The 72,089-nt window shown below is 44.9% G+C and overlaps 1 protein-coding gene across 2 annotated transcripts; it reads right to left on the bottom strand.

Annotated features, from left to right (window-relative positions):
* Positions 1-38,012: 38,012 nt before the first annotated feature.
* Positions 38,013-71,577, bottom strand: ccndbp1 (cyclin D-type binding-protein 1). 2 transcript variants are annotated; one of them, XM_070896055.1, is made up of 11 exons: positions 71,338-71,575; positions 68,928-68,987; positions 64,812-64,891; positions 64,643-64,724; positions 60,554-60,650; positions 59,627-59,700; positions 58,359-58,435; positions 44,955-45,214; positions 43,708-43,768; positions 42,721-42,767; positions 38,013-38,559 (listed from the first exon to the last, which is right to left on the bottom strand). In XM_070896055.1, exons 1-11 carry the CDS (start codon positions 71,441-71,443, stop codon positions 38,451-38,453), a joined length of 1,053 nt encoding a protein of 350 aa, XP_070752156.1. In that variant the 5' UTR covers positions 71,444-71,575; the 3' UTR covers positions 38,013-38,450. The 2 variants fall into 2 exon arrangements, with proteins under 2 accessions (XP_070752156.1, XP_070752157.1); XM_070896056.1 differs by lacking the exons at positions 64,643-64,724; positions 64,812-64,891 and having other exon boundaries at positions 71,338-71,577.
* Between the last annotated feature and the right edge of the window lie 512 nt (positions 71,578-72,089).

The raw sequence follows: 72,089 nt of genomic DNA, 5'->3' as shown, positions 1-72,089 counted from the left end.
TGTGCCGCCTCCTCTGGTGGGTCTGTCCTGCCGGACATAGCCACCAGAGGAGGTGGCACAGTCGCGAAGGAGTGGCCCTGGGTATTCTCAAGTTTGACTCCGGAGCCCACGATGTCTCATGGCATCAGGTCGAGCATGGGCAAAGAAACCTCTTGCTGATTGCCACCTACCGCCTTCTCTCAGCTGATGAATCAGTACTCTTCCATGTTGAACAGAATATACTCTGGGTGGGAGTCTTCAATGTCCACCTAGCATCACTACTGACCGAGCTGGCCAAGTCCTAGTAGCTGCCAGATTGGGCCTGCAGCAGGTGGTGAGAGAATCAAGATGAGGGAAAAAGCCTACTTGACCTCGTCCTCACCAATCTACCTGTCGCAGATGCATCTGTCCATGGCAGTATTGGTAGCTACGACCATTGCACATTCCTTGTGGAAACAAAGTCCAATCTTCACACGAAGGATACCCTCCATCGTGTTGTGTGGCACTACCACCGTTGCAAATGGAATAGATTCAGAACAGATCTAGCAGCTCAAAACTGGGCATCCGTGTGGCGCTGTGGGCCATCAGCAACAGCAGAATTGTATTCCATCACAATCTGTAACCTCATGGCCTGGCATATCCCTCATTCTACCATTACCATCAAGCCAGGGGATCAACCCTGGTTCAATGAAAATTGTAGAAGAGCATGTCAGGAGTAGCATCAGGCATACCTAAAAATGAGGTGCCAACATGGGGATGCTGCAACACAGGACTGTATGCTTGTTAAACAGCAGAAGCAGCATGCTATAGACAGAGCTAAGCGATCCCACAACCAACGGATCAGATCAAAGCTCTGCAGTCCTGCCACATCCAGTTGTGAATGGTGGTGGACAATTAAACAACACTCGGTCAAATGCTGCCTTGATGTCAATGGCAGTCACTCTCACCTCACCTTTGGAATTCAGCTCTTTCGTCCTTGTTTGGACCAAGGTTATAATGAGGTCGGGAGCCGAGTGGTCCTGGTAGATGCAAACTTAACCAGGTGAGCAGGTTATTGATGAATAAGCGCCGCTTGATAGCACTGTCGACAAAACCTTCCATCACTTTGCTTATGATTGAGAGTAGACTGATGGGCGGTAATTGGCCAGATTGGATTTATCCTGCTTTTTGTGGACAGGACATACCTGGGTAGTTTTCCCCATTGTCGGGTAAATGCTGGTTTTATAACTGAACGGGAACAGCTTGACTAGAGGTGTGGCTAGTCCTGGAGCACAATTCTTCAGCACGATAGCCATGATGTTGTCAAGTGATATATCCAGTGTGCTCAGCCGTTTCTTGATATCACGTGGAGTGAATCGAATAGGCTGAAGAGTAGCTTCTGTGATGGTAGGGATGTCAGGAAGAGGCCAGTATGGATCATCCACTCGTCATTTCTGGCTGAAGATGGTTGCAAACGCTTGTCCCTTGACTTTTTCACTTGCATGCTTGATCTGCCATCATTGAAGATGGGGACACTCATGGAGTCTCCTCCTCCCGTCTTTAATCTTCAAATGACTCTGTAGCCTGCGCCTAGGTGTATGAGAAGCACGTTTGCGAGGCAAATAAAGTGTTAACCAGAATCACCTTCTGCTGCAATTTTCTGTATCATTCTGGAGATCAGGCAACCCTGAGCAACAGAAACTAAAGAACGAAAGACTGCCCAGCTTCCACCCTGACTGACCAAGGTCACCCTGTCATTCAAGCACCAATGGGAAGCAATGTGTCATCTTCACAGAGAAATGCAGGAGGGGGTCCCACACTGTTTGTAGGCATACCCAGACTACTATCATATTCTCGGTCTGGAGACACTCTAACTTACCCCGCACCAAGTCCAAGCCTGCTGAAATGTCAATTCAGCTCGCCCATGTCCCCTGGCCCAGAAGCTGATTCATTCTGAATGTGGCACCCCCATCCATATGTCAAAGCATTACATGAAGATCCTGATGGCTATAGCACAAATGCCTGGAGAACACTAAGCCTTCAAGACTTCAAATCCTGCGACAAAGAAGAACCATAGAAAATTACTGGCGGAGAGATAGTCATCCAGAAGGCTGAGTAGGTTGGGCCTATACACATTGGAGTTCAGAAGAATGAGAGGTGATCTTATTGAAACACATAAGATAATGAGGGGGCTCGACAAAGTGGATGCAGAGAGGATATTTCCACTCAAAGTGGAAACTAAAACTAGGGGACATAGTCTTAGAATAAGGGGCCGCCCATTTAAAACTGAGATGAGGAGAAATTTCTTCTCTCAGAAAGTTGTAAATCCATTGAATTCTCTGCCCAAGAGAGCTGTGGAGGTTGGGTCATTGAATATATTTAAGGTGGTGATAGACAGATTTTTGAGTAATAAGGGAGTAAAGTGTTATGGGGAGCGGGCAGGGAAGTGGAGCTGAGTCCGTGATAAGATCAGCCATGATCTTATTGATGGCTCGAGGGGCCAAATGGCCTACTCCTGCTCCTATTTCTTATGTTCTTATGTTTCAACTGCAGAAATATCCTCTAAAGTTGAGCCTTCTGGATGACTATCACTCACTCTCAACGTGGATGGTAGAAGACCATGATGTCACCTGTCAGTTTGCCCACTGGTAGATGGTTCCTCTGATGGTAAAATCAAACCACCCTGTGAAAAACATGGAGGCTCAGGCTGCAAATGCAGAGGAGACTCACTACTTCCCAAGTGTCCAGAGTGATCCACTGCAACAGGGAAGTACTGGAAGTGACCCAACTCTGTGGTGCGCTACCAAGGAATGATCACTACTTGGGGAGGTGGGGCTGGACAGGGTCTCGAAAGTTACTTGCTGCGAGCTCCCTGCATTCCAGGTCCATATCTGGAATGGTGGGCTAGCATATTACAAAGGACATTGCGGTCCATATAAAGCCTTGAAAAGGCTGGAGGAGGTGAATAGATTGGTGGTCATGAATGAATTGGTGGTGTTGAGTGAAAGGGGCCTATAAATGGGGTGGGCTAAGCTACAAAATGAGAAGTGTCTCCCCCACCCCCCCCGCCGCCCTGAGTGCAGATTTGCGAACGCCTGAAGGTTCTTTTTTTTTATTCGTTCTTGAGATGTGGGCGTCGCTGGCAAGGCCAGCATTTATTGTCCATCCCTAATTGCCCTTGAGAAGGTGGCGGTGGGCTGCCTTCTTGAACCGTTGCAGTCCATGTGACGAAGGTACTCCAATAGTGCTTGTAGGAAGGAGTTTCAAGATTTTGACCAGCGACGATATAATTCCAAGTCAGAATGGTGTGTAACTTGACGGGGAACTTGCAGCTGATGGTATACACACTGCAGCCACGATGCGCTGGAGGTGGAGAAAGTGAATGTTTAAGGTGGCGGATGGGGTGCCAAGCAAGTGGGCTCATTTGTCCTGGATGGTGTAGAGTGTCTTGAATGTTGTTGGAACTGCACTCATCCAGGCAAATGGAGAGTATTCCATTACACTCCTCACTTGTGAGCTGCTAGTTCTGCTCTGAATCTATCTCATTTAGCATGGTGGTAGTGCCACACAACCTGCTGGAGGGTATCCTCAGTGTGAAGATGAGACTTCATCGCCACAAGGACTGCTGCAGCGGTCACTGCTACCAAGGACAAATGCACCTGTGACAGGTGGATCGGTGAGGACAAGGTCAAGTAGGGTTTTCCCTCGTGTTAGTTTTCTCACCACCTGCCGCAGGCCCAGTCAGGCAGCTATGTTCTTCAGCACTTGGCCAGCTCGGTCAGTAGTGATGCTTCCGAGCCACTCTTGGTGATGGACGTTGAAGTCCCCCACCCAGAGTATATTCTGTGCCCTTGCCCTTAGTGCTTTTTCCAGATGGTGTTCAACATGGAGGAGTACTGAGTCATCAGCTGAGCGAGGGCAGTAGGTAGTAATCAGCAGGATGTTTCCTTGCCCATGCTTGACCTTGGTCTTCATGGGGGCCACTCCTTCCCGACTGTCTACCACTGTGATGCCACCTCTGGTGAGTCTGTCCTGCTGTTGGGACAGGACATACTCAGGGATGGTGATTGAGGTGTCTGGGACATTGGCTGCCAATGGGAACAATTTCACTCTATCTACTCTGTCAAGACTCCTCATGATTTTGAATGCCTCTATCAAATCTCCTCTCAACTTCCCTGCTCTAAGGAGAACAACCCCGGCTTCTCTTATCTATCCACGCAACTGAAGACCCTCATCCCTGGAACTATTCTTGCAAATGTTTTCTGCACCCTCTCTAAGGCCTTCACATCCTTCCTAAAGTTCGGTACCCAGATTTGGACACAATACTCCAGTTGAGGCTGAACCAGTGTTTTATAAAGATTCATCATAACGTCCTTGCTTTTTTACTCTATGCCTCTATTTATGAAGCCCAGGATAGAGTATGCTTTTTTAACCGCTTTCTCAACCTGCCCTGCCACCTTCAACAATTTGTGCAGCTATAACTCCAGGTGTCTCTGTTCCTGTACCCCCTTTAGAATCGTACCTTTTAGTTTATATTGCCTCTCCTTGTTCTTCCTACCAAAATATATCAATTTGTACTTTTCTGAGTTAAACTTCATCTGCCACATGTCCGCCCATTTCACCAGCCTGTCTATGTCCTCTTGAAGTCTATCCCTATCCTCCTCACTGCTCACTATACTTCCAAGTTTTGTGACATCCGCAAGTTTTGAAATTGTGCCCTGTACACCACATCCAAGTCATTAATATATATCAAGAAAAGCAGTGGCGCGAGTACCGCCCCCTGGGGAACACCATCTCGGATGGTTGTGGGGCTGGAAGAGATTACAGAGATAGGGAGGGGCGAGGCCATAGAGGAATTTGAAAACAAGGATGAGAATTTTTAAATTGAGGTGTCGCTTAACCAGGAGCCAATGTAGGTCAGCGAACACAGGGGTGATGGGTGAATGGGGCTTGGTGCTCATAAAGCTACAGTTATAAAGGCTAACCATTGTGACAAAATAGGGCTATGTCAAAGCATTGAGATTTAGCATTGTTAACTGGTCGGAAAGGTTGCTTGCAAGTATTCAAATAGTGTTGCAGAAAGGGATTGTGGATTTTTCTCTCCTTGCAGGGCCAAATAATGTGGGTTATAGCTCTGTACAATGTAGAATTTTTCATATCATGCCCCCCCATTGTCATGTATTTAACTGTCATTGTAACCCATGTATAAACTGACCTAAGTTGTACACCATGAGAACATTGACCACGAGGTGGTGAACTTGTGGGAGACACTCCTAACCTGGACTTTCAGGTATAAAAGGGGAAGCTCCACCCACCTTCATCACTTCAGTGTTGGCTAATAAAGGTTACTGGTGACAGAGTGACCTCCTCTCAAGTATGAGCCTCGTGTGCATTTATACTGTATAGTAAGGACATATCACCCATGTCATTGTGGACCACTCCCTGATCCGTGACAGGTTGGGTTGCAAAATAAAGCTCCCTAGTTTCCCAATGTTTTGCTTTAAATGAGGCCTCAATTGAGTAGAGTTGGCTTATATTCTGTGGAGTCTAGAAGAATGAGAGAAGATCTCATTCAAAGGTATCAAATTCTTAGAGGGCTTGACAGACTGAGAGGCTTGTTTCCCCTGGCTGGAGAGTCGAAAACTAATGATCATAGTTTCAGGATAGGGGTCAGGGGTTGGGTCTTTGGGTGGCGGAGGGGGGAAGAGGAGGAGGAGCCTCGTACGACAGAGTGCAGGTCGGAGAATTGTGCTGCGGAGGTTAGGGTGACAAAAAATTATGGGAATGTTGCCCTCTGCACCCAATCTGCACTTCCATGTGTGGGGCTCCATGTGCGAGGATCCATGCGTGAGGCTCCATGCGTGGGGCTCCATGTGTGGGGCTCCATGTGCAAGGCTCCATGCGTGAGGCTCCATGTGTGAAGCTCCATGTGTGGGGCTCCATGTGTGAGGCTCCATGTGTGGGGCTCCATGTGCGAGGCTCCATGCGTGAGGCTCCATGCGTGGGGCTCCATGTGCGAGGCGCCATGCGTGAGGCTCCATGTGTGAGGCTCCATGTGTGGGGCTCCATGTGTGGGGCTCCATGTGCAAGGCTCCATGTGTGGGGCTCCATGTGCAAGGCTCCATGCGTGAGGCTCCATGTGTGGGGCTCCATGTGTGAGGCTCCATGTGTGGGGCTCCATGTGTGGGGCTCCATGTGCGAGGCTCCATGTGCAAGGCTCCATGTGTGGGGCTCCATGTGCAAGGCTCCATGCGTGAGGCTCCATGTGTGGGGCTCCATATGTGAGGCTCCATGTGTGGGGCTCCATGTGCGAGGCTCCATGCGTGAGGCTCCATGTGTGAGGCTCCATGTGTGGGGCTCCATGTGTGAGGCTCCATGTGTGGGGCTCCATGTGTGGGGCTCCATGTGCGAGGCTCCATGTGTGGGGCTCCATGTGTGGGGCTCCATGTGTGGGGCTCCATGTGCGGGGCTCCATGTGCGAGGCTCCATGTGTGGGGCTCCATGTGTGGGGCTCCATGTGTGAGGCTCCATGTGTGAGGCTCCATGTGTGGGGCTCCATGTGTGAGGCTCCATGTGTGGGGCTCCATGTGTGGGGCTCCATGTGCGAGGCTCCATGCGTGAGGCTCCATGTGTGGGGCTCTATGTGCAAGGCTCCATGCGTGAGGCTCCATGTGTGGGGCTCCATGTGCGAGGCTCCATGCGTGAGGCTCCATGTGTGGGGCTCCATGTGCGAGGCTCCATGCGTGAGGCTCCATGTGTGGGGCTCCATGTGCGAGGCTCCATGCATGAGGCTCCATGTGTGGGGCTCCATGTGCAAGGCTCCATGCGTGAGGCTCCATGTGTGAGGCTCCATGTGTGGGGCTCCATGTGCGAGGCTCCATGCATGAGGCTCCATGTGTGAGGCTCCATGTGTGAGGCTCCATGCGTGAGGCTCCATGTGTGAGGCTCCATGTGTGGGGCTCCATGTGCGAGGCTCCATGCATGAGGCTCCATGTGTGAGGCTCCATGTGTGAGGCTCCATGCGTGAGGCTCCATGTGCGAGGCTCCATGCATGAGGCTCCATGTGTGAGGCTCCATGTGTGAGGCTCCATGCGTGAGGCTCCATGTGTGAGGCTCCATGCGTGAAGCTCCATGTGCGAGGCTCCATGCGTGAGGCTCCATGTGCGAGGCTCCATGCGTGAGGCTCCATGTGTGAGGCGCCATGTGTAAGGCTCCATGTGTGAGGCTCCATGCGTGAGGCTCCATGTGTGAGGCTCCATGCGTGAAGCTCCATGTGCGAGGCTCCATGCGTGAGGCTCCATGTGTGAGGCTCCATGCGTGAGGCTCCATGTGTGAGGCTCCATGTGTGGGGCTCCATGTGCGAGGCTCCATGCGTGAGGCTCCATGTGTGAGGCTCCATGTGTGAGGCTCCATGTGTGAGGCGCCATGTGTAAGGCTCCATGTGTGAGGCTCCATGTGTGAGGCTCCATGCGTGAGGCTCCATGTGTGAGGCTCCATGTGTGAGGCGCCATGTGTAAGGCTCCATGTGTGAGGCTCCATGCGGGAGGCTCCATGCGTGAGGCTCCATGTGTGGGGCTCCATGCGGGAGGCTCCATGCGTGAGGCTCCATGTGTGAGGCGCCATGCGTAAGGCTCCATGTGTGGGGCTCCATGTGTGGGGCTCCATGTGTGAGGCTCCATGTGTGAGGCTCCATGTGTGGGGCTCCATGTGTGAGGCTCCATGTGTGAGGCTCCATGTGTGAGGCGCCATGTGTGAGGCGCCATGTGTGAGGCGCCATGTGTAAGGCTCCATGTGTGGGGCTCCATGCGTGAGGCTCCAAGTGTGAGGCTCCATGCGTGAGGCTCCAAGTGTGAGGCTCCATACGCAAGAAAGGAAACACAAAATTCTTCAAGGTCAAAAATCTGCTTGGTGAGATAACAGGGATGGGGTGGGGGTGGGGGTGGGGGAGGGGGCGAGTAAGGACAGACTTTCAAAGCAATAATGTCCAGTTGTGTTGCGTTCCCTGGGAACACAAATGCAAGCTTACTGTTGAGTTGCTCGGAGTGACTTTAATTACTTGCAAGTGCAAATCATCAGTTAAAACAAGGTTAGAAGGGGAATTGACTAGCTTGGCACCAATAGAACCGGCATGATGACTCAACCGGGATGAAGTAGCACTTGCCTTCAGAACAGGTGTGTTCCATGTCTATTGTTTTTTTATTTTGGCAACAACATTGGAAAGATCTTCGGAGTGGGGAGGCTGAGAATATAAACTGAGACAAAGTGGATCCGAACAATACGATTGCATGAGGAGAGTGGTAATTCCTGAGTTGATTTTGGTTCAGCAGACAAGTTTTCACAGGTTTATAATAAAGTTGTAGACAAACAACAAAAACAACATGTATGATCAGCTGCCAGCCCCAGGGATAGAGCGGTTTCTGTGGATGCTGGGAAAATAACTCTCCATTCCGCAAAAGCCATTTCTTTCACTAAACACGTTGCCACCTCACGCTGACCTGCCAGTCTCCCAAACTACGGAAGGCCGTGCGGACACAAAGCGGGGCCACCCTATCCTGCCTCGGCACCAGGGTAGGTCCACCTGGCCAGCTTTCAGCGCAATCTGCACCACCCCTTCCACACACTCTTCCAGCGGCTGCTGGCAGCTTCTCTGCCCCCGACCCCGCCATCGTCTTCTTCCCCTCGGCATCTTACAATGGATCCGTGTCTTTGTCTGTAAATCTGGAACTCTTCCCCTCCCCCCCCTCCCCACACCACATCACCACCCACTCCCCAAAAAAGGTGAGGCTAGGTCAAGTGACAATATCAAAACTTGGTTTGATAGCTTGTTGTTAGGCAAGGGAATTAAGCAACAAAAACCAAGGTGGTTAAATGGAGTTAAGATACAGATCAGCCACGATTTAATTGAATGGTGCAACGGGCAAGAGGGGCTGAATGATCTCCTCCTGTTCCTATGTTCCTTTGTAGAGTTTTGGCTTTGGGGGAGTGAGGGTGGATGTGTGCCCCAGGTTTCTGTCTGTCTCTCTGCTGCTTGCTAGTGTGAAGTCCAGCTATCAGTCCATCTTGTTGTGTATTTGCTGCTCAATGCAGTTTCACTCTGACACATAATGTGAACCTGTTGTGTGTCGCCCCCAAATGTTCTCAATCTGCTTTTAGACTTGCCTTTGGAAGCTTCAATATACCAACACAACCTGCCATCACATTGCCCACTTTTTCTCCTGTGGCTGCTCTAATGCTGGTAAGTAGAAATGCAGGTCATGACTGAAGTTATACTCTGCTCAACATGACAGATTTGAAATAAAACAGGAATTTAGACTGCAAAACCGTTAAATGAACAGAGCTGAGAGGTGGTACGTGGGAGGAAGATTTTGTAAACAAAAGGAAGTTGTATTTTGTCACTACAATCTGCATTTATCCCTGTCAATAATTGATTTAGCTTGACAGATCTGAACAGCAGAGTAGAATTCTCAAATGTCAACTTCATTCAGTTGCCAACTCTCAAGGATTTCCCTGCTCGGGCATTGCTGCTACTAACTGAGGAATAAAGTAGAGCTTCGTGCCTGTGGTTTGCTTCTGTGGATTTCTTCGCCTGCTCGTGGATGGCCTCTTCAGGTTCACAGAACCTTTCGCTCGGCAACTGCTAAAGCACTCAACTAAGATCAATGCCACAACATTTGCAAACTGCAGGCAAGTATCATGAGGTTAGATATCTCATGGGATCAAGCATCACATAATCAGACACCACATGATCAAACCTCCAGGAATACTCTCAATGAGAGCTGGCACCCCTAGAGCCAAAGCATTAAAATTATATTGTAATAAACTATTTAATACAACAGTGCTGGAGAAATTAATAGGACTAAAAGCCGACAAATCCCCAGGTCCTGATGTTTTTAAAAGAGGAGGCTACAGAGATAATGGATGCATTGGTTGTGATTTTCCAAGATTGGCTAGATTCTAAAATAGTCTCTGCGGGTTGGAAGGTAGCAAATATAACCCCCTTATTCAAGAAAGGAGGGAGAGAGAAAACAGAAAATTACAGACCAGTTAGCCTGTTATCAGTAGTAGGGAAAATTCTAGAATCTATTATTAGGGATGTTACAACAGGGCACTCAGAAAATTATAATATGATTCGGCAGAGTCATCAAAGATTTATGAAAGAGAAATCGTGTTTGACAAATCTAATAGAAATGCTTGAGGTTATAACTAGCAGAATAGGTAAGGGGGAACCAGAGGATGTAGAGTACTTGCATATTCAAATAATATTCAATAAGGTGCCACACAAGAGTCTATTACAAAAAATTAGGGCTCATGGGATTGAGGGTAATACATTAGAATAGATTGAGGATTGGTTAACGGACAGAAAGTTGAGAGTAGGAATAAACGGGTCATATTCAGGTTGGCAGGCTGTAAGTAGTGGGGTACTGCAAGGATCAGTGCTTGGGCCTCAGATATTTACAATCTATAATCAATGACTTAGATGAGGGGACCGATGTAATGTCTCCAAGTTTGCTGACGATACAAAGCTAGGTGGGAATGTAAGTTGTGAGAAGACTGCAAAGGCATATAGACAGGTTAACTGAATGGGCAAGAACATGGCAGATGAAATATAATAAAGAGAACTATGAAGTTATCCACTTCAGTAGGAAAAATAGAAAAGCAGAATATTTTTTAAATGCTGAGAGATTGGGAAATGTTAGTATTCAAAGGGATCTGGTTGTCCTTGTATACAAATCTCTGAAAGTTAACTTGTGGGTACATCAAGCAACTAGGAAAGCAAATGGTATGCTAGCATTTATTATAAAAGGATTGGAGTACAAGAGTAAGGACACCTTACTGCAATTATACAGGGTCTTGGTGAGACCACACCTGAAATACTGTATGCTGTTTTGGTCTCCATCTAAGGAAGGATATATTTGCCTTAGAGGGAGTGCAACAAAGGTGTACCAGACTGATTCCTGTGACAGGGGGATTGTCCTGTGAGGATACTCTATATATTCCCTAGAATTTAGAAGGGTGAGAGATGATCTCATTGAAATGTATAAAATTCATAAGGGGCTTGACAGGGTAGATGCTGGGAGGTTGTTTCCTCAGGCTGGGGAGTCTAGAACAAGGGTTCACAGTCTCAGAATAAGGAGTCTGCCATTTAGGACTGAGATGAAAAGAAATTTCTGCATTCAAAAGGTTGTGAATCTTTGGAATTCTCCACTCCAGAGGGCTGTGGATGCTCAGTCGTTGAGTATATTCAAGACAGAGATCGATAGATTTTTGGATACTCATCATCATAGGCAGTCCCTCGAACGAGGATGACTTGCTTCCACACCAAAAGGGATGAGTTCACAGGTTTTTCAATGAAGGGTCCGGTATTCCAGTCCTAAACTCCAGTAGTGGAAGATGCCTGTGCGTGGATTTTTTTAACGTGTGGTGGCCGTTGCACATCAGCCACCACATGGGCTTGACAGAGCTAGGCCTTTATCCAGTGGCAAGGGTTAACCAGGACGACTGGAGACCTGCTCTGCTGCATGGACATATCACAGTGTGAGCTGGCCCGTGCTGCCCCTGGGCCCTCGGCTCTTCTGGGCCCCGTACCCTCATTTACCGAGGACCAAAGACAATGGGCTAAATATTTACTATGGGGGGAGGGGGAGTAGAGTTCAGGACGGCAAACACAGAAGAAGGGCAATTAGGGACAGACAATAAATGCTGGGCCTTGCTAGCGACACCCACATCCCAGGAACGGATGAAAAAAGCAAACGGTGATTCAGTGTGCTAGCTCAGGTGGATGAGGAAAATCCAGCAGTCTCCTGGTCAATAATTCCCCTTCCACAACCACCACCAGTAACAGTTTATCTGGCAACTTCATTCAGGTGCGGTTTGTGAGACCTTGCTATGTCTGCCTACATTAAATAAAGTGACTGCACTTTCAAATTAATCTGTTGTAAAATGCATTGGCATGTTCACGAGAGGCACTGTAATAAATGCAAGATCTCTCTTCTTTGAATGTCACTGGCCAAAACAAACAGGGAAATGCACCGATTTTCTTATGAATACCTCAACTACTGATTTCCATTCCTATTCCTCATTTGTTCCTGGATTTAGATTTTTAAACTTCCTGCTCATCAGAAAAGCAGTACCTAATTCTCACATTTGCCAACACTGTAGAAATATACTCATTTTTTCATATCACAATTAAGAACATAAGAAATAGGAGCAGGAGTCGGCCATTCGGCCCCTCAAGCTGATCTTCTACCTCAAATCCATTTTCCCGCCCAATCTCCATAATCCCTTGATTACAGGCGAGGGAGACCATTTGACCCATTTTACGATCCCCTATTGTAGCAAAGAGTTGTTTCATAAATGATCTCAGAATTTTTGTCTTGACTATTAGAAAGTTTATCCCACACTGATCACTTTGTGTGTTCCACTATCAGTTCTAAAATCACCCTTTCCCAGTTTAAGCCATTATTCCCTACTTCAACTCCCAGTTTAATTTGAACTGATATCTTGGGTTAGCAATACTTCATAAAATTCACCTGATAGATTCCACCTTTTGGGCTGGAAAGCTCAAGCTACTTCCATCCTCCCTCATGACGCTAACTCCAGATCATCCTCGCCGCTCTGCACTGCCTCCAGCACTTGAATAAAGCTCATTTCGCGAGGGTCAGCACTGGATGCAGCCACGACCACAGCATTGCGGCCTCCTGACACAAGCGTTGAAGGGAGGGACAGATTGGGGCAGGTGGGGGGATCACACACAGAGACCTGTTTCTCTTTCTCTGCCCCTCCCCCCACACATTCAGAAAAAGTCACTATCTTTAGGGGAATTAAAAATGATTACATTCAGGAGGAGTAAGAGGCAGGGAAATTCACTGCATTCAAAGAATGGCAAGATTTATTGTTTTTTTTTTAAGAAAAGCATTAAGCTTGTCCTGACTCATGGCTTATAAGCAGTCTGATTACAGGGTTTGATAGAGCTGGTATCAAAGTCGTAGCAAAGAAGATATGATCATCAACAACAACAACAGTATTTATATAGTGCCTTTAACGCAGTAAAACGTCCCAAGGTGCTTCACAGGAGCATCATAAAACAAAATTTGAGCCACGTAAGAAGGTATCAGGACAATGACCAAAAGCTTGATCAAAGAGGTAGGCTCCAAGGAGCATCCTAAAGGAGGAGGAGAGAGAGAGATGGCGAGGTTTAGGGAGGGAGTTCCAGAGCTTAGGGCCCAGGCAACCAACGGTTGAGCAAATATAATCAGGGATGCTCAAGAAGGCAGAATTAGAGGAGCGCAGACATCTCAGGGGGTTGTGGGGCTGAAGGAGATTAAGGGAATCAAGGGATATGGATATAGTGCGACACGGTTGAGTTGAGGTAGATGGTCAGCCAGGATCTTATTGAATGGCAGAGCAGGCTCGAAGGGCCAAATGGTGTTCGGAAAGAACAGATTCTTAACAAGCACTGAAAGGGGGAGGGGAAGAAAGAACAAAAGGGAGGTCTGTGATAGGGTAGAAGACAGGAGAGATTAGAGAGACAAAAAGGATGATGGGCCAAATCAAAATGGTAATGCCAGGAGTTAGAAAAACACTAGTCAAGATCGGGTGTGAATGGTGGGATTAGAGACAAGGAGAAAAAAGAAACAGGTTCTGGGAGGAGGGGGAGGTGGGACATTGGGGGAGGGGGGTCATTGGAGGAGGGGGGTCATTGGGGGGAGTGGGAGGTCAGGTAATGGAACAAAACTATGCAAACCCCATCAAGGGAAGATTCTTCAGCGCGATCTGGAGCCAGGGGCAGGGCCACCGCCTGCCACCGACCCCGGCCACCCTGGACCCGCCCCGGTTCGTGAGATCATGGCTATACTCTCTAGAGTTTAGAAGAATGAGAGGTAATCTCATTAAAAAATAGAAGATTTTGAGGGAGATTGACAGTGGACACTGAAAGATTGTTTTCCCTGGCTGGCGAGTCTAGAATTAGAGGGCATAGTGTCAAGATAAGGGATCGGCCTTTTAAGACTGAGCTGTGGAGGAATTTCTTCACTCAGAGGGTTGTGAATCTTTTTACTTCACTACCCAAAGGGCTGTGGATGCTGAGCCACTGAGTAAATTCAAAGCTGAGATAGGTAGATTTTTGGACTATGGGAATCAAGGGATATGGGGATCGGGCAGGAAACTGTTGATGTCGAAGATCACCTATGATCTTATTGAATGGCGGAGCAGGCTTGAAGGGCCAAGTGGCCTATTCCTGGTCCTAATTCTTATGTTCTTATCTTCTAACAGGGGAATGGGACTAATTGGATAGCTCTTTCAAAGAGCCGGCATAGGCACAATGTTCTCCTCCTGTGCTGTATGATTCTAGGATTCTCTGATTCTCTACATGCAGCGTATATGAGAATCTGGGTGTGTTAAGGTAAATACTAGTTAAACACTTTAGCTTTAGACAATCTTTTGTAATATCCATTGGACTTGCTCAACGTGTCTTGGTTTGACTAAAGTCGAAATGGCTAAGTTGATCTTGATATATATATATATATATATAAAGGATAGAAAGGGCCTATTTCCCTTAGCAGAGGGGTCAACAACCAAGGGGCATAAATTTAAAATAATTGGTAGAACATTTAGAGGGGATTTGAGGGGAAATTTCTTCACGCAGAGGATTGTGGGGGTCTGGAACTCACTGCCTAAAAGGGTGGTAGAGGCAGAAACCCTCACCACATTTAAAAAGTACTTGGACGTGCACTTGAAGTGCCCTAACCTGCAGGGTTACGGACCTAGAGCTGGAAAGTGGGATTAGGCTGAATAGCCTCTTGTTGGCCAGCGCGGACACAATAGGCTGAAACTTCTATGATTCTATGATGTTGCAAGCTGTTTATTTTCAAGTTTTGCGAAGCTAATGTACATTTTTCCTTTTCCCATTACCTGTCTTAAAAACAAATAATTCCAAAATTTTTACCAGGTGTAAATGTAACAAGGTTTTAACAGCGCCAAATATTATCCTATTATACCGGAAGCCAATGTAGGTGGGTGAGCACAGGGTTGATGGGTGAGCAGGAATTTGAGCGAGTTAGGACACCGGCAGCCGAGTTTTGGATCACCTCTAGTTTACGTAGGGTAGAATGTGGGAGACCAGCCAGCAGTGCGGTAGAATAGTCAAGTTGAGAGGTAACAAATACAGAATTTGGGGAGAAGGATGCAGTCAGTGGCGAGGGAACGGAGTTTGTGGCAGGGACTCAAAACAATGGCTTCGGTCTTCCCATTATTCAAGTGAAGAAGATTTCTGCTCATTCAGAACTGGATGTCGGACAAGCAGTCTGATAATTTAAGGACCGCAGAGGGGTCGAGAGAAGTGGTAGTGAGGTAGAGCTGGGTGTCATCAGCATACATGTGCAAACTGACAGTGTGTTTTCGGATGATATTGCCAAGGGGCAGCATGTAGATGAGAAATAGGAGGGGGCCAAGGATAGATCCTTGGGGGACACCAGGGGTAACGATGCGTGGGCATGAAGAGAAGCCGTTGCAGGTGATTCTCTGGCAACGATTAGATAGATAAGAACAGAACCAGGTGAGTGCAGTCCCACCCAGCTGGACAACGGTGGAGAGGCATTGGAGAAGGATAGAGTGGCCAACCATGTCAAAGGCTGCAGACATGTCAAGAAGGGCGAGGAGGGATAGTTTGCCTTTGGCACAGTCACAAAGGATGTAATTTGTAACTTTGGTGCGAGTTGTTTCGGTACTTTGGCAGATTAGAGGGATTCAAACATGGAATTGCGGGAAAGATGGGCACGGATTTGGGAGGTGACAACCATATTCAAGGACTTGAGAGGAAAGGGAGGTTGGAGATGGGGTGGTAGTTTGCAAGGAGGGAGGGGTCGAGAATTGGATTTTGAGGAGAGGGGTGATGACGACAGATTTGAGGGAGAGGGGGACAGTACCTGAGGAGGGAGAACTGTTAACAATGTCAGACAAAATGTTACATCTTCCACAAATTCGGATGATTTTATGAGTGGAGAGGATGAGATTATAAAATATGAGACAAAGTGGATCCAAACAATATGATTGCCTGAGGGCAGTGGTAATTACTGAGTTTATCTTGGTTCGCCAGACAAGTTGTCACAGGTTAAAAATAAAGTTGTAGACCAATTCAGAATGTGTCTGTAATGCAATTGCTTTAGTTGAAGCTGAGAAAGTCCTTTTTGGTGTTTGGGTTCTCCTGAACCTTTGGACACAATTTTGGCCATGACTTGCATCAATTTTTTTGGAGTAAGTTGTTTTTTCTGGTGTAAGTTAAAAAATGCCATTTTTCCCCAAAAATTTTCTCTAGAGTAACTCAGGTACGATTTTTTTTGTTCAGTTTTTTTTTCAAAAGGGGGCGTTCCCAGACACTTACGCCAGTTTTGGCCATTTATGCCACTTTGGCCAGCTAACACTTACACCAAATCGACTTAGGTCAGTGTATGTGGCCAGCTCTGAAAAACATTGCGTCAGTTAAGAATTCGGCACAGATTCGTACATTTAAAGCACCAAGACTTAAAAAGCACTAAACAAAGCACAAAAATAAGCATTCAATAACAAATAAAAATAGAAGGAAGCTGAGGACCTGCATCAAGACTTACAAAGCACTAAACAAACCACAAAAAGTAATAAGCAATCAATCAATAACAAATAAAAAATAGAAGTCCTACCTTTATGCCAGAATCAAGTTTTTTTTTAAAGTCCCCCACCATCAAAACACTCTTTCTCCCCCCCCCCGCCCCAAAACTCTCCTTCTCCCCCCACACCCCCCCACCACACCCCCACCCCCTGCCCCAGTCAAAACTCCCAAGCACAACCATCAATAAATAAAAAATAAAACTGAAGTACTACCTCGGCCCGGGAAGTCAGCGGGCCGGCCCGCCGGTGCGGGGGGCTACTCGGCCGGGGATAGGGCGCGGCGAAGATCGGGGCGTCCCTTCGGCCGGGGATAGGGGCTGCGAGCATCGGGTCCTGCTCACAACCCGCAGGACACGCTGGGAGGGCAAGGAGCATGCGCGCAGACTTCACTGCGCATGCACGCAGCTGCCGGCAATGCTTTCTGCACTGGCCTGTTGCTCTGCCTCCCACTTCACTAGCTACGCCACACTAGGACGGCAGAGTGGGCAGGATGGGGCCCCTTTTATTTGCCACTGTTTCCAGCGCGCAAAGTTAGCACATTTAAGGTAAGTGCACTGAAAAAAGGGGTTGGGGAAAATTGGGCCCTTTGCTCCAAATGTTTTAATTTTCTTTTCTGAAGCACTATTATCGCCATCAATGGGAATCCCACTACCCCAATAGCTGGGAAGAAGGTGAGGAACGCTGAAGGATTACCCAGGAGGTCAGCTGTGCCCACCCACTGATGCCTACAAGCTCTATCCGAGCTCTGTATATGGAGGTAACTAGACCTCACTTTGGTAGATGGTTTAGTGCAGGCAGAAGCTCCAACTCTCAATGAGGTTTCAAAGGCTGTTTTATTTTCCAGGTATTCAAGACATTGAAGGCTGACATGTTCATATACATGGAAGGAACTAGGTTGATCATTGATGCTTTTTTTGTCTGTCAGAACATGGCGAGGCCAACATTGCCCAGCAAAGTAAACTGACCTGACCCAGGTGAAAGATTAAAAGAAAATGTGGAGTGGTATATCTATGATTCTGCAGGAGTTGAGTTGCTGATCTGAGCTGAGCTTTGGGACTTTGCTGAAGCAGGGTTGCATTTTAAATAAATAAAAGGCAAGGGGCAACAATGTATTGTCTGGCACACAGACTAATATGATATTTTTGGGGCAGGCTGAATCTGTGAACATTGATCAGCCAACACCCTCCCAGTTTGAAACTGATGTGACCAATAATGTACTGGTGTTACACCCAGTAAGAATGTTGCAGGTCTGGTTTTACAAGCTACGTCAATCATTGTGTGATGAGATGCTTTGTTTATGTTCCAGTGCATTAAAACTCCCGATGGCAAAATAAAAGGGCATTGTGACCGTTGGTGATAAGCTCTGTTTGAAGACTGGCTTGGTTCCTGGAATAATTAGTGCTCAAAACTCCACTTCAGAACAGCCAAACCAAATTTATGGAAAAGATATGCATTGCAGAAGGTGTATCTTAGTAGTTTTACTATGATGTGATTCTCCAGCACATTCAACCACCACACGGGCAGCTCACACTGCGATATGTGGGCGCACTGGGTCTGTGCAGCAGAGCAGGTCTCCAGTCGTCTTGGGTAATCCTTGCCACTGAACCAAGACCTAGCCCTGTCAAGCCCCTGTGGTGGCTGGTGTGCAACCCACCACACGTTAAAAAAATCCCCACACAGGCCTCTTCCATCCTTCAACATGTAGTTCCGGACCTGGAATATTAGGTCCTTCATTGAAACACCTGTGAACTCAGCCCTTTTTGGCTGGAAGCAAGTCATCCTGGATAGGAGGGACCGCCTACGATGATGGAGTTTATCCAGCTCTGATTTTAGCTAAAATGTGTAAAAAACAAATGCAACATTTTTCTTTGCAGCGGACACAATTAGATTAGTGTCACCACAACATCAAATGCAAACGTAACTCTATCTAAATTGCCTTGCTGCTGCTTGGTGACTTCTCGCTTTGTACCGTGACTTCTGGCTCGCTGAGCGAGGAAGCGGTGTGGCGGTGGCAGTGTGCAGACACGGGCAGTGGTAGATGGGGAGCTCAATCGGGGAAGGAAGCAGGAAGTTCTGATCGGGGCGTCTTTGTGTGCTGATTCTAAAAAGCAAACCAGCCACTATCCAAATTCTGAGCGTCCCTGTAAAGCCTTTCTGATTGGCCAATATGTTTAATCCCTCACCAGATCACAGGGGATTCTTCCTCTTCTATAATCATTGGGGGGGAATTTTAACTTCCAAGGGTTTGGGAGCGAGTGGTTTTGTTGAAAGCGGTGAAATGAATAGGCATCGGGAAGCCGGCTCCAACCCGCCGACATCTGCATTTAACTGCAGTGCGTTAGGCTGGGAGAGAAATCCCTTTGGGAGAGGCAGGTTACCAATATAATTATATTAATAGGTGATGAAGAGCTTATTTAACGGGGCTTTTCAACTGTAACTGTGGGTGCACAGGTTTCCCGGGATTCCTGGAAGGTGCCCGTGAAAGCAAGGCGCAAGCACAGCGGCAATTGAGGGGCTGGAGAAATGACCGGCAAAGATTCCGATGAGCATTGAGACCTCACCGCTGCTTCTTACCTAATTGTGGGAAAGGCTTCTGCTCACAGCACTTGTTCTTTGAGAGTTTATTTTCACTATTTGGAGGTGGCTTTCACTGCTTTGAAGGCTTATGCGTCTGAACCCCATCTGTGATCTATCAAATCAGCATGAGAGATTGGGAAATGTTGCTGTTCAAAGGGACCTGGGTGTCCTTGTACACGAGCAACTGAAAGCTAACAAAAGAACATAAGAAATAGGAGCAGGAGTAGGCCATAGGGCCCTTCATGCCTGCTCCGCCATTTGGCAAAAATTTGGCAGATGGAGTATAATGTCAGAAAGTGTGAGGTCATGCACTTTGATTTTTTTCTGCCAAAGAGCAAGTTATTTAAATGGAGAAAGATTGCAAAGTGACGCAATACAGCGGGACCTGGGGGTACATGTAGATGAAACACAAAAGTAGTATGCAGGTACAGCAAGTATATCCTTTCGTAAATATGGAAATCAAAACTGCATGCAGTTTTCCAAGTGTGGCCTCACCAAAACCTTGTATAGTTGTAGCAAGACTTCCTTGCTTTTATACTCCATCCCCTTTGCAATAAAGGCCAAGATACCATTGGCCTTCCTGATCACTTGCTTTACCTGCATACTAACCTTTTGTGTTTCATGCACAAGTACCCCCAGGTCCCGCTGTACTGCAGCACTTTGCAATTTTTCTCCATTAAAATAATAATTTGCTCTTTGATTTTTTTCTGCCAAAGTGCATAACCTCACACTTTCCAACATTATACTCTATCTGCCAATTTTTTTTCCACTCACTTAGCCTGTCTATGTCCTTTTGCAGATTTTATGTGTCCTCCTCACACATTGCTTTTCCTCCCATCTTTGTATCATTAGCAAACGTGGCTACGTTACACTCGGTCCCTTCTTCCAAGTCATTAATATAGATTGTAAATAGTTAGGGTCCCAACACTGATCACTGTGGCACCCCACTAGTTACTGATTGGTTCATTCTCGGGTTGGCTTTTATCCCGACTCTCTGTTTTCTGTTCGTTAGCCAATCCTCTATCCATGCTAATATATTACCCCTAACCACGTGAACTTTTATCTTGTGCAGTAACCTTTTATGTGGCACCTTGTCAAATGCCTTCTGGAAGTCCAAATACACCACATCTACTGGTTTCCCTTTATCCACCTTGTTCATTACATCCTCAAAGAATTCCAGCAAATTTGTCAAACGTCACTTCCCTTTCATAAATCCATGCTGACTCTGCCTGACCGAATGTTGCTTTTGCAAATGTCCTGCTACTGCTTCTTTAATAATGGACTCCAACATTTTCCCAACCACAGATGTTAGGCTCAGTGGTCTATAGTTTCCTGCTTTTTGTCTGCCTCCTTTTTTAAATAGGGGCATTACATTTGCGGTTTTCCAATCTGCTGGGACCTCCCCAGAATCCAGGGAATGTTGGTAAATTACAACCAATGCATCCACTATCCCTGCCGCTACTTCTCTTAAGACCCTAGGATGCAAGCCATCATGTGCAGGGGATTTATTCACCTTTAATCCCATTATCTTACTGAGTACCACCTTCTTGGTGATTGTGATTGTGTTAAGTTGCTACCCCCATCACCCCCCCTCTCCATAAGCCCTTGATTATCCACCATTGGGATATTGTTAGTGTCCCTCACCTTAAAGACTGATACAAAAGTTTTGCTCAGAGTTTCTGCCATCTCCATGTTCCCCGTTATTAATTCCCCAGTCTTGTCCTCTAAGGGACCAACTTTTACTTTAGCCACTCTTTTCCTTTTTATATACATATAGGCATGCAGGTACAACAAGCAATTAAGAAAGCAAATAATATGTTGGCCTTTATTACAAGAGGATTTGAGTATGAGTAAAGGCATTTTATTGCAAGTATATAGGGCCCTGGTGAGACCGCACCTGGAGTATTGTGTACAGTTTTGGTCTCCTTACCTAAGGAAGGATATACTTGCCATAGAGGGAGTGCAACGAAGGTTCACCAGACTGATTCCTGGGATGGGATGATTGTCCTATGAGGAGAGATTGAGTAAACTAGGCATATATTCTCTCGTGGTGATCTCATTGAAACATACAAAATTCTTACAGGGCTTGACAGGGTAGATGCAGGGAGGATGTTTCTTCTGGCTGGGGAGTCCAGAACCAGGGGACACAGTCTCAGAATAAGGGGTCGGCCATTTAGGACTGAGATGAGGAAACATTTCTTCACTCAGGAGGCTGGTGAATCTTTGAAATTCTTTAGCCCAGAGGGATGTGGAGGCTCAGTCTTTGAGTATATTCAAGACGGAGATCGATCGATTGATTTTTGAATATTAAGGGAATCAAGGGATATGGGGACAGTGCAGGAAAGTGGAGTTGAGGTAGAAGATCAGCCATGATCTTATTGAATGGCAGAGCAGGCTCGCGAGTCCAAATGGCCTACTCCTGCTCCTAATTCTTATGCTGTTTTAGCTTGGAGTTCAGCTGAGGACCAAGATGACCAACCGCACCAGCAGCAGCAGGAAGAGCACCAGCGTTCACCTCACAGATCTAACACTTTACAGGAGAGAGCAGAGAGGTGCAACTCAGGAGGTGATATCTGCAACATAGGGTGTACAGGCAGAGGATCAGTTTCCTAGACATGTCTGAACACCAGTGTCTCAGGAGGCTCAAGGTATCATGTCAGGGGGTGGCAGACATTTGCAGCCTGTTGGAAGAAGACCTGCTGCCAAGTGGACCTGGTGGTCATGCATTACCAGTGGCTTTCAAAGTGATCGCCGTTCCCAACTGCTTTGCCTCGGGCTGTTTCCAAGGATCTGCAGGAGACATTTTCAGGATTTCACAGTCGGCCATCCACAAATACATCACGCAGGTAACTGATGCCATATTTGCCAGGACAGGCAATTGTGTACATTTGCTACTGATGATGTATGTCAGAGTGAGTGGGCACTGCCCTTTACCACTCTGGCTGGCTTCCCACAGGTGCAAGGCATCATCGACTGCACACATGTGGCAATCAACGTGGACCCCAGATCACCCAGGATTGCTTGTGAACCGCAAGGGCTTCCAATCCATCATTGTACAGCTGGTGTGCAAGCACAAAAAGATGATTCTGCAGATAGGTACAAGATTCCCAGGGAGATGCCATGATGCATTTGTCCTGCGCCAGTCCACCCTCCCTGAGTTCTTTGCACCTCAAAACAAACTTACCGTCTGACAAGGGCTAACCACTTAATACGTGGCTGATGATACCCCTGAAGAGTCGAAGCAATGAGGCCCAAGAGCGTTACAATCAACGGCCAGCGGGGAGTCAGGAGGCGGAGCGGGACGTTGCTGAGGCCTACAAGAGGCCCAACAGGAGCGTCGGCAGTTCGAGAGGCCAGCGGGCCATCAGGAGGTGGAGCGGGAAGTTGCTGAAGCCTACAAGAGGCCCAACGGGAGCGTCGGCTGTTCGAGAGGCCAGCAGGGAGTCAGGAGGTGAAGCATGATGTTGCTGAGGCCTACAAGAGGCGAGCCGGTGCAGCTGCAGCAGGGAGGCAAAAAAGTAGAAAGAAATCTAAAGGTGATGTCACAGCCAAGGGAGTAAGTAATTGGCTGGTGATTGGTAAGTAGTTTTTCTTTTTCTTTTTTATATCAGTAAGCAACCTTTAGCATTGTTGTTGCCAATTTAAGTTTATCTAAGGGTTAAGTCATGGCAGGACAGCTCGGACACATGTTATGCTCGTCTTGTACTATGTGGAAAGTCAGGGACGCCTCCGGTGTGCGGGAGGTGCATCTGCCTGCAGCTCCTGATGGACCGCATTGTGGCACTGGAGCTGCGGGTGGATGAACTCTGGATCATCCACAATGCTGAGAATGACGTGAATAGCACGTTTAGTGAGTTGGTCTTACCGCAGGTAAAGGGTACACAGCCAGATAGGGAATGTATGACCAACAGGAAGAGCAATGCATGGAAGGTAGTGCAGGGGTCCCCTGCGGTCATCCCCCTCAAAACAGATAAACTGCTTTGAGTACTGTTGAAGGGGATGGCTCATCAGGGGAGGGCAGCAGCAGCCAAGTTTATGCCACCATGGGTGGCTCTGCTGCACAGGAGGCAGGAAAAAGTGTGGGAGTGCTATAGTGATAGGGGATTTAATTGTAAGAGGAATAGATAGACGTTTCTGCGGCCGCAACCGAGACTCCAGGATGGTATGTTGCCTCCCTGGTGCAAGGGTCAAGGACGTTTCAGAGCGGGTGCAGGACATTCTGAAAAGGGAGGGTGAACAGCCAGTTGTCGTGGTGCATATAGGTACCAATGATATACGTAAAAATCTGGATGAGGATCTACGAGACGAATTTAGGGAGCTAGGAGCTAAATTAAAAAGTAGGACCTCAAAAGTAGTAATCTCAGGATTGCTACCAGTGCCACGTGCTAGTCAGAGTAGGAATCGCAGGATAGCTCAGATGAAAACGTGGCTTGAGGAGTAGTGCACAAGGGCGGGATTCAAATTCCTGGGACATTGGAACTGGTTCTGGGGAAGGTGGGACCAGTACAAACCGGACAGTCTGTACCTGGGCAGGACTGGAACCAACGTCCGCAGGGGAGTGTTTGCTAGTGCTGTTGGTGAGGAGTTAAAATAATATGGCAGGGGGATGGGACCCTATGCAGGGAGACAGAGAGAAGCAGAATGGGGTCAAAAGCAAAAGATAGAAAGAAGAAAAGTAAAAGTGGAGGGCAGAGAAACCTAAGGAATAAAGCAAAAAGCGCCACATTACACCAAAATTCTAAAGGGGCAAAGTGTGTTAGAAGGACAAGCCTGAGGTCTCTGTGCCTCAATGCGAGGAGTATTCAGAATAAGGTGGACGAATTAACTGCGCAGATAGCATAGCAGTTAACGGGTATGATTAATTGGCATCACAGAGACAAAGCTCCAGGGTGACCAAGGCTGGGAACTCAACATTTAGGAAGGATAGACAGAAAGGAAAAGGAGGTGGGATGGCATTGCAGGTTAAAGAGGAAATTAATGCAATAGTAAGAAAGGACATTAGCTTGGATGATGTGAAATTGGTATGGGTGGAGCTATGGAATACCAAGGGGCAGAAAATGCTAGTGGGAGTTATGTACAGACCACCAAACAGTAGTAGTAAGGTTGGGGACAGCATCAAACAAGAAATTAGGGAAGCATGCAATAAAGGTACAGCAGTTATCATGGATGACTTTAATCTACATATAAATTGGGCTAACCAAACTGGTAGCAATGCGGTGGAGGAGGATTTCCTGGAGTGTATTAGGGAAGGTTTTCTAGACCAATATGTCGAGGAACCAACTAGGGAGCTGGCCATCCTAGACTGGGTGTTGTGTAATGAGAAAGGACTAATTAGCAATCTTGTTGTGCGAGGCACCTTGGGGAAGAGTGACCATAACATGGTAGAATTCTTTATTAAGATGGAGAGTGACACAGTTAATTCAGAAACTAGGGTCCTGAACTTATGGAAAGGTAACTTCGATGGTTTGAGGCGTGAGTTGGCTAGAATAGACTGGCAAATGATACTTAAAGGGTTGATGGTGGATAGGCAATGGCAAACATTTAAAGATCACATGGGTGAACTTCAGCAATTGTACATCCCTGTCTGGAGTAAAAAGAAAAAGGGGAAGGTGGCTCAACCGTGGCTAACAAGAGAAATTAAGGATAGTGTTAAATCCAAGGAAGAGGCATATTAATTGGCCAGAAAAAGCAACAATCCTGAGGACTGGGAGAAATTTAGAATTCAGCAGAGGAGGACAAGGGTTTAATTAAGAGGGGGAAAATAGAATATGAGAAGAAGCTTGTCGGGAACATAAAAACTGACTGTAAAAGCTTCCATAGATATGTGAAGAGAAAAAGATTAGTGAAGACAAACATAGGTCCCTTGCAGTTGGATTCAGGTGAATTTATAATGGGGAACAAAGAAATGGCAGACCAATTGGTTCTGTCTTCACGAAGGAAGACACAAATAACCTTCCGGAAGTACTAGGGGACCGAGAGTCTAGTGAGAAGGAGGAACTGAAGGATATCCTTATTAGGCAGGAAATTGTGTTCGGGAAATTGATGGGATTGAAGGCCGATAAATTCCTGGGGCCTGATAGTCTGCATCCCAGAGTACTTAAGGAAGTGGCCCTAGAAATAGTGGATGCATTGGTGATCATTTTCCAACAGTCTATCGACCCTGGATCAGTTCCTATGGACTGGAGGGTAGCTAATGTAACACCACTTTTTAAAAAAGGAGCGAGAGAGAAAACGGGTAATTATAGACTGGTTAGCCTGACATCAGTAGTGGGGAAAATGTTGGAATCAATCATTAAGGATGAAATAGCAGCGCATTTGGAAAGCAGTGACAGGATCAGTCAAAGTCAGCATGGATTTATGAAAAGGAAATCATGCTTGACGAATCTTCTGGGAATTTTTTGAGGATGTAACTAGCAGAGTGGACAAGGGAGAACCGGTGGATGTGGTGTATTTGGACTTTCAAAAGGCTTTTGACAAGGTCCCACATAAGAGATTGGTGTGAAGAATCAAAGCGCATGGTATTGGGGGTAATATACTGACGTGGATAGAGAACTGGTTGGCAGACAGGAAGCAGAGAGTCGGGATAAACGGGTCCTTTTCAGAATGGCAGGCAGTGACTAGTGGAGTGCAGCAGGGCTCAGTGGTGGGACCCCAGCTCTTTACAATATATATCAATGATTTGGATTAAGGAATTGAGTGTAATATCTCCGAGTTTGCAGCTGACACTAAACTGGGTGGTGGTGAGAGCTGTGAGGGGGACGCTAGGAGGCTGCAGGGTGACTTGGACAGGTTAGGTGAGTGGGCAAATGCATGGCAGATGCAGTATAATGTGGATAAATGTGAGGTTATCCACTTTGGGGGCAAAAATGCGAAGACAGAATATTATCTGAATAGTGGCAGATTAGGAAAAGGGGAGGTGCAACGAGACCTGGGTGTCATGTTCATCAGTCATTGAAAATTGGCATACAGGTACAGCAGGCCACAGAAGGCAAATGGTATGTTGGCCTTCATAGCTAGGGGATTTGAGTATAGGAGCAGGGAAGTCTTACTGCAGTTGTACAGGGCCTTGGTGAGGCCTCACCTGGAATATTGTGTTCAGTTTTGGACTCCTAATCTGAGGAAGGACATTCTTGCTATTGAGCGAGTGCAGCGATGGTTCACCAGACTGATTCCCGGGATGGCAGGACTGACATATGAGGAGAAACTTGATCAACTGGGCCTTTATACATTGGAGTTTAGAAGGATGAGAGGGGATCTCATAGAAACATATAAGATTCTGACGTGAAGGGACAGGTTAGATGTGGGCAGAATGTTCCCGATGATGGGGAAGTCCAGAACCAGGGGACACAGTCTTAGGATCAGGGGTAGGCCATTTAGGACTGAGATGAGGAGAAACTTCTTCACTCAGAGAGTTGTTAACCTGCGGAATTCCCTGCCGCAGAGAGTTGTTGATGCCAGTTTATTGGATATAGTCAAGAGGGAGTTAGATATGGCCCTTATGGCTAAAAGGATCAAGGGGTATGGAGAGAAAGCAGGAAAGGGGTACTGAGGGAATGATCAGCCATGATCTTATTGAATGGTGGCGCAGGCTCGAAGTACCGAATGGCCTACTCCTGCACCTATTTTCTATGTTTCTACAATGCGATGCGTCATTGAGCAAGAAATCGGCATGTTGAAGATGCGTTTCAGATGCCTCGGTAAATCTGGAGACGCCCTTCAATATGCACCAGATTGGGTCTCCAGAATCAGTGTGCTATGCTGCGCTCTGCACAACATTGCAAAGCCGCAAGGATTGGACCTTGAGGAGGAGTGCAGCACAGAGCACAGTGCCTCTTCAAATGAGGAGGAGGAGGAGGAAGAGGAGGACAAGGAGGACGAATGTGATGGAACATTGCATCAGCAGCGGCACAGATTGCTGGCTAGGATGCCCTCATAATGGTGACGTTCAGTTACGTTGCATCAGTGCACCCAACTGGCAGCCCAGATGCTAAGCCCATGTGCCTCCCTCTCTCCTTCCCCAACACAAAGCAGTCCTGAAATCACCAAACGATCCCTTTGCTCAGCTTTACAATTCATCGCAAGTGAGGCGGCCATTTGCCAGGCTAGGCAGCAGGCAAGAGTTTGCAAAATGAGAGCGGTGCAAACAAATAATATTTATGTGACTCATAGATTAATCTAACATTGTGTGAAACACCCATGTGCAACATCATGCCGATCGTGCTTGAGATAGACTCCTCCAATCTCCTTGCAAACATGCACAGTGACCTCCTCTGAAGAGTTGCCATCGCCCTCCTGGACCAGCTCCTGCGGGACGCTTGATGGACCTGTGGGAGATTAAAGACATAATCATGGTAAGAATGTTTAAGTAAATATTATGCACACAATCATATTTCACTGGCTGTTGATAGCAAGTCAACATGAGTGTTGTATGCCTTGTGGCTGTGTGATATTGAATTCTGTCACCAGGTAGCTGGGAAGCCCCCCACCCCCCTCCCCCTCTGATGACCAGGCACTCCGCGACTAAACTGACAGCCAGCACCTCCTCCCGTGCAGCTGTCAGTATTGAGATTGCTGGTTCTCTGCCTCTCCCTGGAATTTTGCTCTCTTCTCCTGTCAAGAGGGAAATATTCCTGAGTGAAAGCAATGGAATGTGTTGAACGATGGATGGATAGCATTTGTTGAGGGTGACTATGAGGGAGAGGCGTGGCATTGCATTAAAATGAGGGTGAGTGTCAGTGGTGGATGGACCATGTGGATGCGAGGAAGTGCATAGACAGGCAGGATTGGTGCACCTGCAAGGCAAGTTGGTGTGAGCAGTGATGTACAGGAGTAGTCTTGGGAAGACAGAGTGAGGAGGTGGGCATGATATAAACAGCAGGATGTAGTTGAACGTGCCATTGGACTCACCTTTCCTGTTCTGATTAGTTCATTAAACCGCTTCAGGCAGCGTATCCAGGAGTGTGGCACCACACTCCTATTGCTCACCTCCTGAGCAATCTCCAGCCACGCCTTCTTGCTCTCTGCGGCAGACTTCTTCGTCCCATCAGCGGAGAAGATTATCTCCTTATGGGCCCTTACAGAATGCCGCATCATGTCTAGGGAGGCATCTGTGAAGCAAGGCGTAGACATGTTACATTGGGACTCCATAACGACAGCTGCATTCTCTGTTCCCCCACCTCCACAATCCATCAACTGTCATCTTTGCAGTGTACCTTTAAATAGTTCAGTTAAAATCAAGTCTTGCAAGTTGCCACCACGGCCACTCATGCTAATTGGTCGGGAACTTCGGAAGTCAGATGCAAATGCAATGGCTGAATTAAAACACCACTGACAGACGCGCTGCACTTACTTCCAGGTTTGCCGCACACCACCAGACTCCTCCCCCCGCCCGTTCCCCAGCTCCTCGCAAATCGCCACATTAACAGAAACACCCCCATCCATCCCCCATGGAATCATACAACACAGAAGGAGGCTATTCGGCCCAACATGCCTGTGCCAGCTCTTTGAAAGAGCTATGCAGTTAGTCCCACTCTGCTACTCTTTCCCCATAGCTTTGCAATGTTTTGCATTTCAAGTATATCTTTAAACTACATATTTAAGTGTCAGCTGTGGCTCAGTGGGTAGCACTCTCGCCTCTGAGAAGTGTGTGGATTCAAATCCCACTCCAGGGACTTGAGCACATAAATCTAGGCTGACACTCCAGTGCAGTGCTGAGGAAGGGCTACCCTGCCGGAGGTGTCGTCCCTCAGATGAGTCGTTAAACCGAGGCCCTGTCTGCTTTCCTAGGTGGATGTAAAAGATCCCATGGCACCATTTCGAAGAAGTGCAGGGGTGTTATCCCTAGTGTCCTGGCCAATATTTATCCCTCAATGAACATAACAAAAAGATTATCTGGTCATTATCACATTGCTGTTTGTGGGAGCTTGCTGTGTGCAAATTGGCTGCCACATTCCAACAATGACGACACTTCAAAAAGTATTTCATGGCTTTAAAGTGCTTTGAGACGTCGTGAAAGGTGCTTTTCATTCTTATATATTCAATTCCCTTTTGAAAGTTACTATTGAATTTGCTTCCACCACCCTTTCAGGCAGCGCGTTCCAGATCATAACAACTTGCTGCGTAAAAAAACTCATCATCCCACTGGTTCTTTTACCAATTACATTAAATCTGTGTCCTTTGGTTACTGACCCTCCTCCCGAAGTTCAAGAAGCTCTCTTGCTGTCTTCCCCTCTTCCCCAACCACAGAGAAGTATTCTCCTTTGCTGAGGGGGATTTTCACTGCTGGTCCTAGTTCCAGCTCCTGGCCCGTGTTGTTGTCTTACTCCAGGCGCAGGCTCTGTTTCCCAATACTATGGCCAAGAATTCCCGGTTCAGCAAATCCTGATTACACGATTAAGAATTTCTGCCTGCAGCACTGGGTGCAGAGACTATTGCCAGAGCAAAGCCACTGAATCAGGTAGGAGCTGGAAATGGGGTCGACAGTGAGAAAGGCATCAGGAAGTGGAATGGAGCCGGTCTAACTCTGTTCCCACAACCATATCTTTGAAGAGAGAATTTTAAGGTTGCTTCAATTTTTTTTCTTGGGGTCATGCTTGCGGACTGAACAGATACGTTCCACAAAGCGGTCACCCAATTTGCGTTTGGTCTCCCCAATGTGGAGGAGACCGCATCGTTAGCAGTGAATAAAATATAGTAAACTACAAATAAATCGCTGTTTAATCTGGAAGGAGTGTTTTGGGCCATGAATGTTGGGGAGGAGGTAAAAGGGCAGGTGTTGCAGCTCCTCCCCTCAAATGGGAAGGCGCCGTGGGAAGGGGAGGGGGTGTTGAGGGTGTTTGAACAGTGGTCGAGGATGTCACGGAGGGAACGGTCTCGATGTTGGGGAAGTCCAGAAGCAGGGGTCACAGTCTAAGGATAAGGGGTAAGCCATTTAGGACCGAGATGAAGAGAAACTTCTTCACTCAGAATTGCGAACCTGTGGAATTCCCAACCACAGAAAGTAGTTGAGGCCAGTTCATTAGATATCTTCAAAAGGGAGTTAGATATGGTCCTTACGGCTAAAGGGATCAAGCGGTATGGAGAGAAAGCAGGAATGGGTACTAAAGTTGCATGATCAGCCATGATCATATTGAATGGTAGCGCAGGCGCGAAGGGCCGAATGGCCTACTCCTGCACCTATTTTCTATGTTTCTATGTGCTGATCACTCTCTGCGTGAAGAACTTCCTCCTATCAATCTTAAAGTTGTCTTTTACTAGTCTGAACATGTGTCCTCTTGTCTTACATCCACTGTTTAAATCAAAGCAGTATTCTGGATTAACCTTTTCCATGCTATTTATTATCTTATACTCATAAGAACATAAGAAATAAGAACAGGAGTAGAAGCTGATCATGGACGCAGCTTCACTTCCCCGCCCGCTCCCCATAACCCCTTATCGTTTAAGAAACTGTCTATTTCTGTCTTAAATTTATTCAATGTCCCAGCTTCCACAGCTCTCTGAGGCAGCGAATTCTACAGATTTACAACCCTCAGAAAATAAATTTCTCCTCATCTGTTTTAAATGGGCGGCCCCTTATTCTAAGATTATGCCCTCTAGTTCTAGTCTCCCCTATCAGTGGAAACATCCTCTCTGCATCCACTTTGTCAAGTCACCTCATAATCTTATACGTTTCGATTAGATCACCTCTCATTCTTCTGAATTCCAATGAGTACAGGCCCAAACTACTCAACCTTTCCTCATAAGTCAACCCCCTCATCCCTGGAATCAACCTAGTGAACCTTCTCTGAACTGCCTCCAAAGCAAGTATATCCTTTCGGAAATATGGAAACCAAAACTGCACACAGTATTCCAGGTGTGCCCTCACCAATAACTTGTATAGTTGTAACAAGACTTCCCTGCTTTTATACGACATCCCCTTTGCAATAAAGGCCAAGATTGGCCTTCCTGATCACTTGCTGTACCTGCATACTATCCTTTTATGTTTCATGCACAAGTACCCCCAGGTCCCGCTGTACTGCAGCACTTTGCAATCTTTCCCCATTTAAATAATAATTTGCTCTTTGATTTTTTTCTGCCGAAGTGCATGACCTCACACTTTCCAACATTATACTCCATCTGCCAAATTTTTGCCCACTCACTTAGCCTGTCTATGTCCTTTTGCAGATTTTGTGTCTTCCTCACACATTGCTTTTCCTCCCACCTTTGTATCATCAGCAAACTTCGCTACGTTACACCCAGTCCCTTCTTCCAAGTCGTTAATATAGATTGTAAATAGTTGGGGTCCCAGCACTGATCCCTGCGGCACCCTACTAATTACTGGTTGCCAACCTGAGAATGAACCAATTATCCCGACTCTCTGTTCTCTGTTAGTTAGCCAATCCTCTTTTATATCATCTCCAACACTTCTTTTCCAGGCTGAAAATCCCAATTGTCTCCAGCCTTTTCTCATAACTTAGACCCCTGATGGATCAGCCTCATGGTTCTTCTCTGCAATGTCTTCCTTGTTTCTTAGCAACCAGACTGAACATAGTACTCGAGATGTGGTCCAAACAAAGCACTGCAGTTTGACAACAATTTTCTTTGATTTGTGGTTGACTGTTTTGGCTATATAGTTAAATATTCTATTGGAATTGTTGATTACTGCTTTGCATCACTTGGACATGTTGGGGTGGTAATTTGTGCTGACCTAATGGTGCGAGCTGGGTGCAAGAAGGCCCGAGACACAATCAAAATTGGGTCTCAGGCCTCATTTAAATTAGACCAGTGAGCTGCGGACACTTGCTGTGTATCCTCAGGCAGCTCACTGGTGAAGCGATCATCAATTTCAGGCTACTGCAATACTGTCAGCGACCCTCAAGTAGTTCCTTGAGGGCAGGGGGAGGGGGGTTGTGGAGGTGATCAGAAAGGACTCAGGCTATTAGGGCAAGCCCTAAAATAGGCCCAGACTTATTTCTACCCCTGTGTGTTCTACCCTTTAGCCAATCTTTTATCCACAACAACTTTGAGCTTAATTAGTAATGTTTCACATATTTATCAAATGCCTTTTAGAAGTTCTGGGACACAATGTTGTATGGATAGCCGCAGCTGACTTGGGTTATCACTTCGTCAAAGGATTCAGTCATTTCTAATTATCCTGGTGTCAGTGTACTGGTTGATTTCCATTTATTGTCTCTTCGGTGATAACCTTTCTTTATAAAAAAAATATTCATTGTTTCACTGGGTTGATTTAAAAAGGAAAAAAAAGTCAGGGCTAGAAATTCATTAAAGCCCAGGAATGGTCAGTAACTTTAGAAATTTTTGAAAATTAGTACTTTAGACTGCATGCAAAATTCATTCACTGCTGAAAGAAATGATTGGGGTGCAAAATCAAGTCTTAAAAGGCCTAGCTCAGTCGTGTTACACTCAAAGGGTTGACAAATATCAGGTGCAGTCTAATTTCATCTCATCATTGCCACAGGCTTTTCCCCATACTTAAAGGGGAGGTTCATTGATACTGCAGCACCTCATGCTCAGCATTGCTGACTGTACAGCTGCCTCAGCAAGAAGGAGCCAGAGGACTGAAGCAGGTGTGCAGCCCCCATTAATGTTGCCAAGTATAGCAGTTTGAATCTTTGAACATTAAATGTAGCCACTTTGCACTTACCAGACTAATAATAAAAAAAGAACCTTGAAATTACTTATGCAAACTCATCCACTAGCTGAAACTGACAAGAAATAACAGAAACAACCCATACACTATGTGATTAATGCGGATGCCTTTCAAGGACGTCCCTGCAGCCGGCATTCTGCTGCTCTCACTGCCTGGTCGAGGCGCAAAGATAAGTGTCCATAATGAATTTGACAGATCGGGCATCGTGAGCATTCACTGACTTCACGATCTGCCTGGCATTAAAGTGCCCGGCATTACCTTGTACCGGCAGCGCAATGGATATTTTTTTGATATTACATTTTGACGGCATGCAAAGTTGGTCATCATTTTTATGGCACTCAGTTCAAGATTTATCCTCCCCTAATAGCAGATGACCTCAATTTTATTTTTAAGTTATTATACCGTTGACATGGACAACCTGTGGCAGCCTGTGTATAAGATTTCCCTTCTAACAACAAAGGGTGCAGACTTATTGCCTTCCTTCCCCACAGGTAGTGTATGAGTGGCAGAAAGGGCAGAGAAGTTTATCTCCTCTGTCCAACTGAGGACACACGATGGTGCTTTGGTATGGCTAACTGTGGCAATGTGCTGAACACAGTTGTGGCCATTACAAATGATCCCTCAGAACTGGTGGGAAAATTAGCAACTGGGCAGTAATTATAAAAAGATTAAGACAAAATCATTAAGACTAAATGGAGGGAAAATTGGCAAATAGAACTATAGTCCATCAAATGGTATTGATGGGGACAGAGCAGTGCAAATGGAGCCATTTATGGTGTTGGCAAAGCAACATAGTAGAGGTCAGAAGTTGAGTGAGGAGGGAATTGAGGGAGCGGAAGATGGGGGGCTTCATGGAAGAAATGAGCTTAAAAAATACAGTGAAGGGGTATCAAAGAAACGAGTGTGATAATGGATTGAGGACGAGGGGCAGGATAGGACAATGTGGCAGCTGCATGGATGGTCTCAATTAGGAGGTGAACAAGCCTCTCAGCTCCTCACACTTAACATTAGACATAAGGGTGGAGCAGGGAAAGGGGCCAGAGATGGCAATTTGTTATTGAGATAAGCCTGGGGTTGTCTTTACCCGCCAGGATGATTCTAGAATAGTGGTAATCTTTGACTGTGAAGTGGGAGTTGCAGTATTGCTTGATGTGATGAAGCCATATCTGGAAGTGGACTAATCATGTGCCATGTACATTCCAGTCTATCACCCTTCGAGTTTCATTGTCTATGCTTCCAATTTCCACCAATTCCACACCTTCATCTCGGACTCTTCCTTCCTGGGCTCTTCTGTCTATCTCAAGTGATGAATTTTCTGGACATAAGCCCATTGACTCCCTCAACTGCCTGCCTGCATCATCATCCTTTTCTCAGTTTCTCCATCTGCTCTACTGATTCATCCTTCTGAACCATAGCTTCTGAAATGTCTTAATTTTTCCTCAGTCAATATTTCCTCAACAGTATTCAACAAGACCCTTGACCATATCCATCCCATTTCATGTGCCTCTGCTCTCGGCTTATGCCCCTCCTCTCAACTATAACAGGGTCCCCCTTGTCCTCATCTTCCATCGCATCAGGATTTACATTCACCAGGTCATCCCCTGCCATTTCCATCCTCAAACATGTGTTCTGAATCTTTTTGCTTCCAGAGGCCCTCCTCCCATGTTAAAGTTCCACAGACCCCATAACACATTTTTTCCTGTATAAAAATTAGTTATGTTTAATTGTATATGTATTCATTATTTTTGTTTTACTTAATGTGAAACATTACACGTTATAGAAAGAGAATGTATTGTGTAACCTGAGAATGTGTACATTTCTGCGCTCTGAGCATGTAATAAACATGCACCAACTACGGATGGGCATAAATGCCAGCTTTGCCCACATTCCAAGAATCAAAATTATTAAAAATATCTCAGCCCTTACCCAAATACAGAGTAAAGCATGATACCCCAACCCCAAATGGGAAAACATACCTCAGGTGGGTAAACAAAGGATTAGATAGCCCAACCCCTTCTGTTGCTTGCTCTTCTTGTAGATGTTGACTGGCCTGTTTTCCAGTACGCGTACTGTTTAAGTAATTTGCTTTTTACCTCCCTGTAAAGGGGACGCTTGAAGTCATTGTGTGAACCTGCACCATATTAATTCCAACTTCTAGCGAGGCGCTGCGCTCGACCTCCTGCCTCAGGTTATTGGAGCGACCGCCTGCAGATGACTAAATAGCAACCTTAACACAGCCGTAATCTGGACCAAGAAGCGAAATGCCTGTGGGAGGCGCCAGATCCCGGGTTAACCGTAAACCACCCCCCCACCCCCACCAATATTTAGCATAGCATTGGGAGCTTGCTGCGATGAAAGGGACATCACCCGTAAACAGCTGCTTACAAGGGGTGATGGGTACATTTGAAGTGAAATAGCCACTTTAAAAGGCATGGGATAAACATATTGGTAGCTATTACAAATACTGCTAATACTTTTAATGCATATTTCAGCCTCAGCAGAGTTGTATGGGTAGCAGAAAAATGACTTTAAAAAAAAAAAATGGCTGGCAAGTAAGTGTAGAGGCAGCAAACGGAGTCTGATAGAGCAGCACAACAATTGACTCCACTGTTTGGAGCTGGTGCAGAATGAAGTGGCAACCAGGTGTGTGGCAGTGGCTTCCACTCCAGGGTAGCCTGCACAAAGGACATTGCCTGGAAACAAGGAGCAAGACTCGAGGACACAGCCGACCATTACTGTCACTGGCAATGCCAATCCAATGGTGCACGATAGCTGCAGGTGCCCCGTAGCAACAAATTGCACAACTCTGCATCTAATTGTCTGCTGACCCAAAGTCTTTGTAGCCAGTTACGCAAGGTACTTATACACTAATAAGGTGTGGTTCCTTTCTCGAGCTGGAACTCTTGATCTACACAGTGGTGTATGGCCAGCTTCTTTCTACCAAAATGTGTTGTAGCTTGCACTTATCTAAATTGAAATTATACAGCAGATTTTGAGTTTGTTATGGGTTACAGTACATTTAAACCACTCTGCACCAATTATACACACAAGCACAGAGCTGAAAGGACAATAAAACAGAACACTATAAACTACACATATTCCAGCACATTGATGAGTATCAGTCGGTGTTGTTTCTTGCTCTCACCCTGCCTATATGAAGCTTGCCAAAACCAATTATGCAAGTCCCAACGTTAACTGGCACATTCCTCAAAATACTTGGAAGAATAAAAAGGGCTTTTCAAATTAAATTTACACAAAGACCTTAAAATATTTAGAGTACAATTTAAATATTTAAATATGAATACCTTGCTTTGGACATTGCTTACAATTTCCAATCTTCTCTCATCTTCATATGGAACCTCTCTGTTCAGTCCACAGGCGTGAGCCCAAGCTTCCAGTCACCTGTCATTTTAATTCTCTGCACCACTCCCACTCCCACTCTGATCTTTCTGTCCATGACCTCCTACTGTCCCAATGAAGCTCAACGCAAACTTGAGGAACAGCTGGAGGAATCTTTTGATTAGGCACTTTACAGCCTTCAATTTTGCAGATCACAATCTCTGCCATTTTTTTTTGAACAGCAGCTGTTGCTGATGATTCTGATATTCCCATTTATACTTCCTCTAGACCCATCTTTTGTTTCTTTACTTGTCCCATTACAATCTTCTTTTGCCTCGCATCATCATCCCTTTTGTCATTTAACCTCTCCTGCCTTCCACCCTATCACCAGCCTTCTTTCCTTTTGATCTTTCCTCCCCTGCCTCTGTACTTGCTTAAAACCCAACACATCTCTAACTTTTTTCAGTTCTGATGAAAGGTAATCAGCCTGAAACATTAACTTCCTCTCTCCACAGATGCTGCCTGACCTGCTTAGTTCCAGCATTGTGTTTTTACTTCAGATTTACAGCATCTGCAGTATTTTGTTTTGTAATGTCAAGTTGCTATGCAGATCAAAAAGATTCCAGGTTCAATCCTTGATCTCTGCTGAGTTCACTACTCTTAACAAAGTGCAACAGTGGGTCACAATTGGCAGCAAACTCCAAGCTCAGGAGAAATAAAGAACATTATCGAGCCCGAGTTTACAATTCAGATCAGTATTTGCTGAAATAGTGGGACTGCACTTGGATTAGAAACTATCCATGAATGAACTGCCACCCTTTATTGTCCAGGCTCACACAGGATGATTGGTCATTTCACTGGGATACTGGCAGGCTAGGAACCTTAGCACAAGACACTGCACTTAGGAAAAGAGGGGAGAAAATTGGAGGAGCAGGTGGCAACTGTGCATTGGTATCAACAAACAATTTTAAGTGCATGTTATACTTAAAGCTCATTTAGCCCTGCCTCTATGAAGTTTGCCAAAACTAAATTATGCAAGTCCCAACAAAGTTAATTGGCACATCCTCAAAATACTTGAAAAGGATAAAAAGGGTTTATCAAATTAAATTTGCACACAAAGACCTTAAAATAATTGGTAGTACAATTTAAATATTTGAATGTGAATACCTTGCTTTGGACATCACTTATAATTGTGAAGGAAAAGATTAAGTTATTATGGCTCCTGTTTGCACTTAGAAACCTACCTATTTTCTTACAATAATTAAAAGCACCTTTTGGCTTATAAAATCCTATTTGTGGTCCAACTATATTTAGTTTTTAAAAAAAAAACACATTCTTCTAGTTATGTCCAGACATCAACAGGCTCTTAAAACAAATTTATAAAACTTGCATGTATTGACAAGAGTTCTAAAAATAACTTCAGAAGGACCACTTCCATGTAGATAATTACAGGAGCTAGGAAGGCTTCATTAAATAAACACATTAACTACAGTTGGGATACATCAGACAGTGACTTAAATGGTGAGAGTCAATTGGGGTTGCAGCAACCAATTCTTGGCTCAGGTGACTGTCTTATTCTCGCTCCAGCACAGATAGAGCAGTTTTAGCTTGAAGCAAGAGAAATTCCCCAACTGCCAAATCCTGATATCTCCTCTATGCCAGTGTCTAACAATGTTTTTTGTATCTGATACTGTATACATTTAACTTATTTCTCAGGATTTAAGTTACATTATTGTGCCTCATTTTCCTCCACCACTGACTCACACATCAGCAAACTGTACTAAAGCCAATTTACATATTTCACATCAGATGAAAGTGTGATGTTAAGAGAAACAAGAACACAAATTGCTAACAAAGCAGAATAACTTTATTAAAGCCTTCAAAAAAGGCAAAATAAATGACATTGTCTTTGTCTATGTGAGACTCCATCTTACTAGGAAAAAAAAAAAGATATTCCAAAAACAAAACAAAAATAATTAGAGCTTTCATTTGATGCTGAAATGCTGCTGCAGTTTTCAAAGAACTAAAGAGCACTCTAGATTGTGAACAATGCTGACATGCAAACACATCACTAAATTAGGACATCAGCATGCCTTTAAGGGAGGGTAATTAATAATGGACAACTTTGATAATAAAACACATAGTTGCCTAGAGATTGTAAGCTTATGTACATAAACAGTCGTATCAATTGTTAAAATGTTGACCAGCTTTTTATTTTATTCACTGCTTTGGGTTTCGTAAATGGAACAAACATACTCTTCCCTAGTCTACAACATCTAACTATTTCTTAAATAGTGCCCTGTGTTAAATTCTTCACTTTGTCCATATTGTGATCAATTGCTCCGCTTAGAAACTGCAACCAGCTGCTCTCCGATTCAGGGCACATGTGACTCGATCTATACAAAGAAATAAAGAATTCGCTCTTGAATCTGTAGTACAGTGCAGGAAAGCACATACAGGGTGAAGATTGTATGTATGTCCTCAGTTTAAAAAATGTCACTGGAGATGGTTTATCAATGTGGTCTCCTAATACAGTTGGCAATGACTCACCTACACCTGCATCCAGATAATCAACATCCATTATCTCCTCCAGCCCTACATCCCTGCAGACATCCTCCACTTCTCATTCCCCTATCCTTCCACTCACAATCAGTGGCCGCTCCTCCAGCCACTTTATCGCCATTTCCTAGAACTCCGAGCACCTCCATCTGGTCGTCATCTCCAGGCTTTCAAAATTTCCCGAAGGCTCCCATCCTCTACCTCCCTCCCCCACCCCCATGTAAATCACTCCAAGAAATATCTTTGTACATAATCAGCATTGTAGAAGCTATTGGCCTGAAGGCTGTGCGTCCAATTAAAATCAAATGTCATAAAAATAGAACCCATCAACTTAGAATACAATTGCTAAGTAAACATGATATAAAAAGATGCATACTGCAAGCCCTTTAACTTTGTGACTTGTTAAATAAAAATTAAGTTCACAAATTAAAAAAAACATTTAAGTTCACAAATTTCTTACAGTGCTTATGTGGAGAAGTTATGCAAGAACTGAAATTTGCTCATTTGAAACACCCACTGTTAGATTTACTGGAACACCTCAGGTACAATGGGGATACTTTATTTAAACATCTGCGTGTGAAATGTAAATGATACATCCAATGCATGTGGGAAGGGATGCTGGCAGGGATTCAAGTTGTTAATACAACCACCATTGTGTGCTGCGAAATGCTGTATTGTGACTCACACCTTGGAGGAAAAAACAGGTAGAGGAAGGGGAATGTGTGAATATCAGTCCACAGGGTAGGGGGGACGCAGGGGAGGTAGAGAATGAGGTCCCGCAGACACTGGTCCTATCCAATAGGTACGAGGTACTTGCTACCTGTGCAGACAAGGCTGAAGGCAGAATAGACAGAATGCTAACCAGGTCACTGTGGAGCAGGAGGCAGTCCAAGGGGAAGAGGAACAAAAGCAAAATGTCATAGTTGTAGGTTATTTGATCATTAGGGGATAGATAGCATCTTTTGCAGTCAGGATTGAGATTCCCAAACGGTATGATGCCTACCTGGTTCCAGGGTAAGGAACAGCTCAAAGCAACTGGAAAAGGAGGTGGAGGATCCATTTGTTGTGGTCCATGTTGAGACCAACATAGGAAAAAGTAGGCAGGAGGTCTTGCAAAGGCAGTATCAAGAGTTGGGAACTAAATTAAAAAGCAGGACCTCGAGGATGGTCATTACACAAGTCATGTGCAAATTGGCCTGGGACATGCAGATCAGGAAGGTGAACATGTAGCTGAAGGAGGTGGGGGAAGGAAGAGTTCTAGTTCATGGGACATTGGCACCAGTATTGCGACAGGAGGGAGCTGTACCATTGGGACAGGCTGCACCTGAACCGGACAGAGACCAAAGTCCGAGTGGAAAGGATAATTAGGGTGGTAAAAAGGACTTCAAACAAATACATTTCCCAATGTTTACTAGTCTCTCACCTTTTTAAAAAAAAAATTCTGCTTTTCCATTCTTCCGACTAAAGTGGATAATTTCACACTTACCCATGTTATACTCCATCTGCCAATTTCTTTCCCACTCATTTAACTGGTCGCTTTGCAACTTCTTTACGTCCTCCTCACAGCTTACTTTCCCATCTGTTTTATATTTTCTGCAAACTTGGATGTATTATACTCAGTCCCCTCATCTAAGTCTTTGATACAAGATTGTAAATAGTTGAAGCCTGAGCACTGATCCTTGCGGAACTCCCCTAGTTGCACCTTACCATCCCGAAAATGACCCGTTTATTCCTACTCGTTTTCTGTCCATTAACCAATCCTCAATCCATGCTAATGCATTATCCCTAATCCCATGAAGTCTAATCTTGTGTAACAACCTCTTGTGTGCCACCTTATCGAATGCCTTCTGAAAATCCAAGTATGCTATCATCTATTCGTTCAGCCTCAACTACCCTGCGAGTTACATCCTCAAAAAACTTGATTTCCCTTTCATACAACCATGTTAACTCTGCCTGATCATAGTGATTTTCCAAGTGCTCGATTACCACATCTTTAATAATAGATTCTAGCATGTTCCCTACTAGGAGTGTAGCACAGATGGATCGGTATGTTCTCAGGGCTCCAAGGATTAAATTTATAAGAGTGCACATAAACTCGGCTATTTTGGACATAGATAACATATCTTGCAATGTCTTGCTGCACCTATACAGGTATTGGTGAGGCTACACCTGGAATACTGTGTGCAATTTTGGTTTCTATATTTACAAAAGGATATACTTTGGAAGTAGTTCAGAGAAGGTTCACTAGGTTGATTCCGGCGATGAGGGGGTTGACTTATGAGGAACGGTTGAGTAGGTTGGGCCTCTACTCATTGGAATTCAGAAGAATGAGAGGTGATCTTATCGAAATGTATAAGATTATGAGGGGGCTTGACAAGGTGGATGCAGAGAAGGTGTTTCTACTGATGGGGGAGATTAGAACTAGAGGGCATGATCTTAGAATAAGGGGCCGCCCATTTAAAACAGATGAGGAGAAATTTCTTCTCAGAGGGTTGTGGATCTGTGGAATGTGCTGCCTCAGAGCTGTGGAAGCTGGGACATTGAATAAATTTAAGGCAGAAAGAGACAGTTTCTTAAAGGATAAGGGGACAAGAGGTTATGGGGAGCGGGCAGGGAAGTGGACCCAAGTCCATGATTGGATTAACCATGATCGTATTAAATGGCGGAGCAGGCTCGAGGGGCTGTATGGCCTACTCCTGCTCCTATTTCTTATGTTCTTATAATAGAGACCCATATATCCAAGTTTGCCAATGACACAAAGACTGGTGTCATACTAAATAGTGTAGATGGGGGCATGAAATTACAAAGAGACATTGATGGAATGTGAGTAGGCAAAACTATGGCAGATGCATTTCAATACTTCTCACAGGTAAGTGTGAGGCCATCCAATTTGGATCAAAAAAGGAAATATGACTGTTAAAAATGGTGAAAAGCTTGCACAGTGGAAGTTCAAAGAGATTTAAGTGTCCATTTATAATCAAAAAATGTAATGATCAGGTACAGAAAATTCACCTAAAAAGGTTTATGGAATGTTAGCCTTTCGAACTAGAAAGCTAGAATTTAAATGAGGGGAAATACAAAGCCCTAGTTAGAGCACTTTCGAGTACTGTGTACAGTGCTGGGCACGCACCTCAGGAAGGATATATTGGCCTTGGAAAGAGCGCAGCACAGATTCACCAGAATGTTACCAGGGCTCCAAGGGTTAAATTATGAGGAGATATTACATAAATTAGGCTTGTAGTCCCTGGAATATAGAAGGTTAAGTGGTGATTTGATTGAGGTTTTTAAGGAATTTTGATAGGAATAGATATGGTCGATAGAAACTTCCCTACTGGTGGGAGAGTCTAGGACAAGGGGGCATAACCTTAAATCAGAGCTAGGCTTATGGAGGAGAGAACTTAGGAAAGACTTCTTCACACAAAGGGTGGTAGACGTGTGGAACTCTCTCCTACAAAAAGTAGATGATGCTAGTTCAATTAATATTTTTTAAATCAGATCAATAGAATTCTGCTAGCCAATGGTACTGAGGGATATGGACCAAGTTAATGGAATTAGGATACAGATCAGCCATGATCTGATTGAATGGCATCACAGGCTGAATAGCTGACCCCTGTTCCTACGTTGATGATAGATGGGTGGCAATGATTCTGAATCAGTACAATTGTAGTTGGATTTGGAGAACAAGTGACACTACCACCACCTAGTGGCAGCTGGTGCACAACTGCAGAGGCAGGAATGCCGTGTATTCCAGTCAATACTCAGTCTAATCTTATCCTCTAGAAGGCCCATGTCTTCAGTCAGAGCGGCAGCACGCACTTCATGTCTGAAGGTACCTGTGCTGATGTGAAGGTGCAACAGAGTGTCCTCTGTAACATCACAGGACAAAGTAGTACCAAATGCATACTTATAGCTTTAAAAATATGAAAACTATAAAAATTAGGGACATGTGAAAATGGGATTATTTTAGGCACAATTTCCTGGTACTTCATTTAACTCACTTGGTTATTTCCAGAACTTTGTTCAGGACAGAAGCAACCTTTGCAGCCTGAAACAAAAATACATTTTCTTTTTAATTATCTGTAAATAATTCAGAGGAAAAATAATCTGACAACGGCTAAACAGAAAACCTATAGCTTCCTAATGATCACCCGAGATGGTCAAATACATCATGCAATACAACAGTTCCCAGGGCACGTAACAGTTTATAAATTGTCTTAGAGGGCAATGGGCCAGGGTTCAATAGTAGAGAGGCGAGGCTGATAAGTGTATTCTGGGTTTCACTTGATTACTTTTGGGATGAGAGAGTTTAAAAAGAAAAAAAATCAGAACTTCTCATCCCAAGAGAATAACTGAGGGAGGTATACGAAGGTACATGGTCTGAAAGAATCGGGCTTGATGGAGTTAGTGGTCTTTGCTTGGTCGAAATTTTTTAATGTGCCTGTATGTAGCATACAGGACTACATCTTTTCGAATCAGCAGTGTTTGGCCAATACAGTGTATGAGCAGTCCACCTTGCTGTACGCAGTACCATGCCTCCAACTTCCACACCGCTGATTTCCAAGTCACCTCGGACACGACTGAGCAGAGAAGATGCACTTTCAAAAGAGAAGCACTGAAAGAGAGACAGGTGGTGGGCTAACCTGTGCATTTGTTAGCAGGTATCCAGCCTATTGTCTTGTTCAATAACCAATGCAAAGCACAGGAAAGAATCAGATCCTACAACAAATGCATATGCACACCTTCCGAGGCATGTGGGATTACTTACAGGCCTAGAATATACAGCCCATTCTATTCTTGCATTTCCGTAAAACTGCACACTTGGTACTCCTAGAATCAATTTACATCATGCCAATCGGAATCAGAATGTTAAAAAGGAACAAACAGCACTATTTTGACATTCACACCGCTTCTTCCTAAACCAGAACATGGGTAATACAGTCCAATTCTGCTAGTTGTATATTTCAAGGCGAAGGGCAAGTACTCACGTTCATTTGCACAGTAATATAGTTCATTGGTGGATAAAGACTCAAGACCAATTCATCAACACTAGGGGAGGAAAGCAACAACTTTACCAAAAGTGGCTCCAATATACAGTGGCTTGAAAAGAACAGCTTGAACTTCCCTTATCCAGAACCCTCGGGATCTGGCCAGTTCCAGATAAGCAATTTTTACGGACGAGGAGTGTTCACATTAAATTGGATGGTACAGGTACTGAGCAAGGGGATATCGGGCTTGGAGCTGGGAGTGCAGCAGAGATCATGGCTGGGGGGGGGGGGGGTCGGGTTGGCGGTGGATCGCTGGGTCAGGCTACCGATTGCGAGCGTCGGCAGCGAAGAAGAACTTCAATTTGTTCATGTCGGAGTTCTGCGCATGCGCCACCTGGTGGCCAAGAATGGTTCCGGACAAGGGATGGTTCTGGATAATGGAGGTTCAACCTGTACAGTACGCGAGCACTGATAAAGATTACACTGATTGCATGGCCCTCTCAGAACTCATACATTTATAGGAGCACAATATGTATAAAATTTATCACCAACCCATTAGAAAGAACTTCCACTTTTAGTGTCCAAAGTTATTTACAGCCAATGAAGTATTTTTGAGCTGTAGTCAATGTTATGTCGCCAACTTGCCAACAACACGGTAAATGACCAGATAATTGGTTTTAACCATGTTAGGTTCGGGATAAATGATGGCTCGGGCAACAGGAGAATTTCCCCAGCTCTTCTTCAAATAGTGCCATGGGATCTTATCTCCACCTTGAGCAGGCAGACAGAGCCTCAGTTTTAATATTTCATGTGAAAGGCGGCACCGTCAGTGCAGCACTCCCTCAGTACTGCACTGAAGTATCAGCCTAAATCATTCATTCAAATCACTGGACCTTCTGACTCAGGAGAGAGTGCTACCATGGAGATAAGATGGAGTCTTAGAAGTTTTGTATAAACTGGCCCCATCCCTAACCTGAAACAGCAAGTCAAGGGCCCAATTTGTAAGCAGATGACGACCATGTAGTGATATAAAATGAAGGCTAGAGTACTTACCATTGTAATGAGGTGCTACATTACAGCATAATGCCATCAGTAAGATCCTCCAGAAAATTTTCAAAATTCAAATTGCTTCTACAAGCTAACATTTTGATTAGATGATAAATCCTACTCTTGTACCCGCACCACCACAGATGTAAAATACTAAAGTTGCAGGCAGTTTTTCATTCAGCAATAAAAATGCAACTCACCTGGGGCTAACTTCACTGGTAATATCACCCAAATCATCCAACTGTGTTATGTGTTGTAAGGTGTCTACCTTCCCGTGAGTTTTCATGGCTCCAGAGACCTTTTTCAGACATGCTTTGGCTGCTTTCAGTAGTCCTAAGCAAGGAGCCATGACCTGTTTGTCTGCTTCTGACCAGTAAGTGTCCCGGTTTTCTCGCAAGTCTGCATCATCATCATCATCAAAAATGTCACTGAATGGATCTGGATTATCTGCACGCCGAGCCTGCCAATTACACACAACTGATTATCTGACAGCACAGATACAAATCATTCAGCAATAGCTATTTCTAGTGTTCGGTATAGTCAGCAGTTGCAAATTTCAGATGCGTCTTCAATATTGTCTCTGGTGCAGCACTGCTGGACCTTGCACCTTATCAGGAATGTGCTCGCACTTGCACTGCCCAATTTGTGACCACACGATAGTGTAACCAGGAGGCATAATAGTATGACCTTATGAGCCAGAATAGTTTCAGTAGGTGGACAGAAAGCACTTTAGTGAGACATGGTCAAATACAAGTCATTAAGCTGCTTTATTTTACAGTCAGCACAGGGACATAGAGTGACAGTTGTCTTGAAACTCACTTCACTTAACTTCAAACCCCTCCTCGTTAATAAAGAAAATAGCCTTGCCCTGGGTAAGTGGGCTAACACTTTGGTCAGCCTAGCATTGAAACAGACCAAGACTTACACGGAAAGGCTGGGTTGGCACAAGTCTTATAATAAACTGCCTAGGCCTTTCTATCAGCAAGACCATCCTGACTGACTGGCCTCAATTTCTTTCCTCTTTTGGTTACTTCCAAAGAAAGTGGATGGGCTGTCCCATCGACTTATTCCCCAGTAGCCTGTTTGTAAAACTAGCTACTTCCCTATACCCCCAAAACTGGATTCCAACTATAGTGGTCTGAAAACTACCCCCGCTGTGCTCATAGGAATCAGATCAAACCAACAGCAAGTGGGAATGATCAATTGAATGTCCAAATCAACTTCCATTGTCCAAAGCACAATGGTTTAAACACTTCATCTGAATCTTAATTTGCATTTATTAAATTACATTGATTTTGTACAGTACAATTATAGACAGACAAGTACTCATATGGGAGAAAAAATTAAATGTCTAATCAAAGAAAATGTAAATCTTTATCTTCCGAAGGATCTGCAGTTATCCAAGACTATCCCTTTTACTCGTTTTAGATTTTGTTTCTTTTGTCATTTTCTTTTTGATTTTACTACAACCCGATATCATAAATCTGCAACTGAAGCTAATTTAAATGCTTCTTAGCAGCCAACAGTTGCACCACACCAAGCTGTACACTTAACTAATATGCCACTGAAATCAACAGATGCCATTTCAGTGAGTGAATGTTTACAAGCATTAGTAACCACAGGAAATGGTTGAAGCAAATAGTATAATAAGAATACAGGTGCAGCGTCCAAAATCCGCAGGATTTCTCTGCTTTTATACTCTAAACCCACATGCAATAAAGGCCAACATTCCATTTGCCTTCCTGATTGCTTGCTGTACCTGCATACTAACTGTGTTTCATGCGCAAGGACCCCCAGGTCCCTCTGTACTGCAGAACTTTGCAATTTTTCTCCATTTAAATTATAATTTGCTTTTCGATTTTTTCTGCAAAAATGAATAACCTCACATTTTCCCACATTATACTCCATCTGCCAAATTTTTGCCCACTCACTTAGCCTGTCTATATCCCTTTGCAGATGTTGTGCGTCCTCCTCACAATTTACTTTCTCACCCACCTTTGTATAATTTGTATTGCCAAACGGAAAATAACCCATTTATCTGGTTTTCTGTTGGTTAGTCAATCCTCAACCTTGCTAATATATTAACCCCAACCCCATGAACTTTATCTTGTGCAGTAAACTTTTATGTGGCGCCTTATTGAATGCCTTCTGGAAATCCAAATACACCACATCTACTGGTTCCCCCTTATTCACTCTGCTTGTTACATCCTCAAAGAACTTCAGCAAATTTGTCAAACATGATTTCCCTTTCATAAAACCATGCTGACTCTGCTGGATTGAATTATGCTTTTCCAAATGTCCCACTACTGCTTCCTTAATAATGGACTCCAGCATTTTCCCAATGACAGATGTTAGACTAACTGGTCTATAGTTTCTTGCTTTCTGTCAGCCTCCTTTTTTAAATAGGGATGTTACATTTGCTGCTTTCCAATCCGATAGACCTCTCCAGAATCCAGAGAATTTTGGTAGATTACAACCAATACATCCACTATCTCTACAGCCACTTCTTTTCAGACCCTAGGATGCAAGCCATCAGGTCCAGGAGACTTGTCCACCTTTAGTCCCATTATTTTACCGTGTACTATTACTTTAGTGATAGTTCCTCCCTCTCGATAGCCCCTTCATTATCCATTATTGGGATGCTTTTAGTGTCTTCTACCATGAAGACCGTACAAAATATTTGTTCAAAGTCTCTGCCAGCTCCCGGTTCCCCATTATTATTTCTCATCCTCTAGGGGACCAACATTTACTTTAGCCACTCTTTGCCTTTTTATGGGCTCAATTTTCCACATGGGTGATTTTTGGCAGTTTAAGAGGTACGTACAATTTTTTAGTGGCCCAAATGCACCCCAAAAAAAATCCAAGTTTCGCCGAAATTAACTTTGAATTTGGAGCAGCTTTGCGGGTGGAGCTCAAGGCCTGCGACAAAAACTGATGATGTTGGTGTAACGAGGGGCGCTCAGAAGAAATGAGGTTAGAAGCTAAAAGGCCGAAAGGTAGGGGGCCAGTGCAGGGTCCTTTCGGCCTGGGAAGGCAGCAGGCTGATGCGTGCAGGATCTTTTCGGCCGGTGCAGTCCTTTCGACCCAGAATGGCAACAGGTTGGCCCAGACCTATCCCGGGCCGAAATGACCCACCCCCCACCTACCTGCCCTGTCTTCAGCCTCCTGGTCTACTCCCCGCCCCTAGCCCTAGCCAAATGGTTTTCCGGTGCGTTGTCCCGTCCCTAGCCCAGGCCGAGTGGTCTCCTCCCTCCCGGTCAAAGGCTTCCCCCCACCCCCTCTCCCTACCCCTCCCTCCCTCCCTCCCTTCCCGCCCTTACTTTTCCTGCTGCTGCTATCCAGGTATCTGCTGCACTTACCTGCGCCGATTTCCTTACCTGTTCGCAAGGGTTTTCTCGAGTGGCCACATACAATGGCTTAAGTAGAACTGGAGTAACTTAGCTGGCCAAAGTTGTTTAAATGGCCAGAATTGGCTTGGGGGCTGGTAACGCCCCCCTTTTGGAGGAAAAAAAAACTTACCTACAAAAAACGTAACTAAGTCAGTTACGCTGGTTCAAATTGATTGGTGAAACTGGGGATTTTTAAGTTAGGCCAGAAAAAGCAGCCTATTCCAAAAACAAGAGTAAATACTGGGGAAAATTGAGCCCTATGTTCCTGTAAAAACTCTTACTATCTGTTTTATATTTCATGCTAGTTTACTTTCATAATCTATCTTTCCTCTTATTTTTTTTTTAGTTGTTCTTTGCTGCCTTTTAAAAGCTTCCCAATCCTCTGGCCTCCCACTAGTCTTGGCCACATTGTATGCCCGTTTTCAATTTGACATCATCTCTTATTTCCTTAGTTAGCCACGGATAGTTATCTCTTCTCTTAGTCTTTCCTTCTCATTGGGATATATTTTTGTTGCATTATGAAATAATCCTTAAATGTCTGTTACTGCTCATCAACAATCCCACACTAATCTATTTTCCCAGTCCACTTTAGCCAACTCTGCCTTCATACCTTTGCAGTCTCCTTTATTTAAGCTTAGTTTGAGTTCCAACTGGATTTGAAATTCAACCATGTTATGGTCACTCATTCCTAGAGGATCCTTTAACTAGGAGATTATTTATTAATCTGTCTCATTACACAGTACCAGGTCAAAGATAGCCTGCTCCCCGGTTGGTTCCGCGACGTACTGTGATTAAAGGATATGGAATTGGGGAAGGATAGCAAATTGGATTAAAAGCTGGTTGAAAGGAGGTGTTGGGAGTTAAGGGCAGTTGTTCAGAGTGGATGGACGTTGTGTTCCACGGGGTTGTGTTCTGGGACCACTTCTGTTCAACTGTGTACATCAACGATTTGGATATCAGGCTAGAGGAAGTGGTATCCAAATTTACACATGAAAATAGAAGGCATAGTAAATAATTCTCAATACCAAAGGAAGCTGCAAGGAGATGGCAATAGGATGTAGGAATGGGCAGAAAAGTGGCAGATGGAATTCAATGTTAACAAATATGAGGTGGTTTATTTTAGAATAGGTTAGATAGATAGTTGAAGGAAAACGGAATAAAGGGATATGGGGAATAAAGGGATATGGGAACAGTACGGACACATGGGATTTAGGAGTACTGCTCGAGTGGGGGGGGGGGGGGGGGTAAACACCAACACAGATTGGTTGAGCTGAACAGTCTGTGTTGTAATTTCTATGAAATGGGTGTTTTAAAAAAATACTAGTGCAAACTGGCATGTAAAACAATGCTATGAATGGGTTAAAAAGAAGAAATGTCAGTCAACATTCCTTTATTTCCTTAAAAAGAAAAAGTCTGATAAAACATTGCTGAGATGGCTTTTGGTATATTTAGATTTCCAAAAGGCAGGCAATAATATTGCCACATAAAAGATTAAGTAAGATAAGGGGTTGCGGGTAATGTATTAGAATGGATAAAGGATTGGTTACCAGACAGAAAACAGAGCAGGGATAAATGGGTAATTTTCAAATCGGCAGGCTGTAACTTGTAGGTATGACAAAGATGGGTGCTTGGGCCTCAGCTATTTACAATCTATATTAATGACTTAAATGAAGGGACCAAGTGTAATGTATCCAAGTTTGCCGACAATACAAAGTTAGGTGGAAAAGTAATATGCGAGGTCGCAGCAAAAAGCCTGCAAAGGGATATGGACAGGTTACGTGAGTGGGCAATAAGGTGGCAGATGGAGTATAATGTGGGGAATTGTGAGGTTATTCACTTTGGTAGGAAGAAGAAAAAAACAGACTTTTTTTTTAAATGGTGAGAATCTATTAAATGATGGTGTTCACTGAGATTTAAGTGTCCTTGTACAGGAAACACAGATAGTATGCAGATACAGCCAGCTATTAGGAAGGCAAATGGCATGTTGGCCTTTAATGCTAGAGAGTTGGACAACAAGAGTAAGGAAGTCTTGCTACAATTGTACAGGGCTCTGGTGAGACCATACCTGGAGTACTGTGCAGCTTGGGTCTCCTTATTTAAGGAAGGATATACTTGCCTTAGAGGTCATGCAACGAAGGTTCACTAGATTGATTCCTGGGATGAGAGGGCTGTCCTATGAGGAAAGATTGAGCCTATACTCTCTGGAGTTAAGAATAATGAGAGGTGACCTCATTGAAACATATGAAATCCTAAGGGGGATTAACAGGATAAATGGAGAGAGATTGTTTCCCCTGGCTAGATTTACGGGGCATAATCTCAGAATAAGGGTCCGGCCTTTTAAGACTGAAATGAGAAAAAATGTCTTTACTCAGAGGGTTGAGTCTTTGGAATTCTCTATCCGAAAGGGCTGTGGATGCGGAGTCGTTGAGTATATTCAAGGCTGATACAAGATAGATTTTTGGACTCGAGGAATCAGGGCATATGGGGATAGGGCAAGAAAGTGGAGTTGTGATCGAAGATCAGCCATGATCTTATTGAACAAGAGCAGATTCGAGGGGCCATATTGCCCACTACTGCTCCTAATTCTTATGTTCTTAGGCAAGTAGAGTGGGAGAAGGGCAGAACAGGGGCAGCAACACTCTGACCTCAACTGCCTAAAGAAAAGAGCCACACAAAACAGCTGACTCTTCAAGTGCCTAGTACCGACTGAGGATGCTTTCGCTCTATCTGCTAACAGAAGTGATGTATTGAAACATAAGTGGCAGCAGTGTACAGAGGCAGTAATCTTGTTTATCTGCAAACTCTTAAATTTAGCCTCACCTACATTTAAAACAGGCTGACAACACAGCAGTTGTCAGCACCCATTTCTCAAGCAATTGTGCAGAAGCAGTGTCACTGATTGATCTTAATGTGTGCTGTCACGCAGGCTGATCAACAGCTTGGTTTCAGGCACAACTGCGTTTGTAAAATATTGTGCCTGCACGACACAATGGGCCAGCAAAACCAGAATCTGCAAACTAAAGTGAATGGCCTATAAGAGGCTGTGAAATGCCATGAATTTAAATAGGATGTGCTTTAAACAGAATATTTAACACTTTACAGTAAAATCAGATTCTGAACAAGCATGCGCTTAAAAGGGCTGCAAGTAATAAGCCACTATATAAATACAAGTTTGTTCTTTCACTATAAAGTGCAATATTTCAATATAAGTGTACAAATAAAAAGAAAAACATTGCAAATGATGGAAATCCAAATAAAAAGAGACAGTGCACAGCAGGTGACAAGCTAATTATGGAAAAGTATGGTCATTTGGCCAATCTTAATTCATCCATTCAGAATAGCCCTGAAATATTCCCACTGCAGCATCTAAATGGTTCTTAAACGATTCTGGTGTTACTTCCACTACTCAATTCCAAATATGATCACACAATGAGGGGGGGGGGGGGGGGGGGGGGGAAAGAGAAGGAAGGGGGGCCGGGGGAAGAGAAGGGAGGCCAGGGGAAGAGAAGGAAGGGGGGCCGGGGAAGAGAAGGGAGAGAAGGGGGGGGGGGGTGGTAGGAAGAGGCCTTCCTGACATCAGTCCTAAATTTTCCTTTAAACAGTTTCAACCTGTGGCCAATTGCCCTTCTCTTACCATTTAATTTAAAGTAATTGTCTGGATTTCACATTTCTGCCTCTTTTATCTCCAAGATCACTTTGCAGATGCTCCCACTCAAGGTTGAAGAGCTCAAGTTTCTCCAGTAATTTCCCAATATCTTCGACCACAAGAGCGGTGATCAGCCTTGTGGCTCTTCCCTGCACTGGCAACGGTGCCTGAATGTCTGTCTCCCTTGTGTCTGGTTGATCAAAGCTGAACAAGGTATTCAGGAGTGATCTGAACAGAACACTAAACAATTGGACTATGACTTTATCCGACTTGTCTTCTATTGTTTTTTTAATTTTTTAAATTTTTAAAAAAAATTTATTTATTCGTTGCCAATCTTTCCAATTCTTTGTCAAATCACAAATGCCAGAGGTCACCTTGCACCTGTCAAGGATCACTCTGCGCCAATGCTCTTAGCCAAAAGGCCTAGAGCCACTGCACCGTTCCTGGAAGTACTGCAATACCAGGTTCGTGCCATGGAGGTGGGTGTGTGCCCCCCACCCACCTCCGTGGAGGTGGATGGGTCAAGCCACCCCAACCACCTCCTATTTCTTCTATTGTTTGTTGTCTCCATTTCACAATACTATTGGTTTTGTTGGTTGAATATGTTGAACAGGAAGTCTAAGACTCCTAGGTCTTGTTCAACTTCCTCCTTAGCTATTACGGCACCATACATTTTCCTTGCTATTTGCAGTATTTTAATTTTGTCTATTAAATTTTAGATGCCATTATTCTGCCCACTTACATATTTTGTACAACTCCTTTTGTAATTTCTCAGCTACCTCCACTGATTTCACTGCCCATCCTCATTTGATTATCTGTAAATTTGAGCAATGTGCATGAGTACAAGATGTAAATTAGGAACTGTAGTAATCCCAACATTGATCCCTGGGCATCCCACTTAGAAATTACACCCCCCACGTTACTCCTTTAACAAGTTACCTGTGGTTCTCCACCCTTCAGTCCTTTTGTTATCCATATCCAAGATTTACCCCGATTCCCCACGCCTTTTAGCATAACCTTTTGTGTAGAACTTGGTCAAAGGGCTTCTGAAACCTAGGTACAACACACCTTGGGCTCATGATCACGAGTAAGTAGTGTAGACTGGAGCATAAAATTACAGGGAGACATTGATTAATAGATTAACTGAGTGGGAAAAGCTGTGGCAGATGGATTTCACCACAGACAAGTGAGAGATCACCCATTTTGGACTAAAAAGGAAAGATCCAAGTACTTTTTTTTTTAAATGGTGAAAAGTTAGAACCACTGTAGGTTCAAAGAGATTTAGGGGTCTGTGTGCACAGATCACTAAAATGTAGCAGCCAGGTACATTTAATGGAATGTTAGCCGATATAACTAGAGGGCTAGAATATAAAGGGGGGGTAAGTTTTGCTCCAGTAATACAAAGCCCTGGTTAGACCACATCTGGAGTACTGTGTACAGTTCTGTGCACCGCACCTTAGACAGGATATATTGGCCTTGGAAGGAGTGCAGCACTGATTTACCAGAATGTTAGCAGGAAATCAAGGGTAAGATTATGAGACATTACATAAACTGGGCTTGTATTTCCTGGAATATAGAAGGTTATAAGGGATGACTTGATAGGGATTTTTAGGAACTTTGAAAGTAATCGATAGGGTAGATAGAGAAAATAAACTTTTTCCACTGGTGAGGCAAGTCGAGAACAAGGGGACATACCCTTAAAATCAGAGCCAGGCCATTCAGGAGAGAAGTTAGGAAACACTTCTACACAGACTGTTTGCAACCTTGGTGCTATATTTGACCCCCGAGATGAGCTTCCAACCACATAGCTGCACCAATACGAATACCGCCTATTTCCACCTCCAACAGCCCCTGCCTCAGCTCAGCTGCTACTGAAGCTCTCATCCATGCCTTTGTTACCTTTAGACACTATTACAACTTACTCCTTGCCGGTGTCCCATCTTCTACCCTCCAGAAACCTAAGGTCATCCAAAACTCTGCTGCCCGTATCCTAACTCGCACCAAGTCCCATTCACCCATCACCCCTGTGCTCGCTGACCTACACTGGCTCCTGGTTAAGCAACGATTTAACAATTCTCATCCTCGTTTTCAAATCCCTCTATGGCTTTGCCCCTCCCTATCTCTGCAACCTCTGATATCTGCCCTCCTCCAATTCTGGCCTCTTGCACATCCCCAATTTTACTTGCTCCACAATTGTTAATTTTCAAGTCTATCTCCAATATTCAATTCCATTACTTTACATGGGATTGAAGCAAGACATACGAGACTGCAGTTGCCCGTTTTGAATATAGGTACCATGTTTGCACGTTTCCAATCTAATTGTACCCCTAAGACTGCCTTATCATTGATATCAAAGCCATTTATTTTGCCTGGGTTAACTCTGCTGTTTATGCCTTCCCTTGTGCATATTGGAAGAATGCAATGATGTAAAATATAATCCTTTGGAACCCATTTGCACCAATGCTTTTTTTCTCTGTCTCTTTGGCCCTCATCAGCCATTCCACCCGTTTCCCCAGTGAGTCCTATCCCATTTATCCTTTGCAGGATTGAGAGGGGATAAGTTTCCCTTTTACTTCACTTTTGCTCATTAACTCATTTGGGATCACGCATGTTTAGCCTGACCTTATCCTGCACCCTCAGCTTTATGCATTGAAAGATATTCCACTTTCCCTCTACCAAAGTGTTGCTGAACAACCTCTCCCAGTCAATTTGCTTGAGCTGTTCCCTTATTTCATTCAAATGAGCCCTTTTAAAGTTATTTGTCCAGCTTATTCTTTGGTATTTCTGAGCCCCATGGCACATTGAATTTAATCATTCTGTGGATGCTGTCCATTCAATGTCACAACTTCTATCTTCTATAGGTTATATGGGTCATTTGTAAATGCCACACTTCTTCTCATGGCTTCACTAATGCACTGGATCATGAAGCAGTCATGCATTACAGCTACCAATTTGGACTCCTAACTACTTGGATTTTCCCAATTTATTATCAGGTTGATGGAAATAGCCCAGTAAAATAAGTTTGGTAAAGAAAAGAGGCAGGTTAACATTCTGGGTTTAGACCTGTCACTACAACTTACAAAGGGTCCAGACCCAAAACATCATGTTTACAGATCTGACATTACCAACCATTTCGATTTTAAGTTCGTTATAAACACAAGAGTTACAGTACCACACTGTAACAAGATTGCGGTACAATAATTGAGTGAATGAAACTAGTATTTGGAGCATAGATATGCTTTTTTAGCTCCCGGATTGCTCAGTGTTACACGAGCGAGCAAGTACGCCATAATTCCTGATCACGATCAAGTAACGCACGCACAATGCAACGGGATGCAAGTTCAAACCTCCCACCACTCTTCATTCCCAATCTCAACTTGCTACTGCGAGGAGCCAGAGTAGAAGTCAAATACCTCTCCACAGGGAAATCCGAGGCCTTCACTACATTTGGTTGCTGTATTAACACTGGCAGAAGCTGGAGAGAGCAAGCTGCACGTCAAAAAGGCCGCATTTTCATCATAATTGGTTTATTTTAATTTAAAAGTTTTCATTCGTCAACTAATTCTTTAAGTATTCGAACGAAAAACAAGTTGACAAGTTTCTTCATGGTCAACTCAAGTTTCCATCCTACACCAAGACGAAATCTCTCTAAGCGTGGGCTACACTAGTAGACATAGGTTCACAGCACAGAACTCTCTCATTTGGCACAAATGAACAATCTCACTCAAAAACTCCAAAGGGCAGCTGAAATAGTAAATGCAAAATTAAATAGAAGCAAGAGTAATTGAGAGACACATTGATGAGTAGTTGGTTGCTCTTCAGCAGGCTGTGTTTCACTAAGTGAGCAATGCTGCCACCAAGTGTTCAAAGTAGGTAGTGCAGTGTTCCATTCTTAATAGCTCCCAACCTGGATGAGTAGTGTCACAAAAAACCTTTTTTTGCAAAACACAATGGGGAAAAATTGCGGTTGGAGGCTTCCATCATACGAACGCCTCCGAGCCGAAAAAAATCTATGAAAGTACCTGGTGGTCCCAGAGGAGCATAGGATTCCGGTCGGAGGCCTAGATTCGATGCGCAGCGCAAGGGGACATGTCTTTCATGTACGTACATGCTGGAGTCACGTGGGCCTGGACCACCAATCACTATGCAGTATTCTCTGATAAAAATGGGAGCTTGGTTTGTACAGACTCACATTACTATCAATGAGAAAAAACCCTAAAACACCAAAACACAGCATAATAAATAAAACCCCTCACATATTTAAAATTTGAAATTAAATGTAAATAAATGTTTTAGAAAAAAAAGTGTGTGTTTTGGAATAGTGATAAAAATAAATTTACCTTAATGGACAGTGTTTTAAATATAAAAATTAGCATTTAAAATTATTTTTATGATGATGTTTTAAAACTCTTAGGCTGGCAAACGTAAGCTATGCACCTGCTTTTACCAGGCATAAAAGTTTGAAGGACATTCGCTGGGCAAGAGATGGGCAAATAGCCCAATCTCCCCCATGTGGATGTGGAGAATCTGTCAGATCGGAAAAGCCAGTTTTCGGTACATGCGCATCGCACCCCGAAACCTGGTTTTTGCGAGGCCTCGCCAGGTCCATCTGCACTTTGTACGGAATCTGCGAGGCCAGAAATTTTGGCCCATTTTGATTTCTTTTGCCAAATTTTTTGCTGAAACTGAAGACAGCGAGTTAATCCCAATCCAGAGGTCACAGAAAAGCTCTGAAATACGTAGACAATTCTCCCAAATTTGTACAAGTGCCAGAATCAGGTGAGCAACAGAGAAATAAAAAATGATTATGGCGCTACATTTAGTGCATTTCCTAACCTAATAACTCAAACAATTTAAAATTAGATTTAAATCTCAATTTGCATAAATTATTTTAGTAAGAACTTTTTTTTTTCATTTGGCAAAAATTTTATAAGGTGCATTTAAACTTCATCCCACTCCAGGTGAAATGTCCTACTCGGCAATGTAAATTGAGGAGGATAGTAAGAGACTTCAGAAAGATATAGACTGCCAGATACATTTTAATGCAAAGAGTGAAGTAATACATTTGTTTGGAAGAATGAAGAGAGACAATATAAATGAAATGGTACAATTTTAAAGAGCGTGCTGGGAGAGAGACACCCGAGGGTGTATCTACACCAATCTTTGAAGGTGGCAAGACACATTGAGAAGGCTGTTAAAAAAACATTTGGGATCCTTGGCTTTATAAAGACAGAGGCAGAGTACAAAAGGACATATGTAAACCTTTCTAAATCACTGGTAAGGGCCCAGCTAAAGTATGGGCACCACACATTAGGAACTACATCAAGCCCTTGGAGAGGGTGCAAAAGAGATTTACTATCATGGTACTAGGGATGCAGAACTTCAGTAACATGGAGAAACTGGGGAAGCTGGTGTTGTTTTCCTTAGAGCAGAGAAAGTTAAGAGATTTGATAGATGTCCAAAATCATAAGGAGAAATTGTTTCCAGTGGCAGAAGGGTTGGCAACCGGAGGGCTCAAATTTCAGGTGATTGGCAAAAGAACCAGAAGCGAGATGATATGTGCTTAAATGCAGTGAGTTGCTATAATCCAGAATGCACTGCCTGAAAGGGTGGTGGGAGCAGATTCAGTGATAACTTGCAAAAGGGAATTGGATATATAATTAAAGGAGGAAACAATGTCAGGGAAAGAGGAATGGGACTAATTGGATAGCTCTTTCAAAGAGCCAGCACAGGCACAATTGCCCGAATGGTCTTTTGTTTTGAATCATTCTACGATTCTACAAAATAAAGTTTAAATTTTTTTGTATATATAGAAACGCATAGAAGTTACAACATGGAAACAGGCCATTCGGCCCAACTGGTCTAGGTTAGCATTTACCCTCCACCAATGTTCCCTCTAATTCTGTTTGGATCTGCACCGCCTCTTTTATGGGCCGAGCAGCCCATTCACAATACCGCGCATGGGCGGTTTTTGTATTGAAAAGCCGGCAAGCTGGCTGCATGGGTTCCCTGGAGCACCACGTCCGCACTACTTAGAGAACACTGCCCTTCACGCACGCAAATAAGCGCATTTAACCACCCTGTTCCTATATCCCTTCAACCCATTTTCGTTCATCTACCTGTCTAATCTAATCCTGACCATTGGTATAGTTTCTGCCTCAACCACAAATGCTGGTCATGCAATACACAGCCTCCCAATTCTGTGTAAAGAAGTTTCCCCTGCGCTCGGTTCCAAATCTTGTTTCTATGGATGCTTTTCTTGACCTCTCAACTACTGGGAACAGTTTGCTTCTACCACATCGCATCCTTTCATAATTTTAAACTATATTATATCGCCCTGTAATTTGCAATGTTCTAATTTTTTTTTTTTTTTAAAAAGACCCCATTTTTCTATTTCCTCATACCAGACAGCATTGTAGAGAATCCATATTATACCCTCTCTCCAGCTCCAATATCCTTCCTGTAGTGTGGAGCCCAATGCTGCACACAGTCCTCTAACCGAGTCCTACTGAGACGTTTTATAGGCTTATCATTACCTCTTGGTTTTTATATTCTATCAGACTTTGTACCTGTTCCATTTCTTCCAATGCATCTTCTACAATAGCAGCATAGGAAGACATCACTGATAGCACAGCTGCCTGGTTATCTGTGGAGTACAGAACAAAGTGTGTCACACTTGAGTTAGATCAATTTAAATTAAACTAGGTATGACTAACAAATATTGCACCTAAAAAGAAAGAGGAAATATCACAACACTTTGTTTGTGACAAAATCAAGTGTATATAAATACTGCACACAAAGATATACGTGGCCCCTTACAAAGTTCAAAGTTACACTGTGGTAGAACCTCATTTACCAACTCCTTAAAATCAAAGCAGGCCATAATTTTGAAACTGTATTAATTAAATGTCAGTATATCGAACACTAAAATAGTGAGCGTGATATCCGAAATCCGGAATGAGGCCATTCCGGATATTTCCGGATTTCAGGACCAAGGTAGGCGGGGTGAGGCAGCCGAGGTAAGGGGGCGAGGTCGGGCTGCCAAGGGCCGGGCGAGGTCAGGTTGCTGAGGGCCGGGGAGTCCGGATTTCGGAACATTTTCCAGTTTCCGGATGACCCCGCCACGGATCGGCCTCGTGTCCTGATTCCAGGTCATTCTGACTTTCGGAACTCCGGATTTCAGATGCTCAACCTGTACACGGTTTACAATTTAATTCTGTAAAACATGCTTTTAGATACAACAGTAAATGTCAAAACAAAGAGAAACTAAATATATTACATGATAGCAAGCACGAATCTAAAGTGCCTGCATTACAGTAAAAGCTTATGAGCTGTTGAAAAATAGAGCTATTGGGACGTAGAATGATGTTCAATGGATCAAAACGTCCGTTATGCTGAGCTTGTGTTAAAATGTCAAACAGTTCTTATTTTTAACCTTTCCCTGGATGCATATTTCTCCTAAAAATAATCGATAGTCTCAGAAAATAGTACAGGCTTTTTTATTGTCAGCTGCCTATAATTATGGTGAAAGCTTTTTGTGGGGACAAGGATTGAGTGAGAAAGTGTGACAGTTGAACATGAAAGATGTTAAATTTTGAGCTCTGCCTGACGTCTATGTGCAATTTTCACATCAATCACAGAAAAAGCTGTCAATTATTGGAAAAGAAAATATTTTAATAAATAAAATAATCTTCTGTTCATCAAACCATGAGGATTTTATTTAGATGGTTTCCCTGCTCCCCCTATTCATATGCAGAATATATTCAATATTCAATTATTTTCAACCGTGAAGATTGGGAAGATGGCACTTCGGACCATATTTTGAAATCTACATTACCTTTTGGTATCTTAGAAAACCGGTCACAAGCTTCCCAAACTCCACCTGTGGATGTCAGTTGGTCCTGTGACAAACTGAAACCAAAAGAACAAAGCTTTACCTACAAATCTCGCAAAAGACAGCACAGCAACGCGCGGAGGGCACAGCAACGCCATTATACAAAACCTGCATCAATTCTGTTTCACTGAAGAAAAACTCTTCAGCACATAACCATGGTTGTCTGTGCTGGAGTCCATTATTAAGGCAGGATATTTGGTAAAGCAGAATTCAGTGAAGCAGAGTCAGCATGGTTTTATGATAGAGAAAATATGTTTGACAAATTTGCTGGAGTTCTTTGAGGATGTAATGAGCAGGGTGGTTAAAGGGGGAACCAGTGGATGTGGTGTATTTGGATTTCCAGAAGGTATTCAATGAGGTGCCACATAAAAGGTTACTGCGCAAGATAAAAATACACAGGGTTGAGGGTAATATGGATAGAGCATTGGCTCACTAACAGAAACAGAGAGTCGGGATAAATGGATCATTTTCCAGTTGGCAAACAGTAACCAGTGGGATGCCGCAGAGATCGGTGCGGAGTCTACAACTATTTACAATCTATATTAATGACTTGGATGAAGGGACCGGGTGTAATGTACCCAAGTTTGCTGATGATACAAAGATGGGTGGGAAAACAAATTGTGGGGAGGACAGACAAAATCTGCAAAGGGATATAGACAGGCTAATTGAGTGGGCAAAAATTTGGCAGATGGAGTATAATGTGGGAAAGTGTGAGGTTATCTGTTTAGAAAAATCAGAGGTGATCTTATTGAAGCATAAGATAAATGAGTGGGCTCGAGAAGGTAGATACAGAGAGGATGTTTCCACTCATGGGGGAATCTAGAACTTCAGATTTTCAACACTGAATCATGTAGATTTGAAGGTTGGCACCTTTGAAGTGGTGTGCTCAGTATCACATTCAATAGCTGAATAACTCCCTCCACTATGTCCATTGTGGCATCTCGAACTAGTCGTCGTAAAGTCACGCCTGAAGCAAAAGAAATTTCCATTATTCTCTTATCAGTCACGTGGAACCACAATCAGTTATTTCTACCTATAACGGTTTAGATAATACAAAAAAAGCATAAAGTCAAATACCTTTTTTTGAGTATTTCATTAGTGATACATTTTAAAATCGGTAAAATCTTCTATTATGCATTCTAATACAGAAGTATTGAGAAAAAACTCGTACCCTCAGACGGGAACCATGCTCACAGAGTTGGGCCACAATACTTATTTCTGACAGGAATCCCTGCTAAGAGCCTTTCAGTCTCTACCACTGCAATTTTTCACCACTATGAGAAATACATTCCTCCAAACAATATATACTGGACAGGTGGTCATAAAAGTGCATTAATGGTTGCATTGCGCAGCCAAACTCCACAACATAACTTTGCAGAGAGTTTGGTGTTATCAATTATTGAGGACATCAATTATTCTTCACAGAAAAATTGCAATAGTTAACATTTTCTGAAAATGGTACTTCTGTCAGTCAGTCTTGTGCCTTATATCTAACCCACATATTTTGGGGACCCATTTAATTTCTTGGCACTTTGTAATTTGCTTGCCCCTTCTGAAGTGAGTGTGAGCAAGGACATGATGCTAAAGGAGGTTGCTGAGGTAGGGTGGGACAAGGCTGCGGAGACATTTGAAGGCATAGACAGAGTTTGAAATTGATACCAAAGGGCATAAGGAACCAGCAGACAGTGTTTCAAAAGGTAGTCAGTGATGGAACAGATGCAGAGAGGAAAAAACCTAAATCAAACATTCCAAACTAACTGACAACTTTGCGGAGACTGATGGAGTTGAGAGACATGCAGGAGCTGAGGAATTGCAAAAAGGATGAGGAAAATTTCACTCATTCAAGATTCAAATTTGAATAGACAATTGCAGAGTTCAGCTTGGCAGTAAGAAAGCTTACCACTGCCTTGTGCTGGTGAGCCCTATGGTTTTAACTGGTTGAACTACAGCAGTACCTCTACTCGCTTGAAGGTCCCTTAGCCTCAATTTACACCAACCTTAGCCCAAGAGCTCTGCACTTACATGTCGAGAGTACTATCCGACAGGGAGGCGTGTGCACCCGGTCAGGCAAATTGAAATTTGACTGACATAGGATTTATTTCTCAGTAGGTTGGTTTGGAGACTCAAGTAAATTGGTTTGTGTGCGCTTCAGACACACAAGACAAAAAAAAAATCCTAATTTTTTTTAATGTTAAAACATTCAGTAAATGGATCCACGTCACACAGACTGAGTTGAGACTGTTCAAACTCATTTAACGGAGAATAGCTGGTAGAGAGGCTACAGAAGTGAACGGTCAGTATTAATCCACTGAGACACCTAGGGGCCCAAATTTCCCCAGGAATTGCTCCATTTTTTTGGAGCAACTTAAAAATCACAATTCTCCTCATTTAAATTGCTCCAGTGGAATTGAGTTAGTTAGGTTTTTTTAAGTTTAGTTTTTTTTTCCCCAAAAGGGGGCGTTGTCACTTACATTTGTTTTGCCAATTTAAGCAAGTTCAGCCAGCTAAAACTTACTCCAAACTAAGTTAGGCCGGAGTAAGTGGCCACTTTTGCAGTGAGTTAAGAGTCAGCGCAGGTAGCCTCCAAATGACAGTGCTTTGATAGGAATGCTAGTTTTTTTTTTAAATCCCAAGCAGCGATGACTGGACAGGGTGTAGGTGCTATCAGCCTGATTGAACGGAGTATATTTTTACTAAAGATAGCTAGATATCAAAGTAGTGGAAAATGCCCCCCCCCCCCCCATCCCCATCAAAACTCTTCTCTTCCCCCACCCAATCAAAACTCTTCCCCTCTCCCCCCCACCCCCCCAAAATCAAAACTCTTCCCCTCTCTCCCCCCCCCGCCCCCATCAAAACTCTTCCCCTCTCCCCCCCCCCGCCCCCATCAAAACTCTTCCCCTCTCCCCCCCCCGCCCCCATCAAAACTCTTCCCTACTCCCCCCCCCATCAAAACTCTTCCCTACTCCCCCCCCCCCACCAAAACTCTTCCCCACTGCCCCCCCCCCATCAAAACTCTTCCCTACTCCACCCCCCCGCATCAAAACTCTTCCCCACTTCCCCCCCATCAAAACTTCTTCCCCTCTTCCCTCCCCCCCCAAAACTCTTCCCTTCCCCCCACCCCCAAAACTCTTCCCTTCCCCCCACCCCCCAAAACTCTTCCCTTCCCCCCACCCCCCAAAACTCTTCCCTTCCCCCCACCCCCCAAAACTCTTCCCTTCCCCCCACCCCCCAAAACTCTTCCCTTCCCCCCACCCCCCAAAACTCTTCCCTTCCCCCCACCCCCCAAAACTCTTCCCTTCCCCCCACCCCCCAAAACTCTTCCCTTCCCCCCACCCCCCAAAACTCTTCCCTTCCCCCCACCCCCCAAAACTCTTCCCTTCCCCCCACCCCCCAAAACTCTTCCCTTCCCCCCACCCCCCAAAACTCTTCCCTTCCCCCCACCCCCCAAAACTCTTCCCTTCCCCCCACCCCCCAAAACTCTTCCCTTCCCCCCACCCCCCAAAACTCTTCCCTTCCCCCCACCCCCCAAAACTCTTCCCTTCCCCCCACCCCCCAAAACTCTTCCCTTCCCCCCACCCCCCAAAACTCTTCCCTTCCCCCCACCCCCCAAAACTCTTCCCTTCCCCCCACCCCCCAAAACTCTTCCCTTCCCCCCACCCCCCAAAACTCTTCCCTTCCCCCCACCCCCCAAACTCTTCCCTTCCCCCCACCCCCCAAACTCTTCCCTTCCCCCCACCCCCCAAACTCTTCCCTTCCCCCCACCCCCCAAACTCTTCCCTTCCCCCCACCCCCCAAACTCTTCCCTTCCCCCCACCCCCCAAACTCTTCCCTTCCCCCCACCCCCCAAACTCTTCCCTTCCCCCCACCCCCCAAACTCTTCCCTTCCCCCCACCCCCCAAACTCTTCCCTTCCCCCCACCCCCCAAACTCTTCCCTTCCCCCCACCCCCCAAACTCTTCCCTTCCCCCCACCCCCCAAACTCTTCCCTTCCCCCCACCCCCCAAACTCTTCCCTTCCCCCCACCCCCCAAACTCTTCCCTTCCCCCCCCCAAACTCTTCCCTTCCCCCCCCCAAACTCTTCCCTTCCCCCCCCCAAACTCTTCCCTTCCCCCCCCCAAACTCTTCCCTTCCCCCCCCCAAACTCTTCCCTTCCCCCCCCCAAACTCTTCCCTTCCCCCCCCCAAACTCTTCCCTTCCCCCCCCCAAACTCTTCCCTTCCCCCCCCCAAACTCTTCCCTTCCCCCCCCAAACTCTTCCCTTCCCCCCCCCAAACTCTTCCCTCTCCTCCCCCCCCCAAACTCTTCCCTTCCCCCCCCCCAACTCTTCCCTTCTTCCCCCCCCCCTCCCCCCACCCACCCACCAACCTGTCTCTTGTAGCCCTCAGCATGGGAAGGCAGCGGCTGGCCTGTGCGGCAGGCCATTCGGCCCAGGATAGGGGCAGCAAACATCGCGTCGTCCTTTCGGCCAGGGATAGGGTCGCCCGGAGCCAGGACGCACTGGGGCGCCAGGAGCTACTGCGTACGCGTGCAGACTCCATTGCGCACACATGCAGCTGCCGGCACTCTTCAGCGCAAGGCTGTAGCTCCGCTCACCATGCATTCCGACGCGCTGCGCCACAGGTCACAGCCAGGAACCAACGGAGAGAATACAGAGGTAAGAAATCTTCTGTAGTTTCTATACTACAAAGTCAGCACATCTCTAGCACAGTGGGCAAACTTGGGCCCATTATCTCTCTGCAGCAAAAGAACAGCCCATCCAGCCTGCCTGTTCATTATTTTTGTTAGCCATGGCAGCTCTATCTTTGTAATTCCAATTCCTTGCCTTTTTTGTTTATAAAATGCACTCTAAATAAAAAAAAATTTAAACTGTGAAACAAAATTCACATTTCAGCTACGTGGATATACACGTTACAGCATTAACATCTCAACAGATAAATTTGTAGCCCTTCAGTAGCACTTGCCTTGACTCTTGGGTAACCAGTAGTACACAGTGGCTAAATTAAGGATGCTCTTCTGAAATTCAGTAGTGAGCTTCTGACAGTCCTAGTGCAGAAAACATCAGTAAATGGAATACAGCACTGCTTCATTTATTGCAAGAATCATAATTGAGGGTTCAACTTGTGTACTTACTTGTATAGATGGTAAGGGTGGTTTTGAAAAGGCCAGACTTATCTTTGTTGCTTCTTGTGATACTACCTTAAAACACTCCCCTAGAGGAAATATTTTGGGGAAAGTTAAGCAATTTTCTATGAAAATAAAAATTGGAAGTAATTACAGCAACAGCTGTTGAAACCATCAACGCTTAAATCAGCTGGACCATTACCCAATACAAGTTCAAATCTATATTTATTATTGGGGCAGAGTTTAAATTGTTACTGCAGACTTTTGTTTTCTCCCAAAAGTATCTCACTGTACTGTACTTGCTCTCTGTTATAAGTTAACCCAATGGAAGCCACTGCTACAATATCAACAAAAGAGCAAGAGGATAACTAAAGAAAAGAGAAGGGCCTATTAGAGACCAAAAAGGAAGTTTGTGTGGAGGCAGATGTGGGTATGGTTCTTAATAAATACTTTGCGTCTGTCTTCACAAAAGAGAGATGATGCAGACACTGTAGTTAAGGGGAGGAGTGTGAAACATTAGATGAGATAAACATAGTGAGAAAGGAAGTATTAAGGGGTTTAGCATCTTTGAAAGTAGATAAATCGCCAGGCGGAATGAAATGTATACCAAGGCTAAGAGAAGCAAGAGAGGAAATAGTGGAGGCTCTGACTATCTTTTTCAATCTGCTCTGGCTACAGGTACGGTGCCAGAAGACTGGAGGACTGTTAACCCATTGTTTAAAAAGGGAGGAAGGGAATAGATCAAGTAATTACAGGCCAGTCAGCCTAACATTGGTGGTAGGCAAATTGTTGGAAAAAATTCTGAGGGACAGGATAAATCTTCATTTGGAAAGGCATGGATTAATCAAGGACTATCAGCATGGATTTGTTAAGTGAAGGTCATGTATGACGAACATCATTGAATTTTTTGAGGTGGTAACAAGGAGGGTTGGTGAGGGTAGTGCGTGTGATGTAGCCTATATGGATGTCAGCAAGGCTTTTGACATGGCAGACTGGTCAGAAAAGTAAAAGCCCTGGGGATCTATGGGAAAGAGGCAAGTTGGATCCAAAATTGGCTCAGTAGCAGGAAGCACAGGGCAATGGTTGACAAATGTTTTTGTGACTCGAAAGCTGTCTCAGTAGTAGGTCCCTTGCTTTTTGTGGTATATAGCAATGATTTAGACTTCAATGTAGGGGCATGATTAAGAAGTTTGCAGATGATAGAAAATTTGGCCATGTGGTTGATAGTGAGGAAGAAAGCTGTAGACTACAGGAAGATATCAATGGACTACTCAGATGGGTACAAAAGTGGCAAATGGAATTCAATCCGGAGAAGTGTGAGCATGTGAGGAGGGCTAACAAGGCAAGGAAATACACCATAAATGGTAGGATACTGAGAATTCAACAGGAGAGTAGTGGTGAATGGTTATTTTGCAAACTGGAGGAAGGTATATACCTCTCCAGGAACCACTGCTTTTCTTGATATATATTAATGACTTGGACATGGGTGTACTGTGCACAATTTCAAGATTTGCAGCAGACACAAAACTTGGAAGTATAGTGAACAGTGAGCAGATAATGATAGACATAGACAGGCTAGTGAAATGGGCAGACACATGGCAGTTGAAATTTAATGCAGAAAAGTGTGAAGTGATGCATTTTCGTAGAACGAATGAGGAGAGGACATATAAACTAAAGGGGATGCATGAACAGAGACCTGGGGGTGTGTGCGCATACATCGTTGAAGTTGGCGGGGCAGGTTGAGAAAGCAGTTAAAAAGGTTTATGGGATCCTGGGCTTCATAGAGGCGAGTACAAAAGTGTGGAAATTATGTTGAACCTGTATAAAACACCGGTCCGGCCCCAACTGGAGTATTGTGTCCAATTTTGGGCACCACAATTTAGGAAGGATGTGAGGGCCTTAAAAAGGATGCAGGAAAGATTTACGAGAATGATTCCAGGAATGAGGGACTTCAGTTACGTTGATAGACTGGAGAAGCTGGGGCTGTTCTCCTTGGAGTAGAGAAGATTGAGGCGATTTCATAGAGGTGTTCAAAATCATGAAGGGTCTGGACAGAGTAGATAGAAACCGTTCCCATTGCAGAAGGGTCGAGATTTAAGGTGATTGGCAAAAGAACCAAAGGCGACATAAGAAAAAACTTTTTTAGGTAGCGAGTGGTTAAGATCTGGAATGCACTGCCTGAAAGGGTGGTGGAAGCACACTCAATTTTATCTTTCAAAAGGGAGTTGGATAAGTACCTGAAGGAAAAAAATTGCAGGGCTACAGGGAAAAGGCAGAGGAGCGGGATTAGCTGAGAGTTGGTGCGGGCTCGATGGGCCGAATGGCCTTCTTCTGCACTGTAACCATTCTAAGATTCTATTCTATGATTCTAATTGTAGAGAAACAATACATGTCCACAGATCCCTGAAGGTAGCAGGACAAGTAGATAAGGTGGTTAAGAACACATACAGGATAATTGCCTTTATTAGCCAGGACATAGAGCAAGGTTATGCATGAACTATATAAAACACTAGCTAGGCTACAGTAGGTACACTACTGTGTACAGTTCTGGTCATCACATTACAGGAAAGATGTGATTGCACTAGAGAGGGTACAGAGGAGAGTTACGAGGATGTTGCCAGAACTGGAGAATTTTAGCTATGAGAAAAGGTTGGATGTTTTCTTTGGAACAGATGAGGCGGACGGGAGACTTGAGGTGCATAAAATTTATGAGGGGCCCATATAGAGTGGATATGAAGGATCGATTTCCCCTACCAGAGAGGTCAATGGCCAGGGGACATAGATTTAAATTAATTGGTAGGACTAGAGGAAAGTTGAGGAGAACTTGATTCACCCAGAGGGTGGTGTGAGTCTGGAACTCACTGCCTGAAAGGGTGGTAGAGGCAGAAATACCAATCACATTTAAAAAGTATTTATATGCACTTGAAGTGGCGAAACCGACAGGGCTACAGACCAAGAGCTGGAAAGTGGGAGTCAGCTGGATAGCTTTTTTTCAGTCAGCACAGACATGATGGGTCGAATGGCCTCCTCCTGTGCCGTAACTTTCTATGTAAATATCTATGAAAAGGTTGTATGAATCAGGGGTTGAACTAAATAATAATCAATGTGGTTCATTGGTTACACTGAAAGTCGTCTTTTCATTCAATTACAATTTTTAATGTAGGCCCCGAACTTGGTGGAAGCTAACTTCCGGCCAAGTGCCACCCAAAGGACCACGGAGAGACCTGACAGTACTTTGGGTGAGAGTTGTGTTAAAAAAATCCTAGAATGACCGCCCGGCAGCAAAAATGCAACTTACGCCATGAATCTGGGCGGCAGCCAGCAGGAGCTCCCAATCTCTGCGGCAAATGCAATCCTCGACAAAGTACTGGGGGGTGGGGGGGTACAAAATAAAAATTTACAAAACTGCCACCAAGGGGAGACTATCCAGAAAACTCGGTGGCAGTCGGCAGCAGCGAACTTGCCCCCGAACTTGGCGAGTCCACCAAGTTCGGGGCCAAACAAACTAAAAAGCACAACCTCTGTATATTTACTGAAAGCATACCAATCCTGAAAGTAAACCTAAGAGCAGCAGTGGCTTTATGATTGACTGAGTGAATTGCACATAGGCTATTATGACCTTGCCACAAATTTTGAGATTGGAAAGGCATCATAATATTCCAATACAACAAACAAAAAACAGAGAACAGTTAATGCTAGTTGGAGCAAACTAATTTCCTCCATAGCCTTTTGATCCCCAATTGGCAGGTTCTCTATCCTGTGCATGCAATAGACAGAAAACTTAGTGCAATATGTACAATCGCAGCATCCTTTTTCTCTTAACAATACAATCTTTCCTCCAATTAACAGTTAGTAGTTATTTATAGAAAGTGGCTAATCGTTCAACTTGTGTAAGGTACAATAATGAAGCTAACAACTCCAGTCAATATTTCAGTATAAAATTAAGTTGTGAATATTCCAGATCCCTTTTTGAGCTCTGGGACATGTGTTAAACGGTGATTTTGAAAGTCATCCCCCTCTATATTTAGACTTAGATTTTCAGTGTATATGGAGAACACTGCAGGCTACTTAGGCACTCAGCACAATCTACAATCTCCTCACATCTTTATACATTAAATACCAAACCTAGAGTTTTCCAGAAGAACTGCAAGTCAAAATCTTCAGACTTCCAGAACGATTCTCCTTCTGCAATGAGAAAAGTTTGCATTAACTTGATGTCTTGGTTTCACAGGTTGCAGCACATTAAAAGCCATTTGTGCCGAGTTATCCAATGTTAGCTTGGATAATTAGAGTACACAAGCTGAACTCTGTCCTGGAGCTGGGGGACTGGAGGGCTAGGAGGGGGGACAAAAACAATAGCCAGGGCTCTTGCTCTGGCAACCTTTGCTGGAAATGCACACATGCGACCATTAATACAACAGTAAAATCATCTTCGCCCCATGGTCTCTACCTCACCAGGCTGGGACGTGGCTGCCAATGTACTTAGATCACAAAGAAGAAAACTCCCTTTGAAATTTAGGATTTAATTCATTAAAATGCTGGATGCAATAGCTGAATGTTCAACCCAAGCAACCAGTGCTTAGAGGTCAGCAGAGGGGGTGAGTGAAAGCTTCCAGCAGCAATGACCTGTGCTATGGCTGTCAGAACATTACCATACACAGACCTAGGAAGGCCAAAAGTAAATTTCCCCCAAAATAATTGATTTTTCCTGCAGCCTGCTTGCTCCTATTACAGCAGGTCTCCGAGGTTTGCCACTGCCAGTTCGTGTCCCAGTTTCAGTACAACTCTGCGGTGGAGGCTGGGGAACCCGCCTACCATATGTAAATGATCCCGCAGGATCAGAAATTCGGCCAGGGTCACGGGGTCATCTCGGTGACCCTGCACCCCCCACTCCCAGTGAGATATTCCTGGCTGGTAAGTAAACAAAACAAAACCCTTTGTTAATTCTCAAACTGTCACTTTTTCCCAGCTCTATACATAAACCACCTGAACACATCGATTAGATGGCCCCGTGCTTCACTCACCAGTATCCTCCTCCCCAAACCTTTTCTCTCATGGTAGCATGTACACACACATACTTTTATGACTCGGTATCACATATAGCCCAGCATTTATGTAGCATCTTTAATGTAGTAAAACATCCCACAGTGTAATCAGACAAAAGTTGACAAGTTAACAATGATGACATTAAGACATAACCAAGCACTTGGTCAAAGAGTTAGGTTTTAAGCAGCACCTTAACAGCAAGGATCTTAGGGCCTAGCTGGCTAAAGCAAGGCCAGTAATGGTGGGGCGAATGCACAAGATGCCAGAGTTGCAGGAATGTGGCACTCAGAGGGTTGTGGGGCTGGAGGAGGTTACAGAGATAGAGAGGAGCGAGGCCATGGAGGAATTTGAACACGAGGGTGAGAATTTGCAAATTGAGGTATTGCTGCAGCCAAAGTAAGTCAGTGAGCACAGGGGTGATGGATGGATGGATGGGACTTGCTGGGAGTTGAGACATGGCAGCCGAGCTTTGGATGAGCTCAGGTTTATGGAGGAGGATGGGAGGCCAGCCAGGAGTGCACTGGAATAGTGGAGTCTAAAGCCAACAATGAGTATATCCGTTATTTTACACTGACAGATGGCAGGCGGCCCTCCATTAGCTCAGCTTCTAACTCGCACTCAGGTGATTCTACCTGAAATCTCCAGCGACTGCTACATGGGCCTTCATTTAATTCGGATCGCTAGAGTCTGCGGTCCAGCTCTCAGCACCTGCTGCAGTCTGTGTCCGGCAGTGGGCTCCCAGACCCCGCTCTATCTCCCCTGGTCAGCTGTGGGTCAGTGGGTATCACTCTCGCCTCGGAGTCAAAAGTTTATGGGTACAGGGTCTTGAGCACATAAATCTAGGCTGACACTGAGGCAACGTAGTGCTGAGGGAGTGCTGTACTGTCAGAGGTGCTGTCTTTCGGATGAGACGTTAAACCAAGGCCCCATCTGCTCTCTCAGGTGGACGTAAAATATCCCGTGGCACTACTTCGAAGAGTAGGGGAGTTACCCAAGCGTCCTGGCCAATATTTATCCCTCAATCAACATAAACACAGATTATCTGGTCATTATCACATTGTTGTTTGTGGGAGCTTGCTGTGCACAAATTAGCCGCCACGTTTCTGACATTACAACAGTGGCGACACTCAAAGTACTTCATTGGCTGTAAAGCACTTTGAGACGTCCGGTGGTCTGAAAGGCGCTATATAAATGCAAGTCTGTCTTTTAGACGGGTGGGTGCTGCGGGTTTGTAGCGCTGTGTCCCGGGTCACCGGCGCCCCCCACACAGCGGCAGGATCTCCCTCCCCTCGGTGCTCCCAGTGGGCCCCTCCTTCCCAACACTTGGCCTTTATTGGGAACCGCAGGCTCAGTCCTCAGCTCCAGGCCCCGGGGCCCCCCGCTCTTCCGGAGAGAAGGGTCGCGGCGCCCGCCCGCCCGCCCGCCTCACTCACTCACTCACTCACTCGAGCCCGGGGATTGTGAGGCCTGCGCCCCCGGAGCCGCTCACCTCGCAGCTGCGACGCCACCTCCCTCAGGCCGTGCACCAGATTCCGCAGCGGCGGCCGCAAGTCCTCGCCCGACTCCAAGGCCATTGCTCCGTCCCGTTCTTCCATCGCGGCCTTACTCCTGGAAGGGAGGTAAAGGCGGGGCCTGGGGAGAGGGAGGGGCCTGCGATAAAGATGGGACCAGAGAAAAAGGCGAGGTCGGGGCCAGGGATAAAGGCGGGGCCTGGGAAGTGGGCGGGGCCGGAGTGGACTGGGGCCTAGGGAGAGGGCAGGGCCTGCGATAAAGGCGGGGCCTGGGGAGTGGGCGGGGCCGAGGTGGGGTGGGGCCATCACAAGGGAGATGGGGCGGGGCCTATTGGAGGGGCAGGGACAATGGAAGGCGCAGGGGCGCGGCTAAAGATTGGGGGGCGGGACGAGTCACCTTGACGAGGGATCCAGTGCCAGGGCCAATCACATTCTCCCAAACTTGATTACATTCCCTCACCCATGAGAGGCAGGTCAGGGCTGGTTCGAGGGGAGATTGCTGGGGACACTCTCTGGGCCCATAATCGAGAAGGGGATGTTTTCGGGTCTTTCTGGATGGATGGATGCAATGGGCATGTCTTGCCTCATCCAGTTATCTTGTGATCCACATTGTCGGCATGCCAGACACAAGACTCCCAAAGCAAGTGCTATACTCGGAGCTCCTCCACGGCAAACAAGCTAAGGGTGGACAGAGGAAATGTTATAAGGGCACCCTCAAAGCCTCCCTGGT

This window comes from Pristiophorus japonicus, chromosome 12 (assembly GCF_044704955.1).
Source record: "Pristiophorus japonicus isolate sPriJap1 chromosome 12, sPriJap1.hap1, whole genome shotgun sequence".
Lineage (NCBI taxonomy): Eukaryota > Metazoa > Chordata > Chondrichthyes > Pristiophoridae > Pristiophorus > Pristiophorus japonicus.
Note: the sequence above shows the minus strand (reverse complement) of the source record. Positions and strands in the feature narration are given on the sequence as shown.

Coding starts and splice junctions, on each gene's coding strand:
- ccndbp1 (XM_070896055.1), bottom strand. CDS start 71,443: ATGGAAGAACGGGACGGAGCAATGGCCTTGGAGTCGGGCGAGGACTTG. Junction 64,892..68,927: donor GTTCTTCTGGAAAACTCTAG/GTTTGGTATTTA, acceptor TATTTCCTCTAG/GGGAGTGTTTTAAGGTAGTA. Junction 59,701..60,553: donor CTGAGCACACCACTTCAAAG/GTGCCAACCTTC, acceptor TTTTGGTTTCAG/TTTGTCACAGGACCAACTGA.